At 46.7% G+C, this 72,089-nt stretch overlaps 1 long non-coding RNA gene across 1 annotated transcript; it reads left to right on the top strand.

The window, feature by feature from the left end:
* Positions 1-39,015: 39,015 nt before the first annotated feature.
* Positions 39,016-70,557, top strand: LOC117200130 (uncharacterized). Its single transcript, XR_004481575.2, has 5 exons — positions 39,016-46,474; positions 48,705-49,296; positions 50,071-50,164; positions 62,985-63,052; positions 63,994-70,557. It is a non-coding gene; the product is annotated as an uncharacterized LOC117200130 (long non-coding RNA).
* The last annotated feature ends 1,532 nt before the right edge of the window (positions 70,558-72,089 follow it).

The following is a 72,089-nucleotide window of genomic DNA, read 5'->3' as shown; positions in this document are numbered from 1 at the left end:
CTAGACCCGTGAGCCGCAACTACTGAGCCTGCGCGTCTGGAGCCTGTGCTCCGCAACAAGAGAAGCCGTGATAGTGAGAGGCCCGCGCACCGCGATGAAGAGTGGCCCCTGCTAGCTGCAACTGGAGAAAGCCTTCGCACAGAAACGAAGACCCAACACAGCCAAAAATAAATAAATAAATAAATAATTTAAAAAATTGAACCCTCCACCCGAGCAGTATGTTTTATTATTTTTCTCTTTTACAGATGAGGAGCCTGCAGACCAAAAACTTATGTAATTTGATCAAGCTTACACAATGAGCATGTAGTAGAGCCAAGATTCCAACCCTGATAATTCCTGTGGGTGCCCTTAACGACTTTGCCCTTCTTCTCAGGCCACTGGTGGAGAGGGAGCCAAAAAGGCTGAGGGGTGAACTGACCCAGAGCTGTGTTTTGTACAATTGGAGGGGTGGAAGGGGCCAAGGGACTGGTGAGTTTGGGGAAAGCCTTGTGGGGTTGGTAGGGTAGGTGTGGCTTGGAGGAGCCAAGAGACAGGGAAAAGGAGATTGGAGAGCTTGATAACCTCCTAGAGCAGATGCCTCTGAAGCAAGAGGGTGAGAAGTGTCTGTGGTCACCCTGGGGACCTGGAGTTGAAGATCCCAGAGACTGAGCCATTCTGGGTGGTGATAAGGTCTAGTTGTGGCCATGGAGTAAGCCACTGAACGAAAGTGGGGCAGTGGGGGTAGGGGGTGGGGGGGTGGCGGGAAGATGGTCCCTAGACTCCACATGGTCAAGAGACCTGGAGGGCAAATTGCATCCCGAGGGACCTGAGAGACTGCTCCTGAGTTCAAAGGGTTAAGCAATCACTCTTTGTGCTTATCATAGAATCAATGAAACCGGAGCTGGTTCTTGAAAAATAGATAGGGGATGACAGCCATGGAAAGCAAGAAGCGCTTCTAGGTAACAGGCCCAGAAAGAAGAAACACATGGAAGGGTGAATGTATGGGGCATCTAGTTTATAGTTTAAGTTGGCTAGAGTTTAGGGTGCATGAAATGGTGTGATGGGACTTGAGCTTTGAAAGTGTCCTAACTTGGGTACCCTCCAGAGCTGTTGCTGGATCAAGGATTTAGGTGTAAGTACTGTATTTGAGAGGATGTTCCCAGGACTTCCCTGGCAGTCCAGTCATTAGGATTCAGCGCTTTCACTGCTGAGGGCCCAGGTTCAATCCCTGGGTTGGGGAACTAAGATCCTGCAAGCCGCAAAGTGTGGCCACAGAAAAAAAACAAACAAAAAAAAGAAGCGTCCTACGGAGGCAGGAGGAAGCTGGAGTATTTGTCTATCAAATCTGATCAGTCCCGTGATCCTGCTCAGATGGTTGAGACTGTTCCTGCTGCCAAAAGAAAGCTTTTGGGCAAAGAGGTGTGGGTGCTTGACATAGGACACTACCAGTGTGTACAGGAGCTCCTCGCCAAATCTGCAGGCGATGTTCAAGATGCACTGAGGGGATACAGGTGGGGTACCAGTAGCACCTGCTGTAGAAAGAAAAGCTGAAAAGAGTTCGTGGGGCCCCTGCAGTCCCTGCTAGAGATTTGCTGTTTACTTGTTAGGAAATGGCAAGCCATGGGAATTTTCTGAACTTCAGGGGCTGCTCCTCAGAGCTGCTGCCAGCCCCACAATGTGCTGCAGGGGAGAGGGAAGAGGAAGATGGACGGGAGGCGCTGGTCTGGTGAAAGGGTGTTGCAGAGTCTAAATGGACAGAATTGGGCTACTGATTGGGTTGGAGTGGAGCAGGGGAAAGAGAAGAGGTTATCAAGACGATGCTCTGTCTCATAGGAATAGTAACACCTTCAGGACATGTCTTGTTCAGGAAGCATCAAAAGAGGAACATGGTACTGAACACACCAGAAATCTTTCCCGAGTTAGTTAGCTGAGTTTCACCTATATTTGGTGTCCTTAAAAAATTATAAAGTCCATTTTAAAGCACCTACTATGTGCCGTGTGCTTTGTCTACATTATCACTTGTCTCTCACAGACGTACTGGCAGGTAGGTACTATTATAGCTCCATTTTATACGTGGGGAAACAAAGACTTAGGGAGGCTGAATCATGGGCACACACGGCGTCGCACACAATAAGTGGAGATCAGATCTTTTTGACAAAGCTCTTTCTCTACACTCTATCTACCTGCACATGTCATAACGGCCTCAGGGAAATAAGTAAAATGCCAGCAACAGTCCTGGGTCAAGGCTCAGCCTTTTAGCTTCTAAAGGATGTTTGCTCATGAGTGTGCCAAGTTCTGGAGAGAACTTCGAGAGTCTGAGACAGATAGCATCCCCACTGGACAGATGAGAAGGCCAAGGTCCAGAGACATGACACAAAGCTTGTCCCTACCACTTGACCCAAATCGCATTCTCGGACCTTTCCCATCCTGGACGCACATGTCAGCAGGGAGGTCAGAGAGGAGAAGGAGAGCCAGTGGAGTCTGACCAAAGACCGTAACTGGGAGAAGGAGAGGAGGGGGCGTTGGAAGCTCATCTGGGTCCAGGCATTCAAACACTATTATCAGGAGCCTTTCTCTCCAACTTTAGGCTCAGCTTTCTTCTGTATTGGCTTCATTTTTAGAAGGGCTCTCTTTGCGCTTAGCAGCCCACACAAAAAGAGCATTTCTTGGGCTTCCCTGGTGGCGCAGCGGTTGAGAGTCCGCCTGCCGATGCAGGGTACAGGGGTTCGTGCCCCGGTCCGGGAAGATCCCACATGCCGCGGAGCGGCTAGGCCCGTAAGCCGTGGCCGCTGAGCCTGCGCGTCCGGAGCCTGTGCTCTGCAACAGGAGAGGCCACAACAGTGAGAGGCCCGCGTACCGCAAAAAAAAAAAAAAAAAGAGCATTTCTCCCTTAACACATCCAGCAAGATAGACTTTCAGTGGCTCGGTTGGGGTATGTGTCCATCTCTGGACCAAGCATATTGTACGTAGGGTGATTGAACCTGCTAACTGGTCACACAGGTTATGTACCCAGCTCCGAAACCAAGAGAAAAGGTAAACCCACCCAAACCCAAAGGGAAGTCAGATGTTATCTTTGTCCAGACACTGAATAGAAAGAAGCAACAGATATCTTCTATACTATGACCCCCACCCCCATTCTCCAGGTGAAGAAACTGAGGCTCAGCAAAACAGAAGTGCCTTGCCAAAGGTTATACTAGTATCTGGTATGGCAGAATATTTTTTTTTTAATAAATTTATTTATTTTTGGCTGCGTTGGGTCTTTGTTGCTGTGCGCAGGCTTTCTCTAGCTGCGGCGAGCGGGGGCGACTCTTCGTTGTGGTGTGCGGGTTTCTCACTGCGGTCGCTTCTCTTGTGGAGCACGGGCTCTAGGGCGCACAGGCTTCAGTAGTTGTGGCACGCAGGCTCAGTAGTTGTGGCTTGCAGGCTTAGTTGCTCCACGGCATGTGGAATCTTCCCAGACCAGGGCTCGAACCCATGTCCCCTGCACTGGCAGGCGGATTCTTAACCACTGCGCCATCAGGGAAGTCCCTGGTATGGCAGAATTTGAACCCAGGTGTCTCTCTCTGTAACCTGTGCTCCTCTAGGGCAGCGAACACGGTCTTTCTCCTTCCTGGGTCTCCCCCTGCACTTCCCCTCCAGATCTTAGCCCATAGTGGGTCCTCTATCCCAGTGCTACTCAAAATGTGGTCCACAGACTATGCTGGTCTGCACACTCTTTGTTACCAGTCCATTGTGAGTTAAGTACCAACGTTCTGAGTAAGCATTTAGAAACATTTTGCAGCAATTTGAAATCCAAGTGTGGTAGTACAAAAAGATAGGTCTGAGGTACATTGTAAATAATTTGAGAAGCATCGCTCTGTCTGGTTATCTCTTTTTTAAAAAATATTTTACATTATCCTCCATTATAGGTTATTACAAGATACTGAGTAGAGTCCCCTATGCTTTACAGTAGGTCCTTGTTGGTTATCTATTTTATATACAGTAGTGTGTATATTTTAATCCCAAACTCCTAATTTCTCCCACTCCCCCCCCCCACACTGGTAACCACAAGTTTGTTTTCTGTCTGTTAGTCTATTTCTGTTTTGTAAATAAGTTCATTTGTATCTTTTTTATAGATTCCCCATATGTGATATCATATGATATTTGTCTTTCTCTGTCTGACTTACTTCACTTAGTATGATAATCTCTAGGTCCATCCATGTTGCTACAATGACATTATTCCATTCTTTCTTTTATGGCTGAGTAATATTCCATCGTGTGTATGTATATATATATCTCACATCTTCTTTATCCATTCATCCATTGATGGACATTTAGGTTGTTTCTATGTCTTGGCTATTGTAAATAGTGCTGCTATAAACATTGGGGTCCATGCATCTTTTCCAGTTATGATTTTCTCTGAGTATATGCCCAGGAGTGAGATTGCAGGATCGTATGGTAGCTCTGTTTTTAGTTTTTTAAGGAACCTCCACACTGTTCTCCACAGTGGCTGTACCAATTTACATTCCCACCAACAGTGCAAGAGGGTTCCCTTTTCTCCACACCCTCTCCAGCATTTGTTGTTTGTAGATTTTCTGATGATGCCCATTCTGACAGGTGTGAGGTGATACCTCACTGTAGTTTTGATTTGCATTTCTCTAATAATTAGTGATGTTGAGCCGCTTTTCATGTGCCTTTTGGCCATCTGTTTGTCTTCTTTGGAGAAATGTCCTTGGTTATCTCTTGTATTAAGGCATGAGCAAAGGAAACCATGGTGGCATTAGTGGGTCCTCCACAGGGAGGCCCCGGTGTGCAGAATGTCCATCCCACCATTCCGATTGCGGTTTTGTCATCTGCTGGCAAGGGAAACCTTCCTAGGAACCCCACCCTTAGTGCAGGCCGCTGCAGCTGACGTGCCTCTCCTGCCTACCAGAGGGCGGGCAAGGAGGCTCAGGCCCAAGCAGCTCCACTGCCCAAGGGCTCTTGGTTCTACTCCAGCTGGAACGTGGCTGATTCTGTCCAGACCCCGTGGGCACCTACTGCTGTCAGTCAGGGCCCCACCTGCCCTGTGCTTCCACACTGTACCCTGGAGGGAGAGTGATGGCTGACACAGGCTGTCCTTGAAAAGCCACCCTAAGACCAGACGGTTTATTTTTAAGTGGAGGTGGAAGGTCAGCTCCAGGATTGTGCTGCCACCTCCTGTCTTGACACTGGGCCTCCTTGAGTTGGCGCCAGGGATGGGGCATGGCTCCTACCTTTGCTTCCCCATCGACTGGAAACTCTCTGATGCCTTGGGTCAACAGAGCAATTCTAGGCATGAGTATTTCTCAAAGCCAAGATGACTCAAGTTGGCAAGTGTGAACCAGAGAAGAGGCCCAGAAGCCAGTTTTGTCCTTCAGTGGGAGGTTACTGGTACTCCATCCTGGCTATGCTTTCCCTTGCCTGTTCTGTCGTGTCTGGTGCAGTGAAAAGAGCCCTGCTACCCTGAGTTAGAAGCCCAGGTATGCTGTTTTGCTGAGTAATTTTGGGCCGTTCACATAACCTTTCTGTACCTCAATTACTGCATTTAGAAAAGGCTAGAACACCCACCTGAGACTGATTCTGAAGATGAATGGAGATAATGCAGCTGGTATGCACAGGCCCTCCAAGTGTGGGAGTGGATATGAGAATGTTTCCCCCCTTCCAGGCAGCTGGGGAAACTGACGAGGACTCTGACTTGGAGTTGGACAGACCTGGTTCTTGCTCAGGCTCAGTCACTTCCCACTGTGTGACCATGGCTAAGTTTCTTAGCTTCTCTGAGCCTCAATGACCTCAACTATAAAGAGCAAAATATCCACCTGCAAGGTTGTTGTGAGGATTGAATGCAATCAAACATACAGAAGAGCATGGCACACAGTAGATACTCATTAATTTAACACATTTTTCTTACTAATGCTGGAGACTGGGTCCACCAGGTCAGGCATCGGGAATACCATGGTGAGCAAAGAGAGAGCCCCTCCTTTGCCTAAGACTTTAGTGAGGGAAATGACATTGTAAGGGAAACAGATATGCAGACAGATAATCAAGTCACACCCAAGTGGCACATATTACAGAGAAAGGTACAGAATGCTAAGTGAAGATGTGACAAGATAATTTAGCCGACTTAGGGGCATCAAGGAGGGCTTTCCTGAGGAGGTGATAATTGTGCCAGGATGAACGAGAAGAGTTCCCGACAAGAAACAACATATGCAAAGCTCTGTGATAGGGTGAATCCCAGTAAATTAAAGGGACTGAACAGAGGCCAGTGTGGTGAGAACTCAGGGACCGAGAGGGCATGGGGTAAGGTGGGGGTGCAGAGGAAAGGAGAGGCCAGACCTTGCAAGCCTTGTAGGTTGTGTTATGGATTTTCGTCTTTGTCTGTATTTTAAGTGGGGGTGGGGATCACATGATCATTCTGGCTTTCAAAAAGGATCCTTCTGGCTGCAGCTGGGAGGTGAAGTGTGTGCACCAACGTGGATAGAGTTGGCTCTTGGGAGACCCTTGCTATGGTGCGGGACTGAGGAAGGAGTTTTGGGCTAAGGCAGTGATGATGGAGATGGAGAGGAGGGGACAGAGATAACTGAGGACGTGAAATGCAGCATTGTCCAAGTGTGTCGAGGACACTTCTAGACTCCTGCCTCACACTAGCACTTGACTGGTGCTACCAGAATAGGAGCAGGTTTGGGGGAATAAGCTCATGAGTCAGGTTTTGGATGGGTTGTATTTGAGGTATTTCTGAGATGTCTAAGGAGCAATTACCATTCTTCATTGGATCTGGTGAGATACAGCTCACAAGTACCTTTATCAAGAGCATTTTCAGTGAGTGATGGAGCAGGAAGCTTGTAAAGGGGCACAAAGAGACTCATGGGGGTGATGGAGGTATTCATTATCTTCATCGTGGTGGTGGTTTAATGGGTGTAGACATATGGCGAAACTTACCAAGTTGTACACTTTCAATATGTACAGCTTATTGTACATCAGTTATACCTCGCTGAAGCTGTCAGGAAAGGTGAGTGGAGCTGCGAAAGTGGAGACAGAGGTCTGTGGTAGAGGTTAGAAACACAGAGAGTGGTTGCTGGAGAAGATGTGAGGTTGAGGGAGTTGGCTTTTGTTTTTGTTTAGCAAGGTGATTTGAACGTGTTTAAAGGCTAACAGGAAAGATGTGATGGAGAAGTAAAGTTAGAAAATCCAAGAGAAAGAAAGGATAATAAGAAATACTAGGTCCCCAAGAAAGGGGAAGGCAGGGCACCAAAACCCAGGTGGAGAACTGGGCTTTGATGAGAATGTCAGCTCCTATGCTGAAATAGAAGGGGAAAGTGAAGAGGATGGGTGTAGGCTTGCGTGTGTGTGTGTGTGTGTGTGTGTGTGTGTGTGTGTGTGTGTGAAGATAAGGAATAGTGTTTTCTTTCTCTGTCAGGTAGAAGATGGAGTCACCACTGAGGATGAGGAAGCAGGTTTCAGGAGCATGGTGAAGGTGTGAAGTGGCCATTGGAGGGTGGTTGGTTATGGGCAGTGTTCAAGGCCCATTTGATATGAGGGTCCCAGAGCTACAGGGAAGGCCTCTGCCCTGTGGTGTGCAGTTCTCAGCAGTGTTCGGCTGCTGGGCAGAGGAAGCCACAGGAACAGATAGGGAGGGGTTTGCTCAACCAATGAGATCTAAAGACAGAGGGGCAAGAGAATTCATGGCATTAGCAAGACTGTTATTGAAATTTCGGACCTTGACGGTGAGCTGTAATAAAGAAGGACATGACTCATAAGTGTTAGACTCTATCTGTCAAGTAGATAAGAAGTAACAAGCGTTGGTGAGGAAGTGGAGAAAAGGGAACTCTTGTCCACTGTTGATGAGAATGTAAATTGGTGCAACCACTGTGGAAAATAATATGGAGGTTTCTCAAAAAATTAAGAATAGAACTACCATATGATCCAGCAATTCCACTTCTGGGTATATATCCAAAGGAAATGAAAACAAGATCTCGAAGAGATATCTTCACTCCTGTGTTCGTTGCAGCATTATTCACAATAACGAAGATACGGAAACAACCTAAGTGCCTGTCAATGGATGAATGGATAAAGAAGATATGGTATATATACAATGGAATATGATTCAGCTATGAAAAAGAAAGAAATCCTGCCATTTGTGATGACATGGGTGGTCCTTGAGGGCATTATGTTAAGTGAAATAAGGCAGAGAAAGACAAATACTCCACAATATCACTTATACGTGGAATCTAAAAACAGAACAAAACAAAAAAGTCAGACTCATAATAAACAGTAGAAAAGTGGTTGTGAGCAGCTGGGGGGAGGGGAAGGAGAAAGACATGAGGAAGAAGAGGGTGAAGGACTGGAAGAACAAAGAGGGCCAGTGGCTGGAGACGCCTGTGTGATGAAGAACAGGTGGAGGGGACCTGTGCAGTACATGTGGTGGGAGAGTGGAACTGTGGTCAGAGGACGGGATGTCCGAGTTGTGATTTTTAGAGCTGAGGGCATTGTAGTTGTGGCAGGTGGGGACGTGGGAAGTGGTGAATGATTGAGCAGGTGAATGAGTGAATGTACGTACGTGGTCACCTGAGCCATTTTCTTTCTCCAGTTAGCCCAACAGTCTGTCTTTTTTTTTTTTTTTAAGTTTTAAAAATCCTTTAGTTCTCAATAACCTGACCCCAACCCCCTCAACTTTTTCAGTCTTTCTTCATGTTTCAGCTCAAATTGTCCCTTCCACCAAGAAGCCTTCCCTGATTCCTACTCCAGGAGGGGTACTTGTGAGAATTAAGCACGCTCTGAGGTAGAGGGACGCCCTACACCATAATCTCCTCATCTGTGTTCCTATATGTTCCCTACCCTGGTTGAAACCCCATGGCAGGCACTCGTTCTAATTATTATAAGAAATCATAAATGGCAGCTCACATCCACTGAGTGCTTATGTGTTGAGCTCCATGCTGAGCTGTACCATACAGTTCCCTACTTTATCCTCCTTGCACAATAGGTTTTCGGGTGTGATGACACCCTCTTTATCAGATGAAAAAGTTAATACTACAAGAGGGAGGGTTGTGTTACCACAAGTAGTGGTTTTGCTCGTCTTTGCATCTCTACTCCCAGAGCAGAGAGGGGTGATGATTGGTGAACCACCCAGGTATTCTGTCTGCTTTTCTCATCCTGCCCAATTCCAGCTGCCTGAGTCACACCTGACCCTCAGCACAGGGCCCATATTGCCCTCAACTTCCACAGAAGCACAGAACTAAGTATAGAAGGGCTCTCTGCAGTGAGCTAGTCCAGCTGCCCTGTTCATGCTGAGACCCCTGTTATAGATTGAATATTTGTGTGCCTCCCCCCCAATTCATATGTTGAAGCCTTAACCCCCCAAGGTGATGATATTTGAAGATGAGGCCTTTGGGAGGTAATTAGGGTTAGATGAGGTCATGAGGGTGGGGTCCTCATGATGGGATTAGTGCCCTGATGAGAAGAGACACAAGAATCAGAGCTCTGTCTCCCTCCCCCACCACCCCTTTCTGCACATGCATTAAGGAAAGGCCATCTGAGAACACAGTGAGACGGTCACCATCTGCAAATCAGGAAAAGAGGGCTCACCAGAAACCAAATTGGCTGGCACATTGAACTTTGACTTCTCAGCCTCCAGAACAGTGATAAATAAATGTCTATCATTTAAGACACTCAGTGGTATTTTTTTCTGGCAGCTTGAGCAGACAAAAACAGTCCCTCTTCCATATCCTCTCAAAGTGCTCACACCTTCTTTCCCCTTGTGCCAGGGAGCTTACTACTTCCCTGAGGCAGCCATCCATCTTGGAAGAGCTCTGCCTGTGGGTAAGTTCCTCCATCTTCAGGGAGGAAATCTGCCCATCAAGGCATCCACACAACAATCCACGCTCTATCGCTGGACCCCACAGAACAAGGCCATTCACTCTTCCCAATACCCCTTCAGATATTTGCAGGCAGAGACCTTGACCATACCATCCATTTTAGGTTTCCACAGGGACAGAGGCCATGTCTGTCTTGTTTATTTGCATGTCCTCACACCTTACACAATTCTTGCCCCAGAAAAAAAGCCTGTCACGTATTTGTTAGTTGAATGATCAAAACTACTTTTCTCCAGGTTAAGCATTTCCAGTTCCTTTAACTGTACTTCCAGGAACTTGGTTTCAAGCCTTTTCTCCATTCTCTTTCCCCACCATGCTTCCATGCTCATTTTTCAGAAACTGAATTTTTTTTCTATCAAAGAATGGGGTGTTGATTCTTGCAGCTTGACAAATTGTCAAACATTCCTCCTACATCTTCCCTCTTGCTGTACTCATCTACCTAATTTATCTTTCCACATTACAGACTCCTCAAATGTTGTAAAAAGCAAGGAAAAGGAAAAGAAGAGCTGACACTTGTTTATGTTCCCTAATGCTACCCCCAAAGTGCTCCATGCTGTTCAGATGAGTCTAACCTAAGATAGGAGGAGAGGCAGGCAGTGAGGGTGTTCAGGACCAGAGCTCTGGAACCCAGAAGGACAGATTGCAAATCTCAGTTCCTCCACTCCAGAGCTGTGTGACCAGGCAGGTAGAAACCTGTCTGAGCCTGGGATTCATCACTGGTAAATACCACCTCCCTCCTGCTTCCACCTCAGGGCAAGAGTAAATGAGAACATCGATCGCTGAGACAATGCCCTTAGCAGGGCACCAGCACATGGTGTCCAGAATATTGACGATGGTGAAGGAGAAGTGAGGGAGACAGTGGGTCCTGCAGTAGAAGGGTGATGGTGTCTCAGTCAGAAGGAGCTAGATTCAAATTCCAGCTCATTCATTGACTAGATGGTCTCCTTGGACAAGCAACTTTGCTTCTCTGAGCTTCAGTGTCCTCATCTGCAAAAATGGAGATGCAAAGTGGATGGGAGGACTCATTGGGTGGCATGAAAGTCCCCAGCATGGCGAAAGGTCCTCAGCAGATGTTTGTTCTTTGTCCTTTCCCATGTGGTATGAGCTCCCGTATCTCCCTCTCAAGGAGTCATTCGGGAGGGAGGCCTGATTCCCTTGAATAGACAGGGGGCTACATCACGGTGGAGGAAAAAGCGCAGGCTCGCTGGGCTGTCACAAGGAACGCATGTGTCCTTTACAGCACGAGACCAGTCCCTATGTGTGCTCCGGCACCCCTTTTCCCAGTGCTTCCCACCATCTACTCCTTCACAGCAGTGTTATTCTGGACCAACTGAACTTGCTGCTGAACAGAAGCACATAGTACATACTTGAATATTTATTGAGTGAATAAATGAATGTAAGAGAATAAAGATCAGTCCTTTTTTTTTTGTACTGGTAGACCTAAGTCACTATTCATCTTGCATTTGTAAATATTTTTAAATTATAAAAGAAATATATGTTGCTTCTAGAAAAACAATTCGAAAATACAGCTGTTCCAAAAGAAAAAAATAACAACCCCATGCAATCCTACTGTCCAGCCATACCCACTGGTGTTAATAACTTGCCATATCGATCCTTCCAGGCATTCTTCTAAGCAATCGCATTTCAACATCCATTGTTTTGGGAATTTCCTATTGTTTGGGAACCGGTCTTATTTTTCTTTTCACTTTGTAATATTGTGGATGTCTCTCCATGTCATTGCAAATTCTTCTAAGACATCTTTCGATTTTACTATTTATGTGGTATTGCATTGTATGAATATTCCATAGGCAAATCTTTTATCATTTAAGAAACAAACATTAAAAAATCCCTCTCGATATTTGTATCACTAGCACTGTCCCCCAGTATTTGATATGGCTCTTAGCAAGGCCAGAAGGGCACTAGCACTGATGGATGCCGTGTGTTACTTTACACACAAGCCCCTCTTTGACCTACCCTGCAGGTGCTGAGCGGTGGGTGGTGTGTGTGGTGGTGGAAAGCAGGGCTCTGAGGTCAGTCAGGCTGCCTGTTAGGGAAACTCTTCAGTTTCCCCATTTGTAAACTGGGGATAAGAATACCTTTTTACGAACTTGCCAAGAAGACGATGTGAGTTAATATATGAAAAGTGCCGAGCACAGAGAGTGCCTGGCACGTAGTATGTAATCAACAAATGGCAGCTCTCATTATTAATATTGTAAGGAAGTTATGTTTAGCTCCAATTTGTAGATGAGGAATCACCTAACAAATAGCTGGAATGACCTGCCCATTGACACAAGTTTAAGAGAGTCTAAACTCTGGCTCCGAAGGGAACTAGAATTTGTTTAGCATCTGTAAGGTACCACACGCTACAGTGGGCATTTTGCATAATTTTGGATAATGTCACCTTGCACCATTTCGGGTCCAGCAAATATGGCATATAGAATATTCTAAATCATACTATCGCATGGATATTGTTGTCCTTGTTTGGTGGAAGGAAACTTGAGTCCTACAGAGGTTGAGGGACTTACCCAAGTTCTCACAATGAGCAAATGGCAGGACTGGGATTGGAACCCTTAACTGCCGTGCTTGCCGGTCTCTCGAGCAAGTCTCAGAAGTGGCTTGCTCAAGGTGTCACCATAGTTTTTACTCTGTCATACTACCTCCCCAAATAGTCTTGTGGAATTTTCCAGGAATCTGGGGCTGGAAGTGATCTCTACAGTCATTAGACACTTGAGGAAGATGACCAGGACAGCAATATCCTGACTGTCAAAAGATCACACTTGGGCACCCAGAAGGCCAAGGAGGTGAAACACGAGAATCCCAGGCTGGAGATCAGAAGTCTCTCTCAGCAGCATCCCCTCCCCCCAACCCTGCGTGGCCCTTCCCTCTCCCTTTAGCCCAACAGGAAGAGGCCGTTGCTGTTTGCTTTAGGAAGAGCTCACACAAAGAGACAATGCCACACCTTCCCCTGGCCCCTCATTTTCCCTCTGCTCCAAATAGTGAAAGTAGGAGTAATAATAATGATCATGATAACACTTATTGAGCGTTTATTACTTATCATGTGCTAAGGGCTTTTCACACGTTTCCTCCCCCCAAAGTTAATCTTCACAATAGCCTCTAAGTTGTGGGCTGTCATCATTCCTGTTTGACAGAGGAGGAAACCGAGGCTCAGAATGAGCAGGTAGTTTGCTTTAAGTAGTTTGCCTCTGCTGTGAAGGGGCCTTGGCTGGACCCCAAGTCTGTCTGATTGCAGAGCCATCCATCTTAGTCAGTATCCTGGACGCAAAGTCAACATTGGTACTGGGGACACTGTGGCAAAGGGACGCCACCGCTTCACCAGTGTAGCTGGAGAAAAGAAGAATATGGAAGTAGCCCCTGAGATGGGGGTCTGAGTTATGACTTGTCCCTGGTTTCCTGTATGACCTTGGGCAGATGACTTACCCTCTCTGTGCCTCGAGAGACCTCAGGAAGGCAGGGGTGAGGCTAAGAGGCCCCACGGCCAACTCTGGGCTGTGTGATGACGGCAGGAGAAGGAAAGCAGGCACAGGAGAGTGCCTCCAACGGCCGAGTGAGTGATCAGGACCCGCCTGGGCCCCACTGCCAGCTCTGTGACCTCCACTCGCTGTTAAGAGCATTTAAGTTTACTTCTACCTGAAGTTAAGTTGTAACTGTAATTGTAAAACAATGCTGGTTGGGGAAAAAAAAAGTACATATGAAATATTTCTTTTAAAAAAAAAAGAGCACCTGGCTTTGGGTCAGAAGGTCTGTGTTTTGACCTGGACCTCTCATTACTAAGGGTGTGGAGTGAAGTCCAGTCTTCCCCAGCTGGAGCTGGGCCCCAGGTCCAGTTCCATCTCCTCTCTGGCCTCGGTCTCGCAATCTGTGAAATGAGGGCATTTTTCACATAGCATCTGACACGCTCGCCCTGGCGCACTCCTGTGGGGCCCACCTCAGTTCTTGTCCTGATGCCTCTCTCGGCCCACCTTGCTGTCTGGGCAGGTGGTGGAAGGGCCTGGCCGCGGCGGGGAAGCCAGGGATGGGGGCTCAGGTGGGCAGAGGGGAGGAGAGGGGCACAGTGCCATGAGACAAACCGCGCCTGGCTTGGCCCCTGCATCCCCCCTGAGTGGTGTGGAGGGCCTGGCCTGAGATCAGAGGTCCACCCGCGTCAGCCCCGGCCCGGCCCTCGCGTCAGGAGGCGCCTTCTCAGCGCAGAACAATGCGAGCTCTTTGAAGGGCTGGGCAGCAGGGGATGGGTGTTTCTCCAAACACAGGGCCTCCTTTGCAAAACAGGCTTTGATTCCCAGGCCCGGAGGCCCCAGGTGCCTGTTGGGCGGCAGGCGGGGGCTGGGGGCTTTGTTTGGCAGGAAGAGGGGCCTTGGAAACTCAGGAACAAAGCCCGGGACAGAGCTGGCTGGGGCTGCAGACCGGCCTGGGCAGATAGGTCAGGGCTGGGATGCCAGTGGGGGAAGTGGACCGTATGTCTCGGGCCAGCCCCTTTTCAGCCGGGCTCACCCAGGGTATTTCTGGCCTCCTCTCACGGTGGGTCCAGCTCTCTCACGTATACGGCAGGTGCTGTGGGACCTGCAGGCTGTCATGGTGGTCCGCTGGTTCCCAAAATATCTGTTTAGGAATGAAGTGGGTAAAATGTGGAGCCCAGGACACAGAATTCAAGAGGAGGGGAGGAAAAAGCGCTAACTCAGAGTCCACTGGCCTGCACTCAAGGACCTAGGTCACCTAGGCCAGACACTGGGCTGGGTACGTGACATGCATGTGTCTCTGAGTTAATCTTCATTTTCTCACTTGACAATGACCTATAAGACCCCACAGGACCTCCCTGAACTCACCTCCTGTCACTCTCCCTCCCCATCGCTTGCTCCACTCCAGCTACCCTGGCCTCCTTTCCAGAACACACCAGGCATGCTCTGGCCTTAACATCTCCACACTGACGCGTCCCTCTGCCCAGAAGGCTCTGGCGTGGCTGACCCCTCACTCCTTCACGCCATGGCTCCCAGTGAGACCTACCTTCCCCTGACCACTCTGCAGGCCGTACCTGCCAGACCCCTGAGCTTTCATCCCCCATCGCCTCCTTTTTTCCCTCTTAACATAATAGACAGTTACTTATTTATTGTGCTGGTTATTGGCTCTCTGTCTCTCGACTAGAACGTTAAGCTACACTGAGTCAGGCACTGCTGTCGGTTTTATCCACTCACGGACCCCCTGCACCTCCAACAGAGCCTGGGACATAGTTGGCACTTGCAAAGTTAATTTTCTGTCAACTTGGCTAGGCCATGGTGTACAGGTCAAATGCACATCTAGACGTTGCTGTGAAGGTGTCTGTAGATATGATTCATATTTTCGATCAGCTGAGTCTAAGTAAAGCCGATTACGCTTCATAATGAGTGGTTGGGCCTCATCCGATGGCCTTAAGAGCAAAGACTGAGGTTTCCCGAAGCAGTAATTCTCCTCAAGACTGTCACGTAGAAACGCTGCCTGAGTTTCCCGCCTGCCATCCTGCAAAATTTGGACTCAAGACTTCAATGTCAATTCTTACCTGAGTTTTCAGACTTCTAGCCTGCCCTACAGATTTCAGATTTGCCAGCCCGTTAAAAGAAGGGGAATTGGTCAGTATCTGAAAAGCTATCTCTCTCCCTCTGTCTAAAACCTATTGGTTCTGTTTCTCTGTAGAACCCTGACTGATAGAGAGCTCAAGAAATACTAGAGTTGAACTGTACGAAATGGCTGTTTCTGTAAGAAAATGATTAAACATCAGCAATTTCAAATTGTTCAACCTATTATCGTTGAATGAATAAAAGAATGAATTGTAAAGCAATCGTGAGGCAGGTGTTATCCTACGATAGGGAAACCAAGGCTCCCAGAGATAAAGCTGCTTGCTTAGAAAGGCACAGTGACTAAGTGGCAGCGCTGGGATTCAAACCTCAGGCTGATTCCAAGGACGGTGCTCCTAACAATCGCAGCAGCTTCTGCCTTCTCTAACCCACCAGCCAACCACGGGGCTGGAGTTCCCAAGCGGGGTGCGAGTTTAAATGCCCCCCCAGCTGCAAGCTCTATAGTGGCCGTGAACGTGGCTCTGCCAGCCTTGGGGCTGCTGGTAGCCTTCCTCGGTCCCAGGGTCTTTCCGTAGCTGCTGGTGGCCCACCTGGCCCCCATCTCTAAGGGAAAGTCTGAAGGGAAACTGACAGAAGGGAATCATCCACGTCTCGCCAAAGATGGAGGTGCTCAGGAAAGGAGGCAGCATGGCGTGCTGGAGTGTGGTGGTGAAGGAAGCCTTGGGGCCAGAGGACCTGGGTCTAAGACTTGGCAGCCAGATGACTCTGGCCAACTTACTTCATGTCTCTGAGTCTCAGGCTCCCCACAGATAAAATGGGATAATCATGCTTTACCCCTGGTACAATTTCAAAAACAAGATGAAATAATACATGCAAAATGCTTAGAATCCTGAGTGCCCAGTAAATAGTAGTTACTATTATTACTTTCAGCAAATAGTATCAGTACAAATTTTAGTTATTTCTGGAGGCAAAGAAGGGAAGTCAACTACATTTACTTTGGGGCCCTGATTACATCCCTTTGTCCCCTCCAGGATTCCCTCCCCCTTGGAAGAGGATCTATTTGTGGTAATTTAGTGCAGCTTTGCTCTGGTGAGTTTATACCATCCAGGTGTTACCCTCAGGGGGTATTCCTTGTTTAGACCTGAGCTTTCATTCTTGCCCAGATTCTTGTCGGTCTGCTGTTAAAAAGAAACAAAAACAAAAAGCATGAGTATTTCAGGCTCCTGGAAATGACACCTCACAGCAGATAATTATAGTACTTCACATTTTCCACATAAACTGGTGTTTCTGTAAGGGAGGCATGACAGTGACACGTATTATAATCCTGATTTTAAACAGATGGGGGAACTCAGGTCCAGAGAGGAGACACAGCTTGTCCTAAGTCTTCAGTGGTAGAGCTGGCTATAAGCTCCCTACGTGCTCCACTCTGTCCTGTGCTGTGAAGATGGGCTTGCTCCAGGGCACTGTGGACTCAAAGGGAGGGCAAGACAGTTCTCTGGGCTGCAGGAAGAACTTCTCTTTATATGCATTTTTTTAATAACAAAAAACTCATTAAGCTTTACTGCTATTTAACATAGAGGAAAACAAATACAATATTTCAAAATAAAACGCACACATGTTTGAAACAGCATGCTTAGATTATTTTTAACCAGTAATGGTATGAGATCAAAGAGGTTTGGAGACCACAGCTCTGGGGAACCATCCTGAACTTTGCCGTTCAGGATGACTTCCTTCCTGCTCTGGGGCTCAGCTCAGGCTGGGTCCCTGCAGGGGACCATCAGGGACCAATAGCATCATCTCTCAGACGTTGGTGCATCCTCAGCTTGGTCAGAGCTGTCTGCTCTCCCAGCTCCCGGAATGTCTGGCTCCCGCTGGCCCAGGAGGTTATCAGTTCTGGAGCCTCCAACAGCCTTTCCTGTTATCAGAGCCCAAGTGTGTAAGAAGGAGTCTGAATCTCGGGCCCCTTCCCATCCTGCTGGGTTACAGTCTGTCCTTGGAGTGAGAGTAAACAGAGGAGGTGACAGTGTCAATAAATGTCTCCCGTGTGGCCTTGGCGAGCACACATGCCTTTCCACTAAGGGACACAGGTAGACTTGTGCTTGTGGCCCTTCCTATGATACACACAAGAATAAATATTAAGAAGACAGGAGGGCTTCCCTGGTGGCGCAGTAGTTGAGAGTCTGCCTGCCGATGCAGGGGACACGGGTTCGTGCCCCGGTCCGGGAAGATCCCACATGCCGCGGAGCTGCTGGGCCCGTGAGCCATGGCCACTGAGCCTGCGCATCTGGAGCCTGTGCTCCGCAACGGGAGACGCCACAACAGTGAGAGGCCCGTGTACCACACACAAAAAAATAATAATAATAAGACAGGAAATAGTAACAAAAATAAAAGAACAAAAAGTCTCTTTATGAACTCTGGAAGAGGTCTTAGAAAGCAAGTTCCGGGTAATACAAAGTCTAGCTTCTTGTACCTTATCACACTTCAGGTGATGAGTAGCAGATTCGCGTCAAGAGGCAAAGTCACCCAGTAAGTACGAATTTCCTAGCCACTTACAAATATGTAATGGACATGTGTCGGTTATCCCACTGATGAATGAAGGAACCAGTAAGATGCTACCACTGGCTCAAAGGAAAAGTAAGAGAACCTTACATATATAGGTTATAAGAATGCTGATATATTTAAAAATATTTACAAAATTGGTTTATCCATGGGGCAATCATCAACGCATTCCACTGGATGCAATTCATTTGCATTTCCATGGAAAAGAATAATTTGCCTTATTATCCATTTTCCACTACTTAGAGAGTTGTAGACTATCTCAAGGATAATAAAATGTGACAACAGCCTGGAAGACGACTGTAGACAAGACACCCAGTAATCTTTTCTGCCCATGTCAAAGTCTTTCTAACAGCTTTCCCCGACACTGGAAAAAACAAGTTTGGCACATGCATCCAAAGAACTTTACGAAAAACTTGATTCTATTTGAATCAGATTGGGAGATGAATCATTGCAGAGTTCCATCCTGTTCTCCATATAGATGATTCCAGAGAGGGCAGCATGCTGGCAAGCTAGGAAGCAGGAGATCTGGGTCAGGTCCAACCTCACCACTCTGTCATCAGGTGGCCTTGGGCTATTCTCTTCTCTTTGAGCCCATGACTTCTGACTTACAAAATGGGGCCAATAACATGGCACTGCAGAAGGCAAAGGACTCGCACCAGGCCTGGCACAGACTGGGAACTCAGGACGTGGGGGCTTCCTTCCCCATTTCTTTTTTTTTTTTTTTTGCTGTACGCGGGCCTCTCACTGCTGTGGCCTCTCCCGTTGCGAAGCAACAGGCTCTGGACGCACAGGCTCAGCGGCCATGGCTCACGGGCCCAGCCGCTCCGCAGCATGTGGGATCTTCCCGGACCGGGGCACGAACCCGTGTCCCCTGCATCGGCAGGCGGACTCTCAACCACTGCGCCACCGGGGACCCATTTCTTAAAAACTATCCCCAAAGGCAACTCAAGGCATGTCAGTCTTTTCCAGTTGCAGAAACTGCCCATTTCAGTCACTTGGCACTTCCAGCCCCTTGAGACCTCAAGTGGATGGAGTTTTGTCTGTGGAGACCTCCAAAGGCACTGGGCAAGCCTTGTGGCCAAGGTCTTCTTTGGAGGAAAATGGAACCTGGCCCCACGGTGTCACCAAAGGGCAGGTCTCTGTGGCTGTAGGGAGGGGAGGAAGTCAATGAGTCAAGTGCAGAGCTCAGAAGAGATGTTGGTTGAGAGGAAGGTTTGATTCCTACATTTGGAGGGTTGGTCAGAGACATCTTTGAAAACTCTAAACCCCCCTCCCCAGAAATATACATGTGTGTAGGCTGAGAGACTGCAGCAAGCTCTTCCCTAGAGATGCGGGGCTTGGAACGGGGCACCTTCTGCACCCCCTTCCCCTCCCCACATGAGTGTCTCCAGCTTCAGAGGACCTGGGGGCCATCTTCCCAGAATATGGAAGCCCCAAGGTGAGAGGTGGCAGATCAAGTTCCTTCCCTGTCACCCAAGTGATGGGGCCAGATGAGCTGCTGTGGCCTAGATGGGGCTCAGGTCTCCTAGAGCCTTGGCTCTCTTGTCCAGGGGGGCTGCCCTAAGTCTCCATCACCCCAGTCTTTGAGTCCACACAGCCGAGGACCAGTGTGGAGCAGAGGTGGTGGTGGGAGGACTTCCAAAGGAAAGCATGGGACCTTGACCTTCTCCATCCCCAGTTCATGGGCCTCCAGGGAAGGTAAAGAATGTGGGCTCTGGAGCCAGTTTAGGATTTGTGTCAACCATGGAGGTGCACCACTCAGCTCTCCCTTCAAAAGATAACTTGCTAGTCAGCTGTGAATGAGTTTCCTGGGGCTGCCATAACAAAGTACCACAGACTGGGTGGCTTAAAAAACAGTAATCTATTTTTTCATAGTTCTGGAGTCTAGAAGTCTGAAATCAAGGGATCAGCAGGGCCATGCTGCTCTGAAGGTGCGAGGGAAGGATCTGTTCCATGCCTCTCTCCTAGCTTCTGGTAGCCTCAGGCATTCCTTGGCTTGTGGTTGCATTACTCCATCCTCCGTCTTCATGTGGTGCTCTTCTTGTGTTCCTCTGTCTTCATATGGCCTTCTTCTTAGAAGGACACTAAAGATATTGGATTAGGGGCCCACCCTACTCCAAAGTGACCTCTTAACTAATTACATCTGCAACAACACTATTTCCAAATAAGGTCACATTCAGGGGGTTAGAACTTCAACACATCCCTATTAGGGGGTTCGGAGACATAGTTCAACCCATGACAAGCTACCAGGAGTGCAGTTAGTGGACCCCCTCTTTCTGCAGCACTTTTGGGGAGCCATGCTTTCCCCAGGCAGCTCTCAACCAGTGGGAAGAAGCTTTATCAGATCTGCATCACAATCAGAAGGCCTAATCCTCTTCTTCTCCCTTCATCTTTCATAGACATTGTCTCCCATTAAGTATTTTGTACTCCTTACTCCATCATGGTGTGTGCTTCCTGAAGGAACAAACCTGGCACAGGAGATAAGATGGATTTATTTACTGGGTCGCTTGCTGCCCAGCTGTCAATGAAGAGCCCGTCCCCAGGGGTACGTGAGGCACGATAGTCCCTGGTACAAGATGGCAGCTCAGTTGCTAAAACTTTCATTCGTAATGACTTGGGAGAATGTTCCAGTTGAGGGAACATCCTGGCCATGCAACAATGTGGGTGTTTGAAAAGCACAGGGGACAATGCATATAAAGACAATGGAATTAATTGGTTGTATTAAGTTACATAAGTTATATTGACCCTTCAGAGAGATCATGAAAAGCAGAGCGCACTTAAAAAGCAAAAACTAAGTGTGAAGATGGTTTTGGGTGGTTTACAAATGAGTCTTTATTTCCTGCAGAGGGAGGGCAGAAAAAGTTTATGATCCAAATCAGGATTGAATAGTATGGAGTTTCAAAGATGAAGAATGCTCAGTTGAGGCAAGTCTCTATGCTAAGGTCAGGAGCCTGGCTGGGAAAAACTGGAGCCTGACACATGAAATGGGGACACCTGTATATTTTGGCTCCCCAGACTCTGCACTATCAGAGCATGCAGAGGTGGCCCACTCCTCTCTAATAAGAGATAGCACTCCCCGCATGCAGGAAGGCACTGAAGATGCTTCTCCCCTACCCGGCAATAGGGGTCTTCTCCAGAGTCTGCCCCCATTTCCCTTCCTGGCTGCCAGACTGATAATCAGAACTAAGTTGCATAATGACCCAGCCAGAGCCTTACATTGGAGGAAAGGGACTATACTCCAGAAGAACTATAAGAATTATACCGTAGACTGTATTTTAAGGGTGCTGGATCAAGGGATCCAGAACAGACGACTGGGAAAGGGGAGTTTATTTACTTGGGGATATGGGATTTAACCCTCTGGCAAGGATCTGAGGGGACAGTGCGAACTTGCTGCTTGGGAAGCTCCTAGAAACTTGGAGAAAATGGTGGTGTGTGCCAAGCAAAGTTGAAATGCCTGAGTTGCCATGGCAAATGGAGGAGAAAGGGATTAAAAGTGTCAGGGAAGCAGATGTGCTAGAATGAATATATTACGTGAGGTCAAAAGACTCATCAGAGGATGATAGTCCTTAGGAAGTCTCAGAGAAGACATTACTCACCAAGTTCATTGGGTTGTGTTGGTGAGAGGGCACCAGTGTCACTAAGCTCAATGGTGGTTCTCTCCTTTTTAAGAGGAGGTGATGGTAGAAGATGACTGTCATAGAGCTTGGCCTCTTGGTAGCAATGGGGATTATGGCTCCTACAAAACCCAGGAGGTCACAATTATTGTTAAACTGGCAAAGTTAGGGTGGCAGCCAATGGAACTTGACCTGCAGAGAACAGTGGAGATGGTTAATAGAATAAGTTGCCCTACAGGCAAAATAGATGGGTAATCAATGAGGGTATCATCAAAAGAAAGCAAGAATGTTTAAGCAGCAGGTTTAGGGTGGTTGCCCCAATAAAATGTCACAATCCCTTGCCCAATTCTTGGATGTGATCCAGAGTTTAGATCTTTATGTTAGTAGAAGGGAGAACCTGTCTCTCCAGTGGCTTTCCTCCAGGAGGAAAGACTGTGCTATATCACAGTAAGCATATCCTCTAAGCATCTTCCCAGTCCTTCCCCAAAGAGACTGATGGCCTTTTGCTCAGAGTCTGTCTACTGTGGAAATAGGAATACCCGGATATTTCTAGGACTATTGGACCCAGAGTGTGATTTGACATTGATACCCAGAAACCTGAAGTGTCATTATGTACCTATATATGAGGGCCAAGTAATAATGGAGTCCTATCCAGGGTCCAGCTTACAGTAGACACACTGGGATGTGAGACCACTAAGCACTCATTTCTCTGATCTCTGAATGTATTATTGGGGTTGACTTACTTGACAGATAGAGTAATATGTACATTGGGTCCGTGACCTGTGGGGTAATAGTGGAGAAGACCAAGTAGAAGCCCCTGAATCCATCCTCATTTCTCTCTTTCCCTCTCCACTCTCCGTTCTCCACACTCCATTCCCCACCAAGATAGTAAATCAAAACCAGTATTTTATCCTAGGGGATGTGGCAGATATTAATGCTATCAGTGAGGATCTCAAGATTTAGGAGTGGTGGTCCCTATGATATCTCTGTTTACCAGTCTGGTCCTTACAGAAACCGGATGTATCCTAGAGTGTGACTGTAGACAACTGGAAGTTCTACTGAATAGTAGCCCCAAATGCAACTGCCATGCTCATCTAGGGTCTCTGCTAGAGCAGATTAAGATGACTTCAGGTTCATGGTGTGCCGCTGTTGACTTGGTAAATGTGTTATTTTCTATCCCAATCAGGAAAGAAGATCAGAAACAGGTCACATTCACATGGGATAGACAAGAATATACATTCGTAGTTTTATCCCAGAGCCATGTTAATTCTTTTGCTCCTTGTCACAATATAGTCCAAATAGTTGTAGACCACCTGGACATCCCGCAGAACATCACAGGAACCCGTGACATTGATGACATTATTGTAACCAGGAGGATGAGCAAGAGGTGGCTAGCACGCTGGAGGCTTTGATAAGACACATGTGCTATAGAGAGTGGGAGATAAGCCTTGAGAAGATTCATGAATGGCTGCATTTTGCTTTTGCCACCATGAAGGAAACACAGTGCCAGTTAGATTTTTTCGGTTCTGGAGGCACACGTTCCATGTCTAGGGTTACTGCTCCAGTCCATATACATGGTGACAGGAAAGGCTCCGAGGTTTGAGCGGGGCCCAGAGCTGGGAAGGGCTGTGCAGCAAGTCCAGGCTGCAGTACAAGCAGCCCTGCCACTTGGTTTGGGATCAGCAGATCTTGGTTTGGGAGACGCCAGTGCAGAAGAAGGTGTGGAGTGAAGTTTGCAGCAAGCCCCAGAAGAAGAATCGCAAGGCAAGCCCTGGGATGAGGATCGAGGGCTTGGGTCACATCATCTGACCTGTCAAGGTGACATCTCAGGGAAGAGGAGGGGATTCAGAATGGATACTGGAGGAGGGAGATGATGAGCACCAGTTGAAGCTCCAAGATCAGCTGCAGTGATGGGCGCTGAAGTTTGTCCCACTAACCTCCCTCTTCCAGGTCTCCTCCCTTGAAGAAGAGTGGTCCACTGGAAGCTTGGAGAAGTGCATCGCTGCAGGGAATAGGTGGACTGTGGGAGTCTTGAAGGTGCACCCCCCAGACCTCCCTTCAGTAAAGAACTTGCCCTTCATCTGTGAGGGGAGCAGGAGGTGAGAGCTTCCAGCTGCAGAGACTTCAGGCCAAGGCCATATTCTCTGGGCAGCTCCCAGCCAATGAGAAGCATGTGGGTCCTAGGATCTGGCCCTTTCTACCCAGTGTGGGACTCTTCTGATGGGCAGTCTTTGCTCGGGACCTCCCCATTGTGTTGGCTGGACTTTGTCAGTTTTGCATCACAGTCTGACAGCAGCCTGAGTAACTTTCAGGATCTGGGATCACACCAGGTAACCTGGGCTTTCAGTGTCCATTTGATGGATCTGGAAAGTGAGAGAGTTGTTCTCAGACCCCATTGGAAGCCCACACCTTCCCCTTGAACAGCCTCTGGAAGTCAAAAGGGCATAGGCTTAAAGTCAGATACACCTGGGTTGCAATCCCAGCTTCTGCACTGACGGGTCATGGAGCTTTGGTCTCTGTGCCTCCTGAAGAGGCCTCACCTTTATCATCTCTCTGATTCCTCTCTCTTTCTCTTCCACACTGCATGCCTGCTCTTTTCCCTCCATAGTACAGGCCCAGCCAGAATCCCTCAGGGACAGATTCTCTGCCAGTAACTGCCAATGAGCTATTGAGGAAAAGTCTCCATTTCCAAGACCACCCATTCTCTCTCTGCCCCCTCGTTCCCACCCCCCAGAATACCTGCCTCCTCTAATTCTCAGAAGGAGGCCAGGCACTCAGCTATCAGGGCTGAAATTTAGCGAAGGGCCACAGTGAATCTGGCCTGCTCTGGCTTGTGATGTTTATGTGCTGGAGAGGCAGCTGGAGGACCTCCTGGGGTCAGGAAAGTCATGGTAGGCCCTGAAGGCTCTCTGGAGTGTTTGGGATTACCAGAGCTCTTTTTTTTTTTTTTAAAATAAATTTATTTATTTATTTTTGGCTGCATTGGGTCTTCGTTACTGCGAGTGGGCTTTCTCTAGTTGCGGCGAGTGGGGGCTACTCTTTGTTGCGGTGCACGGACTTCTCATTGCAGGGGCTTCTCTTGCTGCAGAGCACAGCCTCAGTAGTTGTGGTACACAGGCTCAGTCGTTGTGGCCTGCGGGCTAAGAGCTCAGGCTCAGTAGTTGTGGCACACGGGCTTAGTTGCTCCATGGCATGTGGGATCTTTCCGGACCAGGGCTCGAACCCGTGTCCCCTGCATTGGCGGAGAATTCTTAACCACTGCGCCACCAGGGAAGTCCCTACCAGAGCTCTTTGGATCACAGCAAAAGTAATGATATCAAGATCGACTGCAATTTATTAAATCCTTACTACGTGCCAGACGCGTAGGGTTAACAAACATGATCTCGTTTAACCCTCCCAGCAATTCTGAGAGGGAAGAATTGTTTTCCAGAATTGTCCATCCAGGCCTGTGTGGCTCCAAAGCTCATGCACTTTCCTTGATGCAGGTCTGCATCTCCCCTTGGTAATGACTGATGTGTCCTCGCACCTGCGGACCATACCTTGGCCAGATCCCTGCTTTGTCCACCACTCCTCCCTTGCTCTGGCTCCTCAGACGAGCCCCAGGTTTTGGACTTGGACCATGGAAAGGATAAACCCTTCCTAGGTGTAACTGAGTCCCATCTTCCTGAACCACTGAGACCTAAAGGAGATGGAAGAGACTTTCTGAACCCTGTTCAGAGCAAGAGAGAAAAAAGAAGGCACAGGCTTAATGTTTATAGAACAGAACAGAATGTTATAGAACAGAACATAACCCAATGGACCCTGCCTTCTCTATGGTGGAAAACACTCTTCGAACCGAGTAGAACAATCCTGGCTAACAGTAAGTTAAAAGACTTAGCTACCCCCAGCTTCCTTTGCTTTGTTCACGGCCCCTCTGGGCAGAGATGGGTCATTCCAGGGGCCCTTCTGGGGAGGTGAGAGTTTCCAGGAAGGAATTCAAAAAAATGCTGCCTCAATTTGAGCATGGGAAAAATATGGTACATTGAGCTTATGATAATCCTAGGCAAAATTCCAGAAGTTCCTTTTCTAAGCAGGGATTATTGGGAGCCAAGACGGGTTCACGTAGGTCAAGGCATGCCTCACTCTACAGACTTTCCCTGTAGGAAGGGTGATCAGAGCATGTTGTGGGAAAAGGACCACAGACACGGAATTTTAAAATAAGACTTTGCTGTTATAAGAACTGCATTGAGGGGACTTCACTGGTGGTCCAGTGGTAAAGAATCCACCTTACAATGCAGGTGACACGGGTTGCATTCCTGGTCGGGGAACTAAGATCCCACATGCCGCCAGGCAGCTAAGCCTGCGTGCTACTACTAGAGAGCCCATGTGCCTCAACTAGAGAGCCTATGTGCCGCAAAACTACAGAGCCCACGTGCTCTGGAGCCTGAGTGCCACAACTAGAGAAGAGAAAACCCACACGCCACAACTAGAGAGGCACACCGCAACTAGAGAGAAGCCTGCACGCCGCAACGAAAGATCCTGCATGTCTCAACGAAGATCCCGCATGCCGCAACTAAGACCAAATGCAGCCAAAAATAAATAAATAATAAATCTAAAAAAAAAGAGCTGCATTGAGGAAGAAAAGAGAGGGTTCATCAGCCAGGGTCACCACAGTCCCTTACATACCAAAATTATAAGCTTCCCTTTATAGCAGAGGAGACTCAAGTGCTGCCAGAATTTGTCTCGTGGTCGGTGATGGAGGAGGAGCCCTGGGACACCGAGTGAGAAAGATGAGACGTGCTGAGGTGATGAATGTTGGTAACCTACATTTGAGAGACAGTGATATTATTTGTCCAATATAGCAGTTAGGACCTAGAAAGTTTTATTTCGCCCATAGGACTAAAATATCAAGAATCCCTTAGAATATGTGACATGGATTATGGAGAGGCTGATTTCCTTGTCAGGCACCAGTAGCACCAAGGTCAATTTTGCTGTTGATGAGGGTTTTTTTTTTTTTTTTTTTGCGGTACGCGGGCCTCTCACTGTTGTGGCCTGTTCTGTTGCGGAGCACAGGCTCTGGACGCGCAGGCTCAGCGGCCACGGCTCACGGGCCCAGCCGCTCCGCGGCATGTGGGATCTTCCTGGACCGGGGCACGAACCCGTTTCCCCTGCATCGGCAGGTGGACTCTCAACCACTGCGCCACCAGGGAAGCCCTGATGAGGCTTTTGAAGTGCCTCTCACACATATTTTTGCGGGTCAGTGGAGAAATAGGGACCAGATCTTAGGGTCGTTCAGCCTTCTCATGGCTGGTTGAAGCCCTCTGCCCAGGGTAGAAGAATAACAGTGATTCTGTTGGATGGGATTCTTCCTCTTTTATGAGCCAGAGCATATGGTCCTTCCACTAAAGCTCGCTGGTGTCTGTCTCTGTGTGCCCTGTGCAGAGGAAGAGAATGCGAGTCTAATGTGTGAGAGGAAAACCCTGCTAGGTGCCGGGTCCCAAGACTGGTCCTGCACTGTCCTCCCACTGCCTCCATGGCAAGGCTGTTTCTATTCTGGAGGCCGTGGAGTGGAGAGGTTCTAAGTTCATGCTCTGGGGGCAGACTGCCTCCTACCCCCACCCTCCCATCCTGTTCCAGTCTCAGCTCTGCCATTTACTGGTTGGGTGACCTTAGGCAAGTTAATAACTGATCTGTGTCTCTTTTTTTTTTTTTTTACCTGAAAATGGGGATAATTGTGGTGCCTCATTCATAGAGTTAGAGCATTGGTTTTCATTTTATTTTTGACTTGTGACCCACAGTAAGAAATACATTCTGCATCAAGACCCAGTACACACATTCCTACATATATATACATACATACCTACATACATGTGTAGGTATAGCTGGAAAAAAAGTTTTCCAAACAATTCCTAACCTTAGTGCTGGTTGATGAACTATCATATTTTTTGTTCTATTCTATTCAACAAAATGATGGTTGAGAACCATTAAACTGATTTTTACTATTTACATGGGTCACCACCCATCGTTTGAAAAACACCAGGTTAAGGTCCTTCTGGAGTATTGTGTTTGATTCCAAAAGCTATACTTTTTTTACACATATCACTTTTTAAGAGAGCTGTTTTCAAGCTATAGCACGTCCGGAAGAGAATGGGCAGGGTATTCCATTCAGCTCTTCTTCCTCTTCCTTCCTTTTCTGCCTCCTATCCACTCCCGCATTTGGTTATTTCTTGATTTCTTCATCCATTTAGCCATTTATCATAGGTTTAAGCACCTGTTTCATCTGGATAGGAGACTCCAGGAGAGATATGCTCTGTACATCATGTGAAAGAGGAACTAGACATGTTCCTTGCGGTCCCCTAGATAGAACTGGGACTTCTGGGTGAAAGTGGCAGGGAAGTGAATTTGGGTATCATGTAGGAAGTGTATTCCAGTCTTGGGTACCTCTGGGCATTGGGTCCAGCTGCCTGTGAGACTTCTCTCTGGAAGTGAGTGATCAGAGGTGGGAGAAGGGGAGCCATGAGGCAACTTCCAGTGTTGAGTGGGGGCGCTGAGGTTGGTTTTACACCCCATGTTCCGCTGAGCCTGGGGTCTGCTCACCCCACTGCAAGGGCTGCTGTGGGGCTGGAGAGGAAACCATCCAGCTGGGGTTCTGTGCCCCCCACCTGACCACTATAGCAGTTCCATTTCTGTTTTATACAGTGGGATTCCCCAAGTGGTTTATTTTGGAAGAAGGGCAGGAGACACGTTCCACTGATGCTAAAATTTTTTTTTTAATCTTTAAACTAGGAGCTCATTAAATCCCTGTGAGTCTTAGAAGTAATCATTTCTAGGATTCTGGGACTCATTTTTTTCCTATTAAAAACAAGTCCATTAAAATTACAGCATAAGCCTTTGTTTTGCGCTCTTAAATCCAGATATAATTGAGAGTAAGAGTTAAAGAATTACAAGGGTGGCAGGATAACAGATTGTGCTGTTATTTGTGTCGGTGGCTGGTTTTTCTTCTCCCCATCCTGCCATCCTGCATCCCAGGCAGAGGGCAGAGAGCCCTGCCTTTGTGCTGCATCACCTCAGGGGGTGTTGCTGAAGCTGCAGTTTGAAGTCCCCTGTAGACAACTGGTCTTTCAGGCTTTTGTTGATGGAAAGCCTGAGATTATGGAGGGAGTTGTGATGAAAGACAGGGAAGGAGGGACAAAAGGGAGGTGGTTGGGTAGGTCCTGGGAAGAATGAGGAGCTGGCAGAATTCTGGAGGGTAGTGTCTGCTGTGTGACTCCCTTAGGGAGGCTGAACCCCAGGCATCCACGCTCCTTCCATCCACCAAAGCCACAGTGCTGTCAGCCGTCGAGGGGTATGTGGGGGTGGTCTACAGGGTTTTTCAAATATTAATGTGCCTGTGAATCACCTGGGAATCTCGATATAACACAGATTCTGATTCTCTGAAGTGGATCCTGAGATTCTGCATTTCTAACAGGTTCCCATGGACTCTGATGTGGCTGGCCCTCAGACCACACTTTGGGCGACGAGGAGCTCCAAGGGTCGTTCCCTGGTTTTCGGGACACAACCTAAGCCTTCCAGACTCTTGTGCATCCTTAGAACAGGGAAGACCTTCCCACTCTTCATGGAACTGGAATTTTCCATCAGCACAGCCTAAAGAGATGCACCACTAGTTTTAATTTGACTTGAAAGAATCACAAGCACCCTTCAGCTTGTGGCCGCAAACGCATAGCCACAGTCCAGGTTAGGCTGCATCTCTATGTGAAATTCTAGGGTTATTAACCCCTTCTTGTTCCAGGGCTGGAATCTAACTGCTCTCCCTTCCCAGGGTGAGAAATCAGGGCAATGAGTTCTTTGTTTGGTTTTCTGAGAGGCACTTGAGCTGGGAGAGGCCTCTTCTCCTCTCCCTCTTTCCCACCCCAGGGGGGTTAAATCCCTGACTAGCTGCTTATCTTAATTTCTTTGGGTGGAATTTTATCTGTTCCCTATCTTGCTCTTGCCTGGAGGCACAAAATACATGTTTGTGTCCTCTCCACCGGCCTGGGTTAAGAGATAAATGTAGGAGCCTCAAAGGAATGGAATGAACACAGCAAGCTCCCTCCTCTGTTTCTTTGTCTCTTTGGGAACTGGTATGAGTATCAACTCTGTTCACCTGTTCATCTCCACTTCGTTCGCTTGCTTTCACGTCCTACCTGGGAGTATATATTATTTTGCAAAGAATAGAAAAAAGCTAACCATTCCCAGCCTAGCCCACTCAGGGAATACTTCTTAAAAGGGACTTTGCCTCCTTTCCTCAGAAGGCCTAAACACACATTTTTAAAAGGAACAATCTGTAAATACTCCTTGCCTACAAAGTAACTCTTTGCACTTACATAGCTCTTTAGACTGTTGAAAGGATCTGGTATTAATCAAGCATCTACTTGTGCTAGGGACAGCATCCCATTTAACCTTCCCATCAACTCCTTCAAGGAGGCATTAACACTCCTTCTCTATTTATCCACAAAGATTTAAGTGAATGAGCCTTGCTGATTCAAGCAAAAGCTATAGAAACAAAAGCAGAAATATTAATTGCAAGAAAGAAAAAATGAAGTTTAAAGGGAACTTCTAAACGGAAGTTTAAAGCCGGAACCCTGCTTCCTTGGCCACTAGGGCTGCCCCTAGTGGGTGAGTCACCCCTCTCCCTCTTTTTTTTTTTAAATTTATTTATTTTATTTGTTTATTTTTGGCTCTGTTGGGTCTTCGTTGCTGTGCGTGGGCTTTCTCTAGTTGCGGCGATGCGTAGGCTTCTCACTGTGGTGGCTTCTCTTGCTGCAGAGCGTGGGCTCTAGGCATGCGGGTGTCAGTAGTTGTGGCTCGCGGGCTCTAGAGCGCAGGCTCAGTAGTTGTGGTGCACGGGTTTAGTTGCTCCGCGACATGTGGGATCTTCTCAGACCAGGGCTTGAACCTGTATCCCCTGCATTGGCAGATGGATTCTTAACCACTGTGCCACCAGGGAAGCCCTCACCTCTCCCTTGCTAAACGTGAGAGATGGAACGTTCGGGGGTGATGGTGGTGAGGAGGAAGTTTCCGAGCCCCATGGAGGGATTTCTTTCTTTGGGCCTTCAGTAAGTCAGTTCTCAGGGAGGTGGGGAAAGCAGGTTGGGCACAGTTCAACTGTGGCAGGAGCCAGGTCTTGTATCTGAAGAGGTGAGAGAATTAGCACCAGGATGTGGCCAAGCTTGGGAAGCAGGTGATAGGTCCTGTCTGGTAACTTTGGCATCAGGAGACCTGAAGCCTAGCTCAGGAATTCCACTGACCAACCTCTGGCCAGGACCTCCCAGGCTCTAAGCTTCAGTTTCCCCTTCAAGAAAGTGGAGTCTTTGGCCAGGATGCTTGCTCTCCAAGGGCTGAAAGCTTCTGATTTTCCAGCTTGAGAAGGGAAATGTTTTCCTTGCCTGAGAGACTGCTGTAACCTGTTTTCTATATGGGCTGAGTGGTGCAGTGGAGGTGGGGACACACACACACACACACACACACACACACACACACACACACACACACACACACACACAGGGGTTATCCGGTGCCAGGTGCTGGGGATGCAGCAACGAGCAAGATGGACGTAATTCTTCATCCTTGACCTCATGGAGTCAGGAAAGGCAGACACTGAGCTAGTAATTCAACAGTTATACATTCACTGATGTTAGAATAGAGACCAAAGTGATGAGAAGGAGCAAGTGTGTGAAGGGCAGAGAGTTCCAGGCAGAGGGAACAGCATGTGCAAAGGCCACAGGCAGAAACAAGATTGCCTTGTTGCTGGGCACAGAAGAAAGCCTCAGTGGCACAGGGGTGTGGGGAGATGCGTGGGCAGTGACACCTCTTTCATAGTCTGGCTCCTGCTACAGAGTTCTGTTTGGAGGCAAGATACTGGGCTAGGTGCCTCTCTGCTTCTGCACTCCTCACCCCATCATACACGCACATGCGCCCATGCCCCGCACGCTCACACACACATACCAGCCTCGGGGAGCCTTGGAGATAGCTGGGCAGGGGCTTTGTGGTAGATCATTGCAGACAGGAAAAACTCTGTTCTTCTCCCCCCACTCCTACCGGTGGGGGGAACTTGGGGTCTCGCCCAAGGAAAGGAAGCACTGCTTCCTGGTTTATGTTGAGATGAGAAAGACTTGCCCAAGAACAATGGCGTTTTCGTAAAACACCACTTTGTTCTGGTGAGACCAGGAGGGGGTTTCCTTCGGGACCTAGCCTGGCCCCATTGCCCCAGCCTGCCAACCACAACAGCCTCATGGCGTTCTCGGGGACCAGCCTTTCATCTGAGACGCTTGCTCACGCACAGCCCTGACCGTTTAACTCTTCACACCCCACACTGCCTAGGCAGCAGCATCTCAGGGCTTGAGGATGCCTCTCTGGAGATCCTGGGACATGTTGGCCAGGGGAGTCTACTGGGGGAATCAATAGATGACTTGACAGTCTGTGTTTTCTCATTTGAAGGGACCTTCTGGAAAAAGGGCTCAGATTTGTCCTGGAAGTGTCTCAGCTCAAAAAACCTTTCAGGAACCAGAGTTGAAGGTCATTCTTTCACAGGTGAGGAAACTGGGGCAGAGAAAAGGAAGTGAGTTTGCTGAGGCCACACAGAGTTAGAGGTGGAACTGAGGCTGGGATCTAGGGCTCTCAGACTAACACTCTTCCAACATTCTGTTCTGCTCTAGAGGAGCAGAACAGAAGTTGGGGAAGCGAAGGGATTAAGTCTACCTTGGAGACCTGGGGCTCTCTATCTACAGAGCCCCAGAATGTCTGAGAGAGGTACGGAGGGAAAAGGGTGTGTGATGCTAGGAGCTGGACTTCTTGATGTCACAGACAGTAGGGGGTTACTCCTCTAATCACTCCTGTGTTTTTCAGGCATGCATGGCTGTTCCTCTGTGAATCGCTAAACGGACCAATTTAGCAAACAATCAAGTCTGTTCAGAGGAGGACATTAATGGGAAGTGAGTGGGCATATAATTATATAGTCAGAACAATAAGAAGAACTTTGCTTTCCTCCAACTGTTTTTTTCACATTCTGCCTGGCATAGAAACAGGCTCAGGTACAGAGCAAATGTTTCTCATCCTAATAGAGAGGTGATGGTGGTGACAGTTCGGGGATGATGGAGTGTTCATATTGGGGAAGGTATTGCTGACAGCTCTGTGGAGATTATAGTGATGATGGTATAGATGTTGGTAGTACCATTTTTAGTGGTGTTGATTAAAGTTATGGTGACACTGGTATTGTTTACGGTTATGGTGGCAGTGATGATGATGGTGGTGTTGGCGTTGGTGTTGTCCAGTTATGGTGATGATGGAAGCCATAATGGTGGTGGTGGTTAAGGTGACAGTGATGGTGGTATTTTTTTTTTTCTTTTTTTTGGCCTTGCAGCATGCAGGATCTTAGTTCCTCGACCAGGGATTGAACCCATGCCCCCTGCAGTGGAAGCACAGAGTCTTAACTACTGGACCGCCAGGGAAGCCCGTGAGGGTGGTATTGATTATGGTAGTGGTAAGAGTGATAGTGATGGTGGTGGTCGTAATGACGTCGGTAGTGGTGATAGCGGTAAAGGCGAGGGTGGTGTCAGTGTTGCAAACGGTGGTCATATTTTTGGTGGCAAAATGACAATTATCTTGGATGGTGGTGACAGTGACAGTGGGGTTGGTATAAGAATGGTGGAGGTGTTGGTCAAAATGATTTTACTGATGCCTTGTGTTGGTGATGATGGTAGTGGTATTGGTGTCAGTGCTAGTGGCAGTACTGTTTTTGATGGTGTTGGTGACACCTGCCTGTCTTAGTTGGTAGAACTAACTGATGGAAGTAAGCGGTGGTGGTACGGGTGCTGGCGTCAGTGGTGAACTTGACAGTAGCCTTGCTGTCAGGCTGACAACTGTGGTGATGATGATGGTGGTCCCAGTGATAGTGGCAGTAATAGGGAGGGTGTTAGTGGAGACAGGGATGATGACCACGTCGGTTGTGATTACACTGAGAGTGGTGTCACTTCTGGCAATGACCCCTAGATTACATGTGCTGCCCGCAGCTCTCCTCTCTGGAGCTGAACGTGTGCAGGATGTGGGGAAAAGGCTCACTACCTTCCCCCAAAGCCCTCCGTCCCACTTGCCGCAGTTCTGGCGAGGATTAGCTGTCTGTGCCAGATTAGTTGGCTGTCTTTTGGGGCCAGTGGGGATGGAGCGGGGAAACAAGTCTGTTGCTAGAAAAGTGGGCCGGGAGGGAGGCCCAGGATTGCTGAGCCGGAGAGTACTCTAGTGGGCAGGTCAGCAGGAAACAGGCACACGAGGGCATGCCCGTGGTGGGGGCCGCACCAGACAGGCGGGCAGGCAGCCGTGGTGGCCGTGCAGGGACTCACGTAGCTGGCAGAACAAGGGCTCTACTTCCTGCTGACTCAGCAGAGCAGGCTGGGGCTGATTCTCCTGGACTAATGTGTCTTCTCCTGGGATTAGCTCACTCAGCTCTGGCTGGGAAAGGGGGAGGGAGACAGCCTCTCCCATCTCCCTGGGCTTAGGGGCCCTTGGGGAGGCTGTGGGCAGAATCTGGGGCCCCAGCAGGGCCAGGGACTGACCCTGTGTGTCCTTGACCTCATTCCCAGTGGGCCCTCATTTGACTGGGTCCCCAGGTGTCAAGGAATCTAGTTACCCTACCCCCCACCCCCTCACCCACTCCACATGGCTGGTTTACCCTGCGTTCAAATCCCAGCTCTGCTGTACAGAAGGCAGCACAGCCTGGGAGGGAGGAGAGGAAGCCCTGGAACCAGACCGTCTAACCTCAATTTCCAGGTCCCCCACGCAGTCACTGTGTGACTTTGGGACAGTCACTTGCCCTCTCTGCGTCTTGGCTCACCGTTTGTGAGATGGGGGCAATGACCGTGCAGCTCATAGGCTGCTGTGAGATCAGATGAGTTACGGCTTACAAAGTGCTTGAGGTGCTGGCATGGAGCGGGCATTCAGAAAGTGCTTGCTCTTACTATTATACTGAGAGTTGAGTCACTTTAAGAGACCCTTAAATTCTCGGGGTCTCAGTTTTCTCACCAGCAAAATGGAGATGATCCTTAATGCGCATGCTTGATAAGAGAATGGAAAAGGAGTAAACAGGTGAAGACGTTAGTTGTTACTGTCCTTGTTGTTAGTATAGGAGCCAGTCCCAGTGTCCCTCCCGGAGCAGGGGGCTCATGTCATGTGGGATTTTCGATCCCTAGAGTGATGGATGCTATCCTGCAGCTCCAGGATCTTGTGCCAGCGCCGGCTGCCTCCTGGAAGCAACTCCTCTTCCTTGTGATGGGGGCATTTGAGGAGATCAGCCATCTAGTTTCTAGCCCTTTGCCCTCCTCCCCCCCTGCCCCAGCCCCAGCTCATGCCCAGGATGGGGTGGAGAAAGGAAGAGAATACTCTAGGAGAGTCCTCCCACGCTGAGGCTTCTGAGGAATCTTTTCTCATTCCTTCATCCCTACTTCCCTCTCTGTTTCTCTTCCTTCACTTCCTCGTTTGCTCATTCATTCATTCACTCATTCATTCATTCATTTCTCTACAGGACATGGAGGTCGTGGGGTCTGCCTTTGTCTCAGAGAGAATCTAGTTCAGGCTTCAATCAGGGCTTCAGTGAATGATTCTGAGAGTGAGAGCAAGAGAGGAAGAGGGGGATTGAGAGGGAGAGGGAGGGAGAGAAAGCATTACGTGAAAATCAAACTTTACATTGAGGAAAACTGTCGACAGTGACGCTATTTAGATACCATAAAATCAACAGCTAAATAAAAGGACGGAGGAAAAAAAGGAAAAAAAATCAACTGTATGAATAGTTTATTTTCTCAGCTGTAAAAGAGACAAAAATGACACACTCCCATGGATCTAACTTTTTTCCCCCGTTTCATTGGGCTTCAGATGCACAGAGTTGAGTCCTCTGTGCCAGTTTAATTTGTCCCCTCTTCCCAGATTTCCATTCCTATTCCTTACTCCCTTCCCCAATCCAGGAATCCACTCCAATATGTATTTTTTAAAACTATGTCCTTAAAATGTGTTTATCTTTACAAAATATGCATTTGGGGGGTTCATTTACAAAATAGTACTGTGGGGCTTCCCTGGTGGCGCAGTGGTTGAGAGTCCGCCTGCCGATGCGGGGGACACGGGTTTGTGCCCCGGTCCGGGAGGATCCCACATGCCGTGGAGCGGCTGGGCCCGTGAGCCATGGCCGCTGAGCCTGTGTGTCTGGAGCCTGTGCTCCGCAACAGGAGAGGCCACAACAGTGAGAGGCCCGTGTACCACACACACAAAAATAGTCCTGTGCAGTAAATCTTTCTGGTCCCTAATTTTCTTACTCAACACCGTGATTTTGAGGTCTGTCCAGGTTCCTCTACGTAGATTGCTCTGTTCCTTCTTGCTCCTGCATAGTATTCCATTAGAAGCATCCACATGCTTCCCTCATTCATTCCCCCGAGCGATAGATGCATCACCAGCACAGCCTCACAGCATTACTGAAGCGTTAAGCAGAAAGCCCTTAATGCTGAGCTTGCCCGAATTTCCCATTCTGTAAAGTCAGCTGTCATTACAGGGATGTTATGATTGCTTCCATCAGGCCTTTAGGCTACAGAGTTTCCATAATCTTTCATAATCAGTTGCACGAGGGCCTCTTACGCTCTCATTATGATGTAGCACAATTTTCTCCTTCACGTATCACTGATGCTCGTGTTAATCCTTGTCCAGTGCCGGGAACAGGATTGAAGAGATGACTTTCATCAGGCCCCATGTTCTCAAGGGTCTCGCAGTCTAGGAAATGGGCCATTCAGGGCAGGGGTGGGTTGCAAAAGAGTCAGAGATCAGTTCTGCTGGTGGAGGGCAGAGCCCCCGGCGTAGGGTTTTAACAGTTGAGTAGGAGCTCACCAGGTAGATGCAGGGAGAGAAATGGGGCAGAGGTGTTTCCAATAGAAGGAACACCCTAGGTAAAGGGTCAGAAGCATGTAGCAGCTCAGCAGGTTTAGGAAACTTCATGGTTTTGTTATGGCTGAGGCAAAGGATATGAAAGGGAAGAGGCCAGAGGCAAGAGCTGTTTGTTGAGTTATTATGTGCCAGGCACTGTTGAAGCGGTTAAGTACAGAACCTATTTTAAGCCACACAAGAACCCTAGGAAGACACCATTATCATTCCCCTTTGACAGGAAAGGAAATGGAGTCCCAGAGAGGTTAGTAACTTGCCCACAGTCACACAGCTTATAGATGGGATCCCTAAGAACTGAAGCCAGGCTGTCTGGGTTCACAGTCACAATGTTATGACCTCTGAAAGTTGAGGAAGGTGAGGAGGTCAGTGAGAAGGCCGACAAGGGGCAAGCAAGAAGGCACAGGAGCCTCACGTGAGAGCCGTGCCGCGTGGTGAGCGTGGAGACCACAGGAGTGCACGAGGGCTGTGTGCTTGAGTGTGCCAGGGCGGACATGTCTGTGCCACAGGGCCAGTCCCACTAGGACTCGGTGAGTGTGCGTGTGTGTGCGTGTGTGTGAGAGAATCTCACACTTGCATGTAAGTGTGGGAATCTCTGGCTGCCCATGGGTCTGAGCATGTGTCCTGTGGGCATGAGAGTGGGCCTTGGTGTCCTGCCCTCCTGGGGCCCCAGGGAAGCTGTCAGAGCCCATTAGCCTGGCCTGGTGTGAGGGGTCTGGCCTTGGCCTCAGAAGCTGAACGGTGCACATCAAAGGCAGTCTGAGCCTGGGACCAGTGGGGCGGAATAATTTAATGAGGGTCCAGGAGGGAGGCTGCGGCTGGTGAGGGTTGCCAATATGTGCCCAGCACAGCTCCCAGGCTCCACCGCCAAGCATCTGGGGTCTGCATGTGTGTCAGGGAGGGGAAAGGCTGTGCTGGGTACCTGGCCACGCTGCCCTCCTTCCCTGGGCACCGGCAGAGCTGCATCTGAAGCCCAGGCTCAGGCTCCCGGCTTTTGCCTGGATGTCAATCTAGCCCCCAGTCTCCCCAAGGAACTTCAGGGGAACCAGGATGGCAACTCAGGCATTTTCATCTTTCAGGCCCTTCTGACATTTCCGTGAGGTGGAACACACAGAGAATCATTCCCGGGTCAACTAGTCTAAGCCCCTGGCCTTACAGAGGGGTGTGTGTGTGTGTGTGTGTGTGTGTGTGTGTGTGTGTGTGTGTGTCCTTTTGTGAGGGCCTTGGGTCAGAGAGAGAAATGTGGGAGGACTCAATCTAGTCAGTTTTTCTATGCATGATGTGGGAAGAAAAAGGAGGATTTTCGGCAGGGGTAGGAGGAGGGACTGAAGATGAAGGTTCACGTGAGGACACAGTGGCCCTTGCCAGGAAGCGGTTGTGATGGGGCAAAGCAGAAGTTGTCCGTGTCGTCAGGGTCTTGGGTAACAGGAACGCAGCCCCTTTTTGTCCAGTGACCACAGTGTGAGAGCATCTCTGGGAGGCCCCTCTGACAAATGTCTTTTCATGGCAAGAACCTCCCGTGGGTTTTAGGTCCATCTACAGGGTCAGGCTCAAACTCCTTCTCTCTACATGTAAGGCTTCCTTCCAATTCCCGATCTATCATCTGAACGCATCCACAAATCAGTTTTTTCGACTGACGCATACTCTTGAACAGAAATGCTTTTGACAGGACAGGAATGCTCCCATTAGACACACACTCCCCTCCCGCCACCATCATTTACACTGTACCATTTCGTCCATCTACACCACCTTCTTGGCACCAGAAAGCACTTGATTTGGGACCCTTGAGCATAAGCTCTTCGAGAGAGGCTTGTATATTTTATGTGTCATAATCTAGCATGTGGTAAGTATTGATAAATATGTGTTGAAGAGCTGACTCCAATTTGCCTCATTTCCTGTACCTCAAGTCCACCCTCCACTCCTTATTTCACCCATGCTGGCCTCTGTTCTCTGAAACACAATTTTCCATCTGGAAAGCGTCTTGGTGAACTCCAACTCACCACTCCAGACCCAGATCAAGCGGCCCCACCTCTGGTCCAGGGCGGCTGCTCCCTGCTCTGAGCTCCCACATGCTGTGTCTGTCTCTGTGTTATAGCCCCCCATCCTGGCATTGTAATTATTTGTTTACGTGTCTGGTCCGTCCAGCTCAGCGCATCTGTTAGAGGACTCTGACAGGTGTCACTGTTCATGGGCTAGGCTTTGGGATTAGTCTGTATTAGATACATACATTAGTTGGCTTACCAACTTTGGTAAATCCCATTAGCAGCTCTGGGTGCTTTGCCCCCAAATCCTGGCGCCTTGGTCCTCAACTTCAGTGGGTGTTGGAAGAGGCCTCATGACTCAGGGTCTGGCCCTTTCAGGGAGGAGCGTCCCCAGTGTGGCTCCAGGCAGAAGACAAATACTAGCTCTCAAGCTGGGACCAGTACTGCCTGGCCCGGCCAGGCCCCTCCTGGCCTGTGACTTGGCACTTTCTGGGGCAACCTGCTGGGTTTGGCCAGGGCGAGTTGCCTGGGCCTGTGGGGAACTGCTGGCAGCAGACACTTGCCAGGGTTGCTGATGACGATGCCAGGATGCACCCATGCAACACCATGCTGGTTCAGGCGCCCCCTCTTAAAGGCTCAGCGCGTAACTCCCACCCCAGGGTCTAGCCTTAGCTGCGCAGGGTCCCTGATCAGGGTCAGCTCATCTCTTCTGCAGCAGGAGGGTGGTGCATGTGAGTGTGAAAGTGAGAGAACGTGGGTGTGTGAGTAGACAGACGAGTGAAAGGATCATGTGTGATGAGTGTAGGTGAGTGTGTGCTGTGTGTGACCACATATGACCATGTGCGTGTAATGAGTGGACGTGTGCAATGCCATGTGTGCAGGTATACAAACCAGCTGGGGATGTGGGTGGGAACGGCTGTCTATGTCCATGTGTACATTCATGGGTTTGTGTGTAACAGTTTCTGGGTAAGCTGTGTGGTGTGTGGATGTGTGTACACGTGACTCTGTGTGACAGCAGAGATGTGAATTTGAGTCCTGGTTCTGCCATTTCCTAAATGTGTTGAAAACTTAAATAAATCCCTTCCCCTCCTTCTGTAAAATGGGATGGCATAGACAAGATATCTCTTAAGTTCCCTTCTAGCTTTGATATTCAGTGACCAGTTTAGGAGTTGAGCACAAGTGTGTGAAAGTTGTGTGTGCACCTGTGTGTGTGTGCACACGCGGCAGCAGAGTGGTGCTGTGCAAAGGGCATGGCTTTGAATTCTGATTCCACGTTTAACAGTTATGTGGTCTCAGCTTAGTCCCTTCCCCTCTCTGAGCCTCAGTTTCCTCGTCTGCAGATGCTAGTGATTCTTACAGGGCTGCTGTGAGGACTAGGAAATATTGTTTGCAATGGGTCTAGCTTGGAATCTGGCTGAGTTCCCTCTGCAAGAGATGCATGTGTGTGTGTGCATGTCTGTGTGGATATGCGTGTGTGCACGTGGACGGCCATGCTCACATGCTTGACTGTGCAGGTTGGTCTGGAAAACAGAGTAATTGATCTAGATCACTCCTGCCCTCTGGGGTTTCTGACTGCTTGGGACACAGCCACCCAGGAGAGGTAGAGCTGGGCAGTCAATTTCCAGCTACCCACCTGGCCCCACGTGATTCTGAGGGCTGCCCCAGACTGTCACATGGGCGCAGTGGCCTGGAAAGGAGGATTGGTGTGGGCAGGAGACAGGCCTCCTAAATCCGCTTAGTGCCCACCCCACTATTCGGGGTATTAGAGACTAAAGAAATTCTTCTTCTTCTTAGAGGGTCAACTGCCAACCTGGGATGGTGGCTGAGCTGAGCGTGAACCCCTGAGCCCCATGCCCATCTAGAATGAGGCTTCAGAGTGGAGGGCCAGGAACAGACAGGGTCCTGCCCTCAGAGAGCTCCCAGCCAGATGGAGAGAGCCAGGAGAGTCAGGCTCGAAAGCGGGGTGGGGGTAAGGAAGGTTTTCTAGCAGGAAGCAGGCTGGAGGGACTCGTAGAGGCTGGAAAGGGAAAGGAGAGCCTTCTGGATGGGAAGACCAGTGTGAACAAATGTGGAGTGATGGGAATGAGCAACGTGTGTGTGTGTGTGTGTGTGTGTGTGTGTATGTGTGTGTGTAGGGGACGACAGGAAGAGGGTGGTGTAGGGGACCTTGGAGAACATCAGATCCAATCTTCCATTTTCTTGGTGAGGAAATGAAGGTAGAGAAGGGAGAGGATACGGATGCGCCTCTGGGCAGAGTGCAGTCATTCTGCTTCCCAACTGGAGTTTAGGGTCTGCCCTTAATTCCTGGGTTCTGAAGAGGGGTGTCAAGCTGAGCTGCCACGGGCCCTCCTTTAGCTGGTCCCACAGGGTTCTTGATGAACTGGGGCAGATGGTGAGCCGTGATGTGTGTCTTCAGGCCAATGGAAGGCTCTGGGGCTAAACAATCTAGAGCAGCTACTAACACTTGGACCTAATCTGCCTGGGCAGGTGCCAAACTCAGATCCTTGACACCCAGAGAAGATCACCAACACTAGACCACAGGTACTAGATGGGCTTCCAAGACACACCAGGAAAGGCTCCAACAACCTGACCTGGAGAGGAACACCACACCCAGACTCTGAACCCGGAGAAACAATCCCCACACCTGGACCAGGTACCTCTGGACCAGCTTCCAATGCAAACTTTGCCTGAGTGGATCCCTACAACTCCATCCAGAAACTCAGTGAAGGTCCCAACATCTAGAGGAGAGCACCCAGAGAGGGTCCCGACACCTGAACTCTGAACAATGAGATCCCAACACGGGCCCAGATGACATCTGATTGACTTCCAACTCAGACACAGAACACCCTGATTGTATCCCAGCAACCTGACCCAGAACACCCGGAGCTGGTCCCAACACCTAACAGACCCCCCCTGCCCCGCTCCGTCCCTTCCGCCCCCAATCCATCTTCGGATGAGCTCATCCCGAGAGGCTTTCGCAGGTTCCAGGGCTTTTTCTGGGGGAAATCTGTGGTCGTCCTTCGGGATGCCTGGGATGACGAGGGGGCAGGAGGCGAGGCCCACGCCCTTTGCAGGGAGGGCTGGGGGTCCAGCTTGAGGAGTGGGCTTTGGCTGCTGCCTGCTGGAGGGTGGGGTGGGAGCGGACGGGCGGGGAGTGCGCGGCAGCCCCCTCCAGCCGCCCCCAGCGCTGGGCGGAAACCGTGCGCCCTGCGAGGCCCAGCAGATTCCGTGCCGCGCGCCCCCCAAACAGCCCGCGGGGCGCTGGGCGCGGGGCCAGGAAATCCGGCGCCGGCCCTTGAAGCGGCCCCAGGTCGGGCGGGGGCGGGTGGCCGCTGGCACCGAAGCCGCCGAGCAACGTGACCGCGCGGCCCCACCGCGGCCTCGGGTCCCCACCGGGACAAGGCGGCCTCTGTGCCGACGCAGCTGATCCCAAATCCCTTCCGGCTGACAGCCCGCGCCGGCTGGGGCCCGGCGGCGTGGGAACCGGGTCGAGTGGGGCCGGGGGTGAGGTGGGCGCGAGGGGAGCGGAATCTAGTGGCGGCGCCCCCGCCCAGAGGCCGTCTGCTCCGGACAGCGTATTTCGCTCCCCGAGGGTAGCAAGAGTTACCGCACTTCCCAGACAGGGAGACTGAGGCTCGCGGTAGTGAGCAGTAGTCTTAGCCCATTTCTTGGTTAAAACCAGGGATCTAAATTAAGCCCCCGTGATAAACTACATACATTGTTGAGAGCTGGGCGGCATCGCGATCCCCATTTTATAAATGAGGGAACTGAGGCTCAGAGAGTTGAAGCCACCTGTCCAAGGTTCCCAGACAGGTGGAGTGAGGGGGGGACTGGAGCCACCTCTGCTGACTCAACGCGGGGCGCTATGTGTATGCAGTCCCCCTGCTGGACCCCCTGGCCACCAGGTAGTCATGGAACATCCCATGGGAGGTTCTGGGGAGGGTGTAAGCCCCTGGGTCCATCTGGTCAAGGAGTTGTGTTTCTGGGTTCCTGAGTGTGGTGGACCCAGTGAAAGTGTGGAGTTAATCTCCTGGAGGACGGATATGGGGCTGAAGTGGGGAGACATCAGAGTGAGGGAGACAGGTGTGGGGATGGAGAGGGGCTTGGAGGGAAATGAACCAGGGGGATGCCTGCTGAGTGCCCCTCTGCTCTGCCCTTAACAGCTGGGGACAAAGCTGGAATCTGAGAGGCTGGAGAAAGGGTCATGGAGGGGTGATGCGCTAGAACAGCCTCACCCTGGCCTCTGGGAACGGGATGGGGATTGTCCGGTGGATTCTTTGGAATTAAAAAGTGGCACCTTCTTAGTGCAGGGGGAGCCTGGCTAGACCCTGGGTTTTGTCCAGCCCCTGTCCTATCTCCCAGGACTGGGGCAGCTCAGGATTTTTCCCCCTTTCCTTGACTAATGTTTGATCTAGACAGGCAGTGTGGGGGGCCGGGGGAGGAGGGAGGATGGCAGGGGCTGGGGGTGGGGTGTTTGCCGAGTGTGCACGGGAGTCTCCCGGGGTGAACGTGCCTGTGTGTGTCTGCGCACGGGCTGCATATCTCTGTGTGACGGTCTTATGTGCGTGTGCCTCTGAGAATGAGCCTGTCTGGCGGGACAGGCATATTGTTTCTGCGTGTGTTGTTTGTGTGTGATCCCTTTTGCTTCATCTGGATCTATGTTATCTCTCTGGGTCTGCGTGTTTGTGGCTTTACTGGTATCAGTGAGTCTTTGTGTGTGGGCCTCCCTCCCGGCCCCCCCGCCGCATCAGGGCCCCGAATGCCACTTTGCTGCCTAAGTGTGCTGAGGAATGTGAGGGGCGAGGGGCGAGGGGAGCACACGTACTGGGCTGCGGGCCTGCTGGTTATGGAAAACTACTGAGGCCTCCTGGGGATGGGCTGGCCAAACCGGCCCAGAGCCTGGCTCGGCAGCTTTTGCCCTCCCAGGCTCCTCCCCCTCTTCTCTGCAGGGCTGGGGACCTGCCGAGATGGGTCTTCCATTAAGCAGAGAGCATGGCCTCCCTCCCACCACTCCCCAGATGGCTAGCCGGGCCTCCGCCCTTCCCTGGGCCTAAGCATCCCTTGGAGAGGGGGAAAGTGAGGCGGTGGGATTATATTTTCTCTGAAGCCCTTCCCAGCCCTGACATTCTCTCCATTCTGTGAACGTTAAAGGGATTTAAAGAGGGCAATTTCACCCCCATTTCAGGGATCGTGAAAGCATAGGGCCCTAGACTATTAGAGTGAGACAGGCTCCTAAGAATGGCCTCATCCTATTCCCTCCATCTTATACACGGGGAGAAAGTGAGGCCTGGATCCAGATCCCCCAGGTACCTTCCGGAAGGACAGGGATCAAGTTTTCAGGTCTCCTGTCTCTCAGTTGCCGGCCCTTCCGCCATCATGGCTGCTTTTCAGCTCGGCCTAATCAGCATGGAAGGAGAGGCCTTTGAGATGACCTTGAAGGATGGGAGGGCTTTGACATTTGGAGATGGGGTCGAGCCAGACAAGCAGCCTGTGGCAAGAAGACATGGGTTGAGATATGGAAGTGGGCCGGTAAGGAGTGCAGTCAGGATGGAGAGCTGGGAGGCACCAGTTGGGCACAGTAGGTGATGGGACTGAAAAAGGTGTGTCTGAGGCGCCCCGGAGGCCAGGCAGAAGTGTGAGGACTTTATCCGCTAGGTGTTTCTGGCAGAAGAGGCCAATTAGCAGTGTAGCAGAGCGATTAAAGACAGGTGCTCTGCAGTCAGATCAGACTGTGTGTATTCAAATCCCAGTTCCAAGACTTTAGTAACTATAATTAACTGTATAACTGTGAGTGGGCTACTTAGACTCTATGTACCTCACTTTTCTCATCTCTGAAATGGAGATAATAACAGTGGTACTTTTCTCATCTTGTGGTAAGGAATACATGAATAAATGAGAATACAGGTAAAGCCCTCAATGCCTGACACACACTAAGGGCTCAGTAATAGTTATGATGATACGATGATATAACCTATATTTTAGGCCAGGCTGGAGGGAAAGAGAGTGAAGGCAGGGAGACCAGTGGGGATTCTAAGGACGTCGTGTGGATGAGAGGTATGGAGGTCCATGGTGAGGTCCCCTGAATGAGTAAGGGACCCAGGCAGAGGGCTCAAGGGGGTCTGGGCTGTTGCAGGAAGGTGGGCAGAACTCGTGTTGAGTGCTGGGGAATGTGAGGGAGAGGTTGAGAATGGCTTCACTGTGGGAGGCGTGGAGGGACCTCCATCAGGGTTTGGGGAGGAGGGTAGGTTAGAGAGGTACTTGAGAGGTGAGTTGACCAAGACCTGGGGACAAGTCTCTGTGGCCAGGGAGGAGGAGAGGCAGAGTCCGGGCTGAGCACTTGTGTTTTAGGCTCCGAGTCACTGGCACCTGGGAAGCTATCTTCAGAGTGGACAGTGGAGGAGGGTTAGTGAGATGTGGGAGGGGACGGAGGAGAGAAGGGGCTCAGCTGTGCTGAGTGTGGGGTGAGCCCCCTGGGGATTTGCTATCAGGCCCGGAGCTCAGGAGCCAGGCCTGGGCTGGCGATGGGTGTGGGGACCATTTGATAGGCTCGTGGTGTGGGCGAGGTCATCCCAGGGAGGCTAAAGATAGAGACGGGGCCTTGGAGCCCAGCCAACCCCCTGCTGAGAAGCAGCACCTTGGGAGAAGCAGCAGCCGGAGGGCTAAAGAAACCGAGGCGAGCTGTGGGCAGAGAGGGCAAGGGAAGGCTGGGCTCCAAGGAGGAGTGCAGACCAAGAGAGCTGCATGCTGGGGACCCGGGGAGGGGCTTGGGGAGAGAGAGAGAGAGAGAGAGAGGGGCTTGGAGGCCACGAGGGACCCCTGCAGAATGCAGCCTGGAGAATAGGGGGCAAAATGCAAGCTGCAGGGAGGCGAGGGAGGAATTAATGGAGTGGGGGAAGCGGAGATGGAGGCAGGTGTCACACTGCCTGGAAGCGTGCTTGAGGAGAAGAGGGGGCCACCTGAAGCAGCCAGACCAGGAAGGCTCTGAGCCTCTGGGTAAAGGGGGCGGGGGGTCCTCCCTATGTTTCAGGTAGAGAAACCGAGGCTCATTCGTACACAGAGTTACAATAAATTCATGTGAAAGACAGCCCAAGATCTCCAACTCTTAATGTAGCAATTTTTTTAAATGAACAATTGAAATTGTATAATACACACACACATACACACATACACACACACTTGTTTTGATCACAGAAATAAAACATGCTTATTGGATAAACCTAGAAACGCATGCACAAAAGTACAAGGGGAAAATACAAAACTTAACCTGTAATTCTACCACCCAGAGATAAGCATTTTTACCATTGTGTATTATGACCTTCTACTTTTTTCCTCTGCAGATATACAGAAATAGACACTGGGGTCATGTACTTACTGTTTTGTAGATCCCTTGTTTCGTTTAGCAACACGTCATGGACGATTTTCCATAGTATCAATAATATATATTCCGTAAGACTATTTTTTTTTCTCTTTTAGCTCACAGTCTAGTCAGGGAGACAGGACAAGGATGGGATCCTCTGACGATCAATCAGGGCAGAACAATGAGGCTGTGTCTTATCAGGGTGTCTGGGGCTGTGGCTAGAACACCAGACCAGGAGCCCGCTGGACTGGCTCATTCAGTCCTGGATTGGCCCCTGGCTCACCATGTAGCCTTGGGTAATATATTTGCCCTCTGTTGATCTCAGAATACCAGAATCACAAACGGATTATGAGCAAGTCTCTTCAGGCCAGCTGCCATCACTGTGAAATGGTAGAGGGAGAGGCTTAGAAAATCAAACGACTCTGACCATCATGATTCTGCAGGTCAGATAACTGCTTTACGCCTCAGTTTCTTCATCTGAAAAGTGAGAATCACATTTACCTACTGTGCCTGCCAGGACTCTGGTGAGAATCCAGTTAGATGAACTGTTATGATGCCTAAAAACAACGAATATTTGGACAATATTTGGGCCACACCATCTCACTTGCCATTCCAGCAACCCTATGAGGTAGGTACTATTTTTGTACCTTATTTTTCCAGGTGAGGAAACCGTGGCTTGGAGAGGTGAGGTCACTTGTTCAAGGTCACAGGTAGGAAGCGGCAGAGTTGGATTCAAGCCCAGGTCTCCCAGTTACCAGCACCATGGATCTTTACACTGCACCGTTCTGATGTGTGGTGTGGGCCTGAGCAGGAAGAGGGACAAGAAGAGCCCTGGGAAAACAGACAGCGAGTGGGAAGCAGCCGCATAGCACAGGGAGATCAGCTTGGTGCTTTGTGACCACCTAGAGCGGTGGGATAGGGAGGGTGGGAGGGAGACGCAAGAGTGAGGAGATATGGGGATATACGTATATGTGTAGCTGATTCACTTTGTTATACAGCAGAAGCTAACACACCATTGTAAAGCAATTATACTCCAATAAAGATGTTAAAATAAAAAAAAAAACAGCCAGATAATAAATCATGTTAGGCTTTGTGGGCCACAGAATCTCTAAAAAAAAAAAGAAGCCCTGGGAGTCTGTGGCCCATTGCACGCTTGGTTCAGCTGTTGTTGTCCCAGGCACCACCATCTGTGGGGAGTGGCCGCCCTCTGGTGTCCTAAATGTGACTTGTCCTCTCAGGGAGGAGAGCTGGCAACCTGCCTGTCTCCGAAGGGTGGGATGAGCTTGGAACAACCCCAACTCGTCCTTTCAGAGTTTGGGGGTTCAGGGAAAGTGAGTGCACTTCCACAACTTACTGGATGTGAGGCTGTGCCCCAGAGGGCTCTGAGTAGAAGTTTCATCAATTTCAGCCCCCATCTGCCTCTCATCCTGGTGTCATTTTGCAGGGTAAGTGGCCCGTTCTATTTCTGACTCGAGTGCTAGTTAGAAGGGTGTTGCATTATTATTATTCTTTAAACCCTGCATTAATGTTTTACGGGCACTTCTGTATCTATGTTACAACACAACAGAAAAAAAAAATAGAATTGTTGCCAATCCTTATGGGGCAAATTTTACTCTGGGCTGATGAAAATTTTGTCATTGGACTGGCACCAGATTGCAAAGTGGCTCAGGCAACACCCAAGGATGTGTGCTTTAAAGGGCTTTCTCAGCTCATTTTATAGTCACCATAACCTTATGAAGAAATTTTTTATGATCATTTTACATATGAGAAAATAGGCTCGAGCTCCATCCAAACTTGTTCGAAGCCAAAGAACTTTGCAAGATGCCACACTGCCCCCCTGTGGCAGCCTTGTGGGTTACTCGGCAAATAGGCCATAGCGGCGTGCCCAGTTGTCTTCCAAATCCAAAGATGTTGTGCTTCTTTCTTTGTGATTGGAGGTGCCAGATGCAACAACTATCCTTCACTGTGGAAGGGGTATTCCGCAACATTCTATTATTACAGCTACTTGGTCTTCCAAAGGCTTGCCTTCTATAGGCCACCGACTCTAGCCAATTACAGGTGATAATTTAAGTAACCGCATGCCATGGACTGGTAGTAGTGTCCCTTTTTCCAATATCAGTGAGTTCATTACTACTTTTGCATCCAAACAGATTGGAAAACAAATTCCAGAGCTATTTGCAGTACTAAAGACTTTCAGAGTTTAGTTAGGAAGACAGAGCAATTCTATGTATTCTGGGAATAAAGGCTTTAATACAGAACTGGGGGCTCACACAGCTGTGGGAAGAGCCAGCCAAGCTGAGGGAGTGGAAATCAAGGAAACTGTGGCTAAAGGTCAGAGAAGCTGACACACGAGATCTCTTCTTCAAGCAGTGAAGTGCATAGTTCCCAAAAGCTTGCCTGGAAACCACTGCAAGTCTCAGAAACCTCCGGAAAGCTCCAGGCATCTCAGTTTGCAGTGGTAAAGGGAGCAGTTCTCACGAGCTTGTGTGAAGGTTTTGTGACACTTTTGTCTGTTCCTGTGTTTGGCTGCAACCACAGCTAGAGATTAATGGCTTCTACGTTGGCTGTACCTTCCAAATCTTGTGTGAATTCTCTTATTTGGCAAATTCTAACCTGGAAGCACATAGGAAAGGGGACTCCGGGAAATGCAGTTCCCAGTCTTAGAAGGGCGTGGCTGCAGCTGAACACAGACATGCCCTCATGGCAAAGATACCGATATATGTTTACTCTTTTGCCTCAGGGCCAAGTTAATTAACTCTGCTTTTCTCTGTCTTAATATATAGTCCGCAAGAATTTTGCAGAGTATCACGCTGTTCACTATATTAGTGGCATTCTACTTACAGACCCATGAGCAGGAGATGTCAAGAATTCTAGATGCCCTCTGATGGGAGATAAACTTCATGAAGGTTCGGGGGTCTGCCACTTGGTGAAGTTTTCAGGGCCCCTCTTATCCTGGAGCAGGAGTTGGCAAATTTTATCTTTAATAAATATTTTAGGCTTTGCAGGGCATAAGGTATCCGTCACCACTACTCAGTTTTGCCATTGTAGTGTGAAACCAGCCATAGACAATAGTTAAATGAATAGATGCGGCTGTGTTCCAATAAAACTTCATTTACAAAAATAGGAGGGGGATCATATTTGGTCTGTGGATAGCTGTTGGCCAACCCCCACCCTAGAGGAGACACTCCTTCTAAAGTAAAGGACAGACTGTTGCTCATCACTCCTCTTACCGCTGAGAAGGGGGCACAACACTTGGTTGTATTTTGATGGTAGCATTGACCACACTTGGGAGTATTGTTTTGACCCTTAATCAGGTGACTCAGGAGGCTTCCAGTTTTGACTACAACCCTGAGAAAAGAGGACTCTGCAGCCGATCCAGGCTGTGATGCCAGCTGTCCTGCTGCTTCAGCCATGTGACCAGCAGTTACCATGGTGCCCAAAATGTCTACGGTGAGTGAGGACACTGCGCAGAGTGTCTGGTAAGCTCTGATAGACCTTCTTGTGAAGATTTTTAGGTTTTGAAGCCGGGCTATGACTTCTGTGGTGGAGAAACACTCTCAATTTGAAAAATATTTCCTGGCCTGCTACTGGGCTTTGGTAGAGACTGAATATTTAACCACGTGACACCAAGAGACTATGTGACCGTGACTGCTTATCACGAGCTGGTTTTACTGGATCGTTACAGATCCACTGAGTCATAAGGCTGGGTGGGCACAGCACCAGTGCATTGTCTGATGAAAGTAATCACTTAGGAGTCATGAATAAATTATAAGGACAGGTGTCTCAGACTCTCATGTCACCTACCAATGAAACTTATTCTATGGCATCAGGAAGGGGTCCCTATGACCAACTGATAGAGGATGAAAAGATTTGGGCTTGGTTCTCTGGTGGTTCAGTGTGATTTGCTGGTGCACACTAGAAAAGGAGTGTGCTCCTGATTACAGACTCTACCGGGGTGGTCCTGAAAGACAAGAGTGAAGGGGCGTGTTCTCAATGGGTAGAGCTGAAAGTGGTACACTTGGTCATGGATTTCCTATAGAGGGAAATATGGCTCAAGATACCTACACACACTGATTCCTGGGCCATGATGAATGACTTGGCCAGTTGGTCAATGGCCAAGAAGGAACAAGACTGAGAGGTTTGGGGAAGAGTTATGTGAGTGTATATTTATGGGGGTGAACATGAAGCATACAGATCTCTGTGTCTTATATTAATGTTTTCCAGGGAGCATCCACTTCAGAAGAGACCGCCACTACCACTCCACCCACTTCCCTCCACCACCCTAGCCTCTCTCCTTGGCCATCCTAGAACTTGCCAGGTGAGCCCAAAGATAATGGCCATGGTGGCATGGATGAAAGTTCTTCATGGACTCAACTACACTGAATCCTTCTCAACAAGGATGATTTAATGCCTGGCCTTCTAGCATCAGAGAATGACGCAGAGCCCTTGATACGGCATCATTCTCCAGAGAGACGTGCCAGCTACTTGATGACTGGTTGACCACATTAGATACCTTATACCGTGATGGAGGCAGTGATTTCTTTTTGCTAGAATCGATAATTTGATAGATTTGCATTCTCTGATTGCATAACCTTCACCAGTACTATTATCTGATATCTTACAGCATGCCTGGTTTATTGTCATGGCATCTCCTACATACTGCCTCTGGTCAAGGGGCCCGTTTTATAGCAAAGGAATTAGGCAATGAACTCATCACCACATGATTCATTGGTAAATATAACCCGTCACCTAGGAGTAGTCAGCCTGATATTAACAGTAGAACAACCAAGTAAAAGTTCACCTAAGGCACCAGCTTAGGGACAGTACCTTATAGGGTTATAGTGCTGTCGTTTACATGTGGTATATGTGCTGAACCAGTGGCTGATATATGTTGCTGTGTCCTTAATAGGTAAGATATGTAGGTCCATGAACAAAGGGGTAGAAGTAGGATTGGCTCTTTCATGATCCATCCTGGTGACCTGATTATGAAATCTGTCTTTACCATTCCTGCAAATATAGGGGGAAAAACGCTTCCTCCAGGGGACACAGTAAAATTTTACTTCCTCCTGGGGACCCAGGCTAAGACAAGTAGAACTTCAGAGTGGAGTGACTGGGTGAGAGGTTTTTGTTTTTTAAAAAAATGCTGTTGTAGAAAGCAACAGAAATGGTTTGAGTCACGAAGATGAAAGGGAGGGAATATTTTAAAGGAATGTAATTCAAAGGAACAAAGCAAAGACTGAACAAGCCCGTAGAGCAGATGGGAACCAGGGAAGATCTGCTGATTTTATAACAGCATTAATGGATGGTATTTGTGATAGTTTTCAAAGATGAGCACAAAGTTTTGGATACTCCTCCCTTCAAGGGGTGGAGCCTAAGCCCCTCTTGTTGAATGTGGGCTGTGCTTAGTGACTTAGTTCTAATGAATAAAATATGGCAGAGATGATGGCCTGTGGCTTCTGAATCTAGGCCATAGAAAACATTGTGACTTTCACCTTGCTCCCTCTTCTATCACTTGATCGAGGAAGCCTGCAGCTGCCGTGTCTTGATGACCATCCAGCGGCCCCTAGACAGGCCTGGGTGGTAGGGACGTGAGTCCTCCTGCCAACTGCCATGTGAGGGCACCATCTTGGAAGCGATGGCCCGGTCCCAGCCTAGCTTTCATATGACTGCAGCTTTGGCTGACATCTTGACTGCAACCCTGAGGGGGCCTGAGCCAGAACCACCAGCTAAGAATCTCTAGAGTTCATGACCTGTAGAAACCGTGGGGTAAATGTCATTTTTAGCAAGTGAGTTTTGGTGTAATTTGTTTTGCAGCAGTAGATAACAAAGACGGTATCTTTACGGTATCTCTAGTGATTATTATTTTTTTTATTTTTTATTTTTTTGCGGTACGCGGGCCTCTCACTGTTGTGGCCTCTCCCGTTGCGGAACACAGGATCCGGACGCTCAGGCTCAGCAGCCATGGCTCACGGGCCCAGCCGCTCCGCGGCATGTGGGATCCTCCCGGACCGGGGTACAAACCCGCGTCCCCTGCATCGGCAGGTGGACTCTCAACCACTGCGCCACCGGGGAAGCCCTCCAGTGATTATTGATCTTGGCATCAGTATTATTAGCCCCATCTGCAAAATAGTCACAGTAATTGTACCTCACTCATAGAGCTGTTTACAAGGCTATAAAATGCTCAACATTGTGCCTAGCACAGAGTGAGAATTCAATAGATGTTACCCGTGCTAGTAGCAGTCATCATCATCATCATCTCAAGATTCAAATTCCCAGGAAAGAGAATCTGATTGACTTAGCTTGGGTTATGTGCCTTCCTCTTGGGCAAGGGAGCACAGGGCACTCTGACTGAGAGTCCTACAAGGTCTGTATTTCCTCAAAGGAAATTAAGATGCTGTTGCCAGGCAAAAAAAAGCAACACTAACTACAAAGGGTGTGTATACTTTAAGGTTCCTTATACATAAAGCCAAATTGCTTTCCAAAAAATGTTGTCTCAATATATATGCTCCTGCCAACAGCACGAGAGCATCCTCTCGGTCCACCTTTGCCAACATTGCTATTATCCCGAAGAAAAGAAGAGCCAGTTTAATGGATGAAAAATAATGATATCTTATTGCTATGTCTACACTTCTTTACTAGTGAAGCTGAATATGTTTCCATGTTTTATTGGCCATTTGTATGTCTTGTTTGCTGAATTAAGGAACACTCATCTAAAAAGTGGGATATTGGGACTTCCCTGATGGTACAGTGGTTGAGAATGCACCTGCCAGTGCAGGGGACATGGGTTTGAGCCCTGGTCCGGGAAGATCCCACATACTGCGGAGCAACTAAGCCCGTGCGCCACAACTACTGAGCCTGCGTGCCACAACTACTGAAGCCCGTGCACCTAGAGCCCATGCTCCGCAACAAGAGAAGCCACCACAATGAGAAGCCCGCGCACCGCAACGAAAAGTAGCCCCTGCTCACCGCAACTAGAGAAAGCCTGCTCGCAGCAACGAAGACCCAACGCAGCCATAAATAAATAAATAAATAAATTTATTAAAAAAATAAAAGGTGGGATATAGAGTTATTTCTGTTGACTTATGTGATTTATTTATGTGCTAATGGTATCAATTTTCTGACATATATTACAAGTATTTCCTCAGTGTATGTTTTTTGTTCTAATTTTGTCTATGAAGCCCTTTGCTCACGATGTTAAATTTTTAATAAGTGAGACTGATCGAGCTTTTCATTTGTTCTATTCCTGCCATGTGTCATCTTTGGGGGGGGTCTGATCTTGCTAGAAATCTTGGAAGGTGGGTGGTACCTATAAGTTTAGTTGAAACATGAATACCAGTCTTAACTTACCTAAGAAGGCCAGAAAGCAAAGGAGTGGTCACTATTTACCAGCCCATTTGTTATTGGCCCTCCAGAACAAAAACTTGCATGACTTTCATCTTCTGCTGGATTGCCACTGCATGGGAGTCCCCAGCTCACACACGAATTGCAGTACATTTAAGGGGACAGTATCTTAGAGGAGAAAAAGTCAAACAATCAAAACAGGAGGGTCCTCCTGAGGTGCAGCCAGTGAGTGATAAAAAACAGAACCGAAACAAAAGTACCACAAGAACTCCAAAGGCAGTGCAACTAAACCTCAAAGACTTTTCAAAAGTGCAAGACATAATTTCTATGTTTGAAAACTTGGCAAATTAATTAAGAAGTATGATCAGAGCTGAGAACTGAATTAACATTCTGATTGATGTTTAAGTTAAACTACCCTTATAATCCAGAGTAAAAACACAAAGAAGTTGAAATCATGAGTGAAAAAAATGGTTGACTCAAATGATAGGACTAGGAAGCTGAACATGCTAATAATAGGAATTACAGAGGGTTAAAAAGGAAAATAGATGGAGAAGTCATAATTAAAGCACAAATAGAAAAATACAGCTTTGTCTAGTTGAATGTGGGCTTACTTGGTCATTGAAAAACCCAGACAAATTCCAGTCTTTTGGCCTATATGTGAAAAATGCACATAAGCATAAATAACTAAAAGGAAAAGATATTACAGATGAAAATCTCCTGGACCTAAAGAAAGGGGAGCCTCCAAATTGAAAGAGCTCAAATAATCCTAGGCATGATTTTTTTTTTTTCTTTTTGCGGTACACAGGCGTCTCACTGCTGTGGCCTCTCCCATTGTGGAGCACAGGCTCCGGACGCGCAGGCTCCGGACGCGCAGGCTCAGCGGCCATGGCTCACGGGCCCAGCCGCTCCGCGGCATGTGGGATCTTACCGGACCGGGGCACGAACCCACGTCCCCTGCATCGGTAGGTGGACTCTCAACCACTGCGCCACCAGGGAAGCCCATAGGCATGAATTTGTTTAAAAAGCAAAAAGACACTAAACTTCAAGGATCAAGAAAAATCTTATAAACTTCTCTTATAAAAAGAACAGGTTACCTACAGAAGGAAAAAGGAATCTGACCTATGTTGGCTATTTCATTTACAACAATGAAAGAGAAAAGATAGTTGAATAATGTCTATAGACTATTGAGGTAAACAGGCTGTGCAATTAAATAATCCTAAATCCAGCAAGGACAGAATTCATCTGACAGCACAAAAGGAAAACAGTTTCATTTGTTTTTTAAAAAATTTATTTGCTTTCCTTCATATATATATCTATACAACTTGAAAATGTTATACTCCATTTATGGTTATTACAAAATATTGGCTATATTCCCCGTGTGGTACAATATATCCTTGTAGCTTATCTTAGGCCCAATAGTTTGTACCTCTTAATCCCCCATCCCTATACTGGCTGTCCCCCCTCTCCCCACTGGTAACCACTAGTTTGTTCTCTATACCTGTGGGTTTGTCTCAAAGGAAAACATTTTCAAACATATGAGGATTCAGAAAAACTACCACAAATGGACGCAACACAAGGAAAATATTTCATCAAATTGAAGATTGAATTGAAATAGAGAGTCTCAAGACATAGAAAGGAAATACTCCAGGAGACAGTGGTGAGCAGTGACTCTGATGATACACATAATTAAAATTAAATGGATGATAATAACATGCCTGGGATCTCTAGTATTAAGTGAGGAGGGTTCTTGAAACAGAAGAAACACATGATTAGGCAAAACCTAAAACTAGACTGTAGTCTTAGATATTATCCTGCTCCTTGTGATTCTGTTTATGATTAGATAAGAATTAGTATAAAACATGTATTGCCACATACAAGCATGAATGTGGGCTGGCAAGAACTGAAATAAAAGCACACTGTCTCGTTATTAAAGTCAAATGAAGAACAACCAGACAGAAAACGGGAGAAAAAGAGGACATAACACAATTAACCAACTAGATCTAACAACATACACAGCACACTCTACCCATCGACAGCAGTATACACATTCTTCTCAAGTGCATGTGGGACATTTTCCAAGATAGAGCCTATGTTAGGCTCAGATGAAGTCTCAGTGAATTTAAAAAGATAGATATCATACAAAGTATCTTCTCTGAGCACGACAGGATGAAGTTAGAAATCAATAACAGAAGTAAAACTGGAAAGTTGTTAAATTTGTGGAAATTAACAGACTCAGATAATCAATGGATCAAAGAGGAAATCACAAGGGAAATTAGAAAATACTTGAGATGAATGAAAACAAAAGCACAGCATATCAAACCTTATCAATTATACCTTAATTAAAAATGTTATTAAATGTAATTAAAATAAAAAACTTAGATGTGGTGAAAGCAGTGCTAAGGGGGAAATTTGTAGCTATAAATGTTTACAGTTAAAAAAGAGAAAGATCTCAAATGAGCAACCTAATTTTACAACTTAAGGAATTAGAAAAAGAGCAAACTAAACCTAAAGCTAGTGGGAGGAAGGGTATAATAAAGATTAGAGCAGAGTTAAATGAAATAGAGAACAACAACAAAAACTGAAGATCAATGAAACCAAAAGTTGGTTCTGTGACAAGATCAACAAAGTTGGCAAACCTTTAGCTAGATGGACTAAGATGTAACAGAGACTCAAATTACTAAGGTCAGAAATGAAAGTGGGAACATTACAACCAATTCTACAGAAATAAAAAAGATGATGAAAGAGTGAGTGAGAGAGAGAGGGAGGAAACAAGTGTAACACTGGAAATGTTTGTATAAACAGTTTGACCCCTAAAAGTTAACTAATCTTAGATTACTTGTGTCAATATTTAGTATAAAATGTTTAAGTATGTAATACAACCTTGGAATTCTCCTACTAAAAGAGGGCATTCCTCTAGTCATTAGAAATATACCTAAAATCAAGGTATCTGCGAATAAGAGTGCTCTGGGTTTGGTTTTTGCTAAAACTGGAACTAAAAAAGTTTTTCTCTTCACTTTAAATCTTGATATAATTTCAGACTTACAGAAAAGTTCTGCTAGAGTGGAAACGCTAATACAAAGAGCCATTGTTAACACTTTGATATTTCTCTGTGTGTATAATAGTTTTGAATTTTCAAGAGTAAGTTGTAGACACAATATTTACTCCTAAATATTTCAATGTATATATCCCCCAAACAAGAGCATTTTCTTAATAGCTTCAGTCTAATGATCAAAACCAGGAAACTAACATTGACAATACTATTTTCTTTTCTTTTTTCACTTCCCTTCCCACATTTATTTTTTTTAAGTATAGTTGATTTACAATGTTGTGTTAATTTCTGTTGTACAGCAAAGTGATTCAGTTTATATATAAATATATATATATGTATGTATACATACACACACACATTCTTTTCCATATTCTTTTCCATTATGGTTTAATCACAGGATATTTAATATAGCTCCCTGTGCTATACAATAGGACCTTGTTGTTTATCCATTCTATATATAATAGTTAGCAGCTACTAATCCCAAACTCCCAATCCTTTCTTCCCCCCATCCCCCTTGGCAACCACAAGTCTGTTTTCTATGTCTGTGAGTCTGTTTCTGTTTCATAGATAAGTTCATTTGTGTCATATTTTAGATTCCACATATAAGTGACATCATATGGCATTTGTCTTTGTCTGACTTACTTCACTTAGTATAATAATCTCTAGGTCCATCCATGTCGCTGCAAATGGCATTATTTCATTCTTTTTTATGGCTAAGTAGTAGTCCATTGTATATACATACCACATGTTCTTTATCCATTCATCTGTCGATGGACATTTAGGTTGTTTCATGTCTTGGCAATTGTGAATAGTGCTGCTATAAACATAGAGGTGCATGTATCTTTTTGAATTATAGTTTTGTTTGGATATATGCCCAGGAATGGGATTGCTGGATCATATGGCAACTCTATTTTTAGTTTTTTGAGGAACCTTCATACTGTTTTCTATAGTGGCTACATCAATTTACATTCCCACCAACAGTGTAGGAGGATTCCTTTTTCTCCACACCTTCCCCAGGATTTGTTATTTGTAGACTTTTTAATGATGGCCATTCTGACTAGTGTGAGGTGATACCTCACTGTAGTTCTGATTTGCATTTTTCTACTACTTAGCAATGTTGAGCATCTTTTCATGTGCCTATTGGTCATCTGTATATCTTCTTTGGAGAAATATCGATTTAGGTCTTCTGCTCATTTTTTGACTGGTTGTCTGTTTTTTGTTATTGAGTTATATGAGCTGTTTGTATATTTTGGAAATTAAGCCTCTGTCCGTTGCATCATTTGCAAATATTTTCTCCCAATCCATAGGTTGTCTTTTCATTTTATTTATGGTTTCCTTTGCTGTACAAAAGCTTGTGAGGGCTTCCCTGGTGGCGCAGTGGTTGAGAGTCCACCTACCGATGCAGGGGACACGGGTTCGTGCCCCGATCCGGGAAGATCCCACATGCCACGGAGCGGCTGGGCCCGTGAGCCATGGCCGCTGAGCCTGCGCGTCCGGAGCCTGTGCTCCGCAACGGGAGAGGCCACGACAGTGAGAGGCCCGCGGAACGCAAAAAAAAAAAAAAAAAAAAAAAAGCTTGTGAGTTTGATTGGGTCCCATTTGTTTATTTTTGCTTTTATTTCTATTGCCTTGAGACACTGACCTAAGAAAACATTGGCATGATTTATGTCAGAGAATGTTTTGCCTATGTTATCTTCTAGGCATTTTATGGTGTCCTGTCTTATATTTAAGTCATTAAGCCATTTAAGTTTAGTTTTGTGTATGGTGTGAGGGTGTGTTCTAACTACATTGATTTACACGCGGTCTTCCAACTTTCCCAACACCGCTTGCTGAAGAGATGACACAATACTATTTTCTAGTCTACAGACCTTATTCAGATTTGCCAATTGTTCCAATAGAGTCCTTTATAGCAAAAGAAAAGTTTTGATCAGGCATTGATTCCAGCTGCCATGTTTCTTTAGTCTCCTTTAATCAAGAAAAGTGCCTCGGTCTTTTTTCTTCATGACATTGACATTTTGAAGGAAATATATTACTTTCTTATTGCTGCTGTAACAAATTATCACAAGCCTAGTGGCTTAAAATGACACAAATTTATTATCTTACAGTTCTGGAGGTGAGAAGTCTCACAAGCCTACGTCAAGGTGTTCACAGGGCTATATTCCATTTGAAGGCGCTAGAGGGTAATCCATTTGCTTGCCTTTTCTAGCTTCTAGAAGCTGCCTGCATTCCTTGGCCCATGGCTCTGTTCCTCCACTTTCAAAGCCAGCAATGTTGGCTGAGACCTTCGTATGCTGCCCTTTCTCTGGGTCTCTCTCTTCTGCCTTCTTCCACTCGTGTGGACCCTTGTGATTAGATTAGACCGAGGTGGCTAATCCAGGATACTCTCCCTATCTCAAAGTCAGCTGATTAGCAATCTTAATTCATATGCAAACGTAATTCTCTTTGCCAGGTAACCTAACATATTCACAGGTTCTGAGGATTAGTATGTGGCTATCTTTTGGCTACCACAATAGGCCAGTTACTTTTAAGAATGGCCCTTAATTTTCATTTGTCTGATGTTTCCTTATGGTTAGATTCAGGTTATGCACTTTTGGAAGAAATGCCACAGATGTACAATTGACCTTGTATCTGGAAACCTTGATGAACTTGTACTGGTTTTAGTCTTGATTATTTGGATGTTCTGTGTATGTTCATATCATCTGTGAATAGTAACACTATATATAATATTTTCCCTTCTAATTTCTTCCTTCCTTGCTCCTTCCCTCCCTCCCTCCTTCCCTCCCTTCCTTCCTTCCTTCCTTCTTTCTCTTTCCTCCCTCTCTCCCTTCCTTCCTTCACTGCTCGGGATCTTAGTTCCCTCACCCGGGATTGAACCAGGGCCGTCGGCAGTGAGAGCGCAGAGTCCCAACCACTGGACGGCCAGGGAATTCCTCCCTTCCAATTTCTATACCTATTATTTTTCTTATCGTATCGACCAAGACCTCCAGGACTATGTTAAACAGTAACTGGGATCGCTGGCCTCCTTTCCTTCTTGCTCTTACAGGGAATACATCTAAAATTCTATGCTAAGTGTAATGTTTGCTGTAGGTTTTTCATGTATAGCCCTTATCTAAATTAAGAAAAGTCCCTTCCTTTCTTCTTTTTAATTTTTTAATATTTTTTATTTATTAAAAAAAATTTTGGCTGTTTTGGGTCTTCATTTCTGCGCGTGGGCTTTCTCTAGTTGCGGCGAGCGGGGGCTACTCTTCCTTGAGGAGCACAGGCTCTAGGTGTGCGGTCTTCAGTAGTTGCCGCATGCAGGCTCAGTAGTTGCGGTGCACGGGCTTAGTTGCTCCGTGGCATGTGGGATCTTCCCGGACCAGGGATTGAACCCATGTCTCCTGTCCCCTGTCAACCAATAATAGCATGACAGGAACGATCAGAAAAAACTTGTGCTCTCAATTAGAGCAGAAAACCTGATAATTTATAATCTTGTTTCTGTCTCCCTCTCCAAACTTATTTTCCACTACATTGTCACAGAAACCTTTGCTCTAGTCATACTATTTGTTGTTCTCTGAAGACATGATGCTCTCTCTTTACTCTGTGCCTTTGCACATGCTGTTCCCTGTGTCTGGAATGCCTTTCCACTAGTTTTCTGCTTTTTACTCCACATTCAGTGCAAGCATTCTTTCTTTCTTTCTTTCTTTCTTTTAGTCACGCCATGCGGCATATGGGATCTTAGTTCCCCCGACGAGGGATCAAACTCCTGCCTCCTGCAGTGGAAGCGTGGAATCTTAACCACTGGACCGCCAGTGAAGTTCCTCTTTCTTTTTTAGATTGAAATATAATTGACATACAACATTATATTAGTTTCAGGTGTACAACATAGTGATTTGACATTTACATACATTATGAGATCATCACCGTGATAAATCTAGTTAACATGTCATCATTTAAAGTTATTACCATATTTTTGGCCATATTTCCTATTCTGTATATTACATCTTCATGACTTATTTATTTATAAATGGAAGTTTGTGTCCCCTAATCCCCTTCACCTATTCCCCATCCCCCCCACCCAGCGCCATCATTCTTGACTCTTGAAATCATATAAACTATTTCCAAATCTTGCCCAAGGTGGGTGTTCTTCTGTGCATCTAAGGTACTCTATGCTCACTCTTATCTCAGAAATTATTATATGTGTTAAATTTAAATGTGGTGCAGATACTCAAATTCTGTTTAAATCAGAAATCTCCTAGCGTCATTTTTTTTTACCTGTGTATGTATTCAATATGAGAAGAGGAAAATGCCATTGATCCTCTACCAGCTTAACAAAATAAAGTTACAAGTATTTATACCTTCCATAAAATAGAGATGCCAACAATTATTAAAGAAGACATCTGTGTGGTCAGGCCATTGAAAATGGCTGTTCTCTTGCTCTCTCTACATCCTCTGCTTGATCAGTCCCTGTTTCACTCACATGACTATCCAATCCTCTTAATTATGGGGCTTAACCAGTAACTGCCTATGTTCTTGCCTCCTGCCTCAGCTGCTGGTTTCCCTGGTAACTGATGAGCCAAACGGACATCAATTCCCCTATAAATGGTAGCCTCCTTCTCCCCACCCCCCAGTAGTGAAGATTGATGCCATGTCCTGCCTGCTATCTGCTGTACATGGTGAGGTGTCACACCGGGACCTTGCTTCAGACTTGTAAGGTCTCCTATCCAATAAAACCATTGATGACTCTGTCATTGTATCTGGGCTCTTCCTTCAGTCTTGCGGCTGGGCAACTACAAGGCTTGCAGGCCTGTGGGGTGCAGCCCAACAACAGTCAATCATTAAAGGCCTTTTTGGGATTAAAGATTACTTTCATTGGATATACCAGCAATCTCAGGAGCCCTGATGTTTTAAAGGGCTACCTTGTTAGTAGCCCTTTGCAAGAACAATTATATGAAGCAGAATAGTTTCTGCTTATCTACAGCTGGGAGGAAGGAAGGATCATTTCTTTTTGCCTAGCTAAGAGTTCTTCCACTAGCAGTTAGAAGAAACTACAGTTTAAAAGGTCGCAGAAAGGGAGACACGGGTTTGGGAAGGTGGTGTAGGAGAAGCAGCACTTAAGCTAGGTCTTGAAAGGTGAAGAGAAGAAGGAGAGAACTTCCTTGGGATAGGGAATGGCAAGAGCAAGGATTGTTTGCCATGGGTGGGGTTTGGTGAAACTAGCTTGAAGAAGGATTATGTTGGTAATTGGGAAGTAAGTACTGTTGAGGAGATGGGCTGAGAAAGATTAGGATGGACCCTTGAAAGCTAAGCAAAGGGAGTTTGGATTTTTTTAAAATTAATTAATTTTTATTTTTGGCTGCATTGGGTCTTCATTGCTGCGTGCGAGCTTTCTCTAGTTGCAGCGAGTGGAGGCTGCTCTTGGTTGTGGTATGCAGGCTTCTCACTGCGGTGGCTTCTCTTGTTGCGGAGCACGGGCTTTAGGCACGCAGGCTTCAGTAGTTGTGGCTCACGGGCTCTAGCGCTCAGGCTCAGTAGCTGTAGCGCACGAGTTTAGTTGCTCCGCGGCATGTAGGATCCTCCTACCAGACCAGGGATCGAATCCGTGTCCCCTGCCTTGGCAGGCAGATTCTTCACCACTGCGCCACAAGGGAAGTCCTGGGAGTTTGAATTTAATGTGATAGTAAACAAGGAGTCATTTGAAATTTCGAGCAGAGCACTATTTTGACAAAAGCAAAGCTTTAGCAAGATTAATTTGATAACTGTAGGATGAGTCAAGCCTCAGTATCTCATCCCTTTGCCTTTAACCTCTTCCTTCCCAAACCCGACCCTAATTTTTTAGGGCAGAGGTTCTCAAGTATTCTAGGGACATGGACCCCATTGAGAGTATGATGAAAATCTAGGACCTATTCCTCAGAAAAACACCAACTCCAGATTTTTCACAGATTCCCTGAAACCCATCCATGGATTCCAGGATAGTTTCCAATCTTAAGAGCTAATGGATTTTAGCAATATTGAAATGGCTACTATGTTTTGACTGTTAACTATTGACTGGGCTATGCGTTTGTTTTGTGAGTGGATTGCAGTCATAGCTCAATATAATTTTTAATCTTGCCTTCTTATTTAATGTGTCATAACCATTTTCCATGTTATTGCATAGTCTTTTAAAATTTTAGTCACTGTTTAACATTCCACTGAATGGATATTTCCTTATAGTTGTTCATCTATGTGGCTTTTAACTTATTATAGACCGGATGGACATCACACATCATTGTGCAAATAACTTTTCCATTATTTTGGATTAGTATTACAGGATACATTCCTAGGAGAGGTCAAAGTATTTAAACATTTTATTTGACAGTTAGTACCAAATTGCTTTCCAAAAGAAAGGGCCAATTTAGCCTCTCACTCATTAGGAAAATGTAATCGTTATTATCATTTGCTTTTCTTTGATTGACACTGTTAATATTTTTTTCCCTACGTTTATTTACTAATTTGCTGTATTTTATTAGAAATTGTTCATGTAAAGGTTAATTGGAAAAATGAAAATGTCCATTTCATTAGAAAAGTCTCAGTTGATAATGGTATCTTTAGAAAACAATAGAGCCCCTTTCCAAATGCAGGTGAAGTCAATATCTCCTTCTAGAGAAAGGGTATATATGATGTTGGTAAAGAACTTTCCTGGGTCAGGATCAGGATATGTGAATTTGTATTTGTTCTTTAAGATGCTGGAGTGGCTTTTAATATGATTGTATCATCTATCCATTTTCAGAACCTTATGTAAAAGACTGCTTTCTCGTGACTGTATCAGAGAAAGGAGGGCATCTCCAAATACAGAAGGTGGAAAAATGAAGATTTGACCCAACTTCCCCAACTGGCACAGGGAAGGATTTGCTTAGAGCAAGCATTGGCTGTTTCCAGCCAGTTGTAAAACAGTAAACAGCTCATATGATCATAAATGGGCATGTCCCAGAAATTCATAGCAATATTTTATTTCCCCATCAAGACCAGGAAATTCAGCCTCTGAATTTTTCAGTTTGAAAAAGATATAACCAATCACATTCCAGAGTGGGAAAGTAGGGATTTTTTTCTTTTGAAAGTTTTTCAAAATCAAGGTTTCTAGCTATGGGTTTTTGTGCAAACAACCCAATTTCTCTTTGCCTTAGTTTCCTTATTGTAAAATGAAGATGACAATAGCCCCTGCCTCATAGGGTTGTTGTGAGAATTAATATGCCTAAGATACTTAGAACAGTCCCTGGCACCATGCAAGCATTAGCTATTATTAACACTATTATTGTAACTATTGGGTCAGAATTAAAATTACATTAGAATTAGAATTTTAATATTCTTTATAAATTCTGCTAGTGTTTACCTTTTGAAAAAATCTAGAAAATTATATACTTAAAAAATAAATATTAAGAAAAAACTTGATATAGGAGGGTGAGGAAAATCATATTGTCCATATTATAGTCAGAGAAAGGCTGCTCATTGGGAGATGTGTCCATACTGCATGGCAAGTTGACTGAGTCTTGTGTTACAGTGATTTTTATTTTGTATTGTGCCAAGCCAACTGGGAAACATACAAAGAGGGATTTTTTATCATAATATCAAAATACATAGGAATAACTCTAACTAAAAAGAATCAATATTAGTTGATGAGTTTCTTGACACAGAGTTTTTGCTTTGAGGCTGCATTTATGCAATTGTGATCATATGCCCCCAGAGGGCTTTTGTCAATGACTCCCGGATACAGATAGGATAAAATCTTTGTGTCTTCACAGTCTGACCCTGCTCATGTCTAGCCCTGCAGAGAGTGGTCGAGGAAGTGAGTGATGGTAACTGAAGCAGAGAAGGTAAGCAGGGTTCAGATAGTAGAGGGTCTTGTGTAGCACTAGGAAGTTTGGATTTTATCCTGAGGGCAGTAGGATCCATAGAAGGATTTTTAAGTAGGGAGTGACAATCAGATTCTAGAAAAATCACATTGGTAATAGTGTGGAATGTTAGGTAGATAAGTAAATGTGGATACAGGGAGGCCAATGAGAAGGCTGTTTCAGTAGTCCAGGGGAGAAGTTAGTTATAAATCTGTAGATATCATTTATGGTCAAGTATTATCAAAATATTTTGTGAACATTATCTTGTTTAATGCTCTTAACGGTCTTGTGAGATTAGTGTTATCTTTGTTTTATGTATTGCAAAATTGAGGTGTAAATCAGGTAAGCAATTTGCTCAAGGCCACACACAGACTGATTCAGAAGCTGGGTTTCTAACTGTGGTGTGTCCAATTTCAAAGCCCATGAGCTTGACCAGTAAGCTACACTATTATTCTACTGACATGAATTATAATAGGGGCAATTCAGAAAGAAAGAGGCAGCTAAATGTAAGAGATACTAAGGAGGAAGCATCAGCAAGACTTTGTGATTGATGAGATATAGAATCTGAAGGGAAGGGAGGAGCTGAAGTTGACATATAGGCAATGGGGCAGGGCAGAGGTGGGAACCCCATTCCTAATTGTTTCTATGTGGAGGAACTTTTAAAGGGACCTCCTGACCTCTCTCTGCTTCCTCATTCTTCTTTCCTTCAAGGAGAGGAAAAGTGGCTTAGCTGGTAAGTTTGGAAAAAGCTGAGCTACTTGGTTAAGTTCCTTCCTCTTTTTTCTTTGGGAATGGTCTACTCTTCCATGTCTTAAGTTTTATTGGGTTGGTCATCAAGTGGGAGGCCTGAAGAACCCAGAGCTCTCTTTGACTGCTTGGGTGTATCGGTTCAGATTAATTTCACTGCAGGTGGCAGAAATCCAAAACACCATAGCTTAAATGGATTAGAATTTTTATTTTTTTACATAATGTCCAGAGGTAGGCAGACCAAGGCCAGTGGACTTGATGGCTTTGTGCCCTCAAAGTCCTTGAGGACCCAGTTGCCTCCTGCTTATTGCTCAGTCATACCTAGAGTACAGGGTGCTCTGAGGACGTAAAACTAATATATTCTTGCCATCACATCTGTGTTCCAGGCAGCAGGATGGGGGAAGGGAGGAAGGAGAGAAGAAGGCACAAAATTTAGGGAGGTTTTCCTTGAAGCTGCCTTGTAGACCTTCAGTTTATATCTTATTGGCCTGTATACCTCGCTACAGGGAAAACTAGGAATTATAGTCTTTACTCCAAGAAACCATTTCCTCAGCCCAAAACTGAATGTGAAAGGCAGAATAGGGAATAATCAGCAGCCTCTGCAGCAGTGGGTGTGAGTCTGCCTAATTCAGGGATGAACTTAACGAGCTCATTTTCCCCAGGTCTGAACCCTGTCCTCCAAAGTAGCATTTAAAAAAACTTTTTTAAAAAATTTATTTATTTTCTTTATTTTTATTTTCGGTTGCATGGGTCTTCATTGCTGCACATGGGTTTTCTCTAGTTGAGGTGAGCGAGGGCTACTCTTCGTTGTGGTGCACGGGCTTCTCATTGTGGTGGCTTCTCTTGTTGCGGAGCACAGGCTCGAGGCACGTGGGCTTCAGTAGTTGCAGTACCCGGGTTCAGTAGTTGTGGCTCGTGGGGTCTAGAGTGCAGGCTCAGTAGCTGTGGCATATGGGCTTAGCTGCTCCGAGGCATGTGGGATCTTCCTGGACCAGGGCTCGAACCCGTGTCCCTGTATTGGCAGGCGGATTCTTAACCACTGCACCACCAGGGAAGCCCCAAACTAACATTTATCAGTAAAAAAGCTGACGTTTATCTCCATCTCTCTTACTCCTGTATCTATTTCTCAGTATTCCAAGCCTGTTCACTAGATGCTGGTGTTTGAAGTAAGACTCCCTTTTGCCCCCTAAAATCAGCTTTATATTCAATTTTGCCCATTAGATAAACAATTTTGCCAATTAGATAAACCATCTCCCTCCTTTTGAGGAGGAGTCGGTAGGGGGTTAAGAGACGGGCATAAGTTACCTTCCTGTTGCCCACCCCTTCCCACCTGCAAGGAGTGGAGCACAAATTTCCTGTGGAAACATTAGGTTATGGCATCCCTGTCCCCTCTCACCACCCCAACTAATACTATTGGTGACAGTTGCTTGGTCAACCTACAATATCAGGGACACCTGAATTCATAAGTTTTTTCACAACTGAAGCCTTCATAGTATGCTTTTCTTTATGCCCCTAAATATAACTTAAAAATAACAAACCTACTGTAATTTATTGGGGTCTTTTATTTTATTTTTTTTGTGGTACACGGGTCTCTCACTGTTGTGGCCTCTCCCGTTGCAGAGCACAGGCTCCAGACACGCAGGCCCAGTGGCCATGGCTCACGGGCCCAGCCGCTCCGTGGCATGTGGGATCCTCCCGGACTGGGGCACGAACCTGTGTCCCCTGCATTGGCAGGCAGACTCTCAACCACTGCGCCACCAGGGAAGCCCTATTGGGACCTTTTAAATAGAGCTCGTAGTCTTCATGTTTTTATTCCTTGCCCCCCTCTCATTCTGATTTTGATATCCCTCAGATCCTCTCTGATGTTAAAGATTGTCTGACTACCTACTTCTTGGGACAGTGTTTAGCTGCTCTTGTTGCTACTGGCTTCCTATGAGATTTTGCTTTCTAAAAAGTCTCTTAGAGGGAATTCCCTGACGGTCCAGTGGTCAGGGCTCCGCACTTCCACTGCCGTGGCCTGTGTTAGATCCCTGGTTGGGGAACTAAGATCCCGCAAGCCACGTAGCCCGGCCAAACACAAAAAGGTCTTTTACATATTTCTGTAAGTCATCATTGAAGGGAGTTGAACTTCCTTAAACTTACTGATTGATAGTTATATGAGTTGTAGGCCTTTGAGATTGGCTGTTTCTGAAACATTTCTCCCATTTTAATTCTGCCCTGTTGGTCTCTCTTTCCAGGTTCTTTTAGGGGGAACTATCCTCTAGAGCCTGAGGGTGAAGAGAGGGAATTGTTGCCCTATATCTGCCTACTGAATGATGAGTGCAGAATCCTGGGTGACCATGGTCCTGAGCTCTTAAGGCCAGGCCCACCAGGAATATGAGAAACTACCAATGATGACATTAGAAGAGACCTCAAATTGGAAACATGAATCCATCCTGCAAGGGCATGGCCTCAGCCCTGAGATTTCTTACCAGTCTGGTAAACAGTTCCACTATCAGGAGAGAGAAGGACTCCAGGAAGCTCTCAGCCAGCTCCCAGAAGCTCTGCCCTCAGTGGCTAAGGCCAGAGATGCACATGAGAGAACAGCTATTTACTGTGCTGCCAGAGGCAGTTCACAGCTGGGTACAGGAACATTGTCCAGAAGGTGGTGAATAAGTGGTGACAGTGGTGGAGGACGTGTCTCAGGAGAGTGGTAGGAAGATGGCCATTAGTGGTAGGAGAGTGAGTTCTTCACAGACTGGAGTTAGGGTTTTGGAAGTCAAGCCTGGGGTCAGTACAACTCGTATCAGTAATATATGTTTATCTGTGAAGGTAAAACGTCAGCATTGTATTCATTCAAATTTTTGAGTGCCACCCTGAGCTAGGCATTAGGGATGTAAAGATAATCAAAAGACATGCCCCATACCCATGTGAAATTTATGGTGCAGGAGGAGATACAGACATTAAACAATTTCACAAGTGAGTAAGGATGGTTTGATTATGAAGAACAAGTACAGAGTGCTATGAGAGCTTATACTGTTGGGTTTTGAGGGAGCTCAAAAAGCAACACCTCTCTTCTCCCCACCTGAGTTTCGAAGCAAGACACACAGGAGTCAGGCAGATAAGTATCAAAATGTCAGTTCCTTTACTGACCAACTAACTGACTTGCTAATACAAGCTGGTTTTACCACTTTAGGAAAAGGCTTTTCTACATGAAGTTGAGGTTGAGACTTGAAAGATAAGTAGGCATTAGCCAGGCATACGGGAAGGGGATAGATGGCAGTGGAAACAGCCTTGAGATGGGAAGAAGGATAGTGTGTTCAAGGAACTAAAAGAATGCTGGTATGGTTGAAGTATAGGGAAGGAGGGAGAAAATGGTTTGAGATGAAGGTAGAGGTAGTCTGGAGCTAAATTATATTTTATCCTAAGGGTAACTACAAGATAATGAAGGTTTTAAGCAAAGAAGTGACATTCAGTTTTGTGTTCTAAGAAGATCGGTTTGTTATGTGGAAAATAGATTGCAGTGGAGCAAGAATGGATACAGGGAGACCAGTTAGGAGGTCATTGCAGTGGCACAGCAGAGAGATGACAATGACTCAAACGAGGTTGGCTGCAGTGGACTCACTAGAACTTGGTGATTAATGGGATTTGCAGGGGGCAGGGGTGTGGATTAAGGATGCTTCTTAGATATCCAACTTGAGTACTATCTACCAAGAGCAAAAAGACTAGAGGGAGAGGTAGATTTGATGGAAACATGTCAGTTTTAAAAAAAATTAATTAATTAATTAATTATTTGGTTACACTGGGTCTTAGCTGCAGCAGGCGGGCTCCTTAGTTGTGGCTTGTGGGCTCCTTATTTGTGGCTCGCCTGCTCCTTAGTTGTGGCATGCGAACTCTTAGTTGCAGCATGCATGTGGGATCTAGTTCCCTGACAAGGGATCGAACCTGGGCCCCCTGCATTGGGACCTCGGAGTCTTAACCACTGCGCCACCAGTGAAGTCCCAATTTCAGTTTTTGATATGTTAAGGGCCTATGAGGCACTTGAATGGGAGGTCAAACAGTTGGATTTTGTTTTTGAAGCTGAAGAAGAAAGGTCTGGGCTGGTGAAGATTGGGAAGTTATAATAGCTAAAGTAATAATAATTAAAGCTATAGCAGTGATGAGATTGCTCAGACAGAGAGTGTAGAGAGAGATGAGAAGACGACCTGGGGATGGAGATCCCCAGGAGCTCCAGTATCTAAAGGTCCAGTTGGATCAGGAAGAGCTGGCAAAGGAGCCTGAGGAGTAGCAGTATTTGACATGGAGAGTCTTGTCTTGGGCTCTGTCAGTCTATAGAAGGAGGACCTCATTAGGTCTGGTGCCTCAGGCACAGCAGACCCAGCCTCCATTGTGGGAGTCCAGTGCTGGAGCAGTCCTCCTCGCCTCTATTGCTCTGCCAGCTCCGCAGGCATCAGCCTCCCTACGAGAATGAAGGACCACCACAGGAAGGTAGCTGTACTTGTTATGTCCAGGTCTCAGGAGAGCTAGAATCCTCTTGCCCCTCTAACATCCTTTTGTGACTTGGTCCTTCCCTTCTTTTCTGTTCTTCCCAGGAATTCCTACCTGGGCTGATGGGGCCCCCTGAATTTTTAAATTGTCCTTACTACCATTTCCACTATCCTTATTTCCCCTGTCCCTTAAACACCCACCACATGTGTGGATAGCAGACACTTGGTTACATTCAATCTCCCCTGGGTTCTACTCACAAGGTCTAAGTCCTTTTTAAAAATAATGTTACTTGTTTGCCTTTGCATTCATGTAAATCTCACCTTTAATTTATTGCAGATAACCTGTTTTTAAAAGGAAGGTTTCTATGTCTTTTTTATTTATTGTGCAAACAATAAGGTTTGCTTTCTTTAATTTCTCCTCTACGGGTAGTGAGCCCTCCTCTATTCTCCTAAAACCCTGACCTGAAATGTCTTAGTTAAGGTCACAGGAGACTTTTCTCCAGAATTCGTTTTTTAAAAGTGGGTGATCCTGATTATGTCAGGCCTTATACTAGTGAAATAACTTAAGAACCAAGTTATTTGAAGGGTAAGGGTGGATGGGCTGGGATGTGTCCTGATATAGGTCAAAGTCTGTGAAAGGGACCGAATTGCTTATTCAGCTTTGTATCCACAAAATTAAATCCAGTGACCTAACTCTTAATAAATGTTTGAAGGATGGATGGATACATGGACGCATGGATGGATGGATGGACAGATGGTTAAATACATGGCCTCTGCTAGAATAAGAGATGTGTATGGAATAGAAACCCCAAAATCTCTGAAGAAATTAAAAAAGAGATATGAACTTAACTTCCTCTTGAGCTCTGCTTGTTTTACCTGATAAGATCTGCCTCTCATCTATGACCTGGCATGATCAAACTCTGGCCCTAAAAAAAGCAAAGGAGGACAGGAAAGAAGTGAGAAGAGGGACCACAGCAAGACAAATGGTAAGGAATCTATCCCCTGACGTGCTGGTGCACAGGAGTGATACATGTTAAAAATCTAAGAACTCTTTCAATACCTATTCAACAAAAATTCAATGTGAAGGATTAATCTCCAAAATATACAAACAGCTCATGCAGCTCAATATCAAAAAAACAAACAACCCAATCCAAAAATGGGCAGAAGACCTAAGCAGACATTTCTCCAAAGAAGATATACAGATTACCAACAAACACATGAAAGGATGCTGAACATCACTAATCATTAGAGAAATGCAAATCAAAACGACAATGAGGTATCACCTCACATCAGTCAGAATGGCCATCATGAAAAAATCTAAAAACAGTAAATGCTGGAGAGGGTGCAGAGAAAAGGGAACCCTCTTGCACTGTTGGTGGGAATGTAAATTGGTACAGCCACTATGGAGAACAGTATGGAGGTTCCTTAAAAAACTAAAAATAGAACTACCATATGACCCAGCAATCCCACTACTGGGCATATACCCTGAGAAAACCATAATTCAAAAAGAGTCATGTGCCCCAATGTTGATTGCAGCTCTATTTACAATAACCAGGACATGGAAGCAACCTAATTGTCCATCGACAGATGAATGGATAAAGAAGATGTGGCGCATATATCCAATGGAATATTACGCAGCCATAAAAAGAAATGAAATTGAGTTATTTGTAGTGAGGTGGATGGACCTAGAGTCTGTCATACAGAGTGAAGTAAGTCAGAAAGAAAAACAAATACCGTATGCTAACACATATATATGGAATCTAAAAAAAAAAAAAAAAGGTTCTGAAGAACCTAGGGGCAGGACAGGAATAAAGACGTAGATGTAGAGAATGGACTTGAGGATATGGGGAGGGGGTAGGGTAAGCTGGGACAAAGTGAGAGTGTAGCATGGACATATATACACTACCAAATGTAAAATAGATAGCTACTGGGAAGCAGCCGCATAGCACAGGGAGATCAACTCGGTGCTTTGTGTCCACCTACAGGGGTGGGATAGGGAGGGTGAGAGGGAGACACAAGAGGGAGGAGATATGGGGATATATGTATATGTATAGCTGATGTGCTTTGTTATACAGCAGAAACTAACACACCATTGTAAAGCAATTATACTCCAATAAAGATGTTAAAAAAATAAAGGTATGTACATTGTTTTTTTTGACATAATGCTATATTGCACACTTAATACAGTATAGTGTAACCATAACTTTCACATGCATTAGGAAACCAGAAAATTCATGTAGACTTGCTTTATTGTGATAATCACTTTATCGTCATAATTTCTTTTTTTTTTTGTGGTCTGAAACCAAATCCTCAATATCTCAGAGGTATCCCTGTATCCTTCAAGAATTATATTTTCTGTATATCAGAAACATATCAGGCTTACTTATAATTCTACATGGCTTAGTTTTTTTTAAAAGAAATGGGTGTTGTGTTTTATGAAGTGATTTTTCAACAGTGATTAAGGTTTAGGTTTTTCTCTTTACCTAAATTTGAACCATCCTTGCATTCCAGTGGTGGTATAGTGGTGATGATGATACTATTAATAATTGACATTTATTAAGCATTTAGTATATACCAGTCAGTGTTCTTTGTTCTTTATGTTCAACTCAATACTACATCCCTATGAGATAGTTCCTACTGTATGATTACCATGTTGTTTTACACATAAGGAAATTGAGACACTGAAAAGTTTAAAAATGTGCCACATTACTTAGCTGTTTCTTGGATATGACATTATTCTTTTAGAACTCCACTCATTTTCCGTTTTTTTGCTCTTATTTTGTTTAGGAATTT

The sequence above is a fragment of the Orcinus orca genome, chromosome 1 (assembly GCF_937001465.1).
Source record: "Orcinus orca chromosome 1, mOrcOrc1.1, whole genome shotgun sequence".
In the NCBI taxonomy this organism is placed as follows: domain Eukaryota; kingdom Metazoa; phylum Chordata; class Mammalia; order Artiodactyla; family Delphinidae; genus Orcinus; species Orcinus orca.
The sequence above is the reverse complement of the archived record's forward strand: the minus strand, read 5'-3'. Positions and strand labels throughout refer to the sequence as shown.